Source organism: Eptesicus fuscus, chromosome 7 (genome assembly GCF_027574615.1).
Source record: "Eptesicus fuscus isolate TK198812 chromosome 7, DD_ASM_mEF_20220401, whole genome shotgun sequence".
Taxonomy (NCBI): Eukaryota; Metazoa; Chordata; class Mammalia; order Chiroptera; family Vespertilionidae; genus Eptesicus; species Eptesicus fuscus.
In genome coordinates, this window is record NC_072479.1 from 57,501,806 (window position 1) to 57,571,537 (window position 69,732).

The 69,732-nt window shown below is 57.3% G+C and overlaps 1 protein-coding gene and 2 long non-coding RNA genes across 4 annotated transcripts; 1 reads left to right on the top strand and 2 right to left on the bottom strand.

Moving 5' to 3' along the window:
• The first annotated feature begins 8,568 nt into the window (after window positions 1-8,568).
• Window positions 8,569-28,774, top strand: KRT80 (keratin 80). 2 transcript variants are annotated; one of them, XM_028144409.2, is made up of 9 exons: window positions 8,569-8,980; window positions 14,853-15,061; window positions 19,395-19,455; window positions 19,709-19,804; window positions 26,387-26,551; window positions 27,035-27,160; window positions 27,768-27,988; window positions 28,468-28,523; window positions 28,650-28,774. In XM_028144409.2, exons 1-9 carry the CDS (start codon window positions 8,681-8,683, stop codon window positions 28,772-28,774), a joined length of 1,359 nt encoding a protein of 452 aa, XP_028000210.2. In that variant the 5' UTR covers window positions 8,569-8,680. The 2 variants fall into 2 exon arrangements, with proteins under 2 accessions (XP_028000210.2, XP_028000212.2); XM_028144411.2 differs by having other exon boundaries at window positions 28,615-28,676.
• LOC129149793 (uncharacterized) lies at window positions 22,751-33,540 on the bottom strand. The gene is made up of 4 exons (XR_008556606.1): window positions 33,464-33,540; window positions 28,667-28,788; window positions 28,128-28,205; window positions 22,751-23,365 (listed from the first exon to the last, which is right to left on the bottom strand). It is a non-coding gene; the product is annotated as an uncharacterized LOC129149793 (long non-coding RNA).
• Window positions 33,541-34,455: 915 nt separating this feature from the next.
• On the bottom strand, window positions 34,456-54,016 carry LOC129149652 (uncharacterized). The gene is made up of 3 exons (XR_008556508.1): window positions 53,934-54,016; window positions 52,227-52,386; window positions 34,456-34,559 (listed from the first exon to the last, which is right to left on the bottom strand). It is a non-coding gene; the product is annotated as an uncharacterized LOC129149652 (long non-coding RNA).
• Between the last annotated feature and the right edge of the window lie 15,716 nt (window positions 54,017-69,732).

A 69,732-nucleotide genomic window follows, 5' to 3' on the forward strand; every position in this document is an offset into this window, starting at 1 on the left:
TTCCCACCGGCCGGTCTGCTCCATGCAGCGCCCAGGCCAGCGGCCCAGCCCGGAGCCCTGCGCCCCTGCTCCTCGCCCACCCGCTGTGGCTTCCTGTCCCTGGCCCATCCCCACCCCAACTCTTCTCTCATCTCCCAGCCCCTAGCTCCTCCCAGCTTCTCCCAAAACCTTGACTGTGGGCTGAGACTCTAACCCACCTGAGGAGCCTGGGCTGGGGGCTGTGCTTGGAGGTAGAAGATTCAGGTGCAAATCCCACACATCTTGAACAATGGAGGTGCAGGGTGCCCGGCCCCTTGAGCGGCGTTGGGGAGATGAAATCGGGCCACCTGTGCGAGCACTGTTTGTGAGCCTGGGTACTAATTCGGGTAATGGGGACACATGCAAGGACTTCCTCCTCCTTTTGTCCCTAAGACACAGCGAGCAGGGCTGGCCCTGGATCAGCCTTTCGTGGCCTCCTGGGAGACTGCCCACATCCCGCTGCATCAGGAGATCCCCAACAGGTGCTGGAGGAGGAGCTAGAGGGATTAGGAGAGAGTGGATCCAGCTACCTGCATGTGGTAGGTCCCGATAATGGTGCTGAGTGCATGAAGTTCCACCACTGAGCTCCTCCTGTGTGCCAGGCCCCAGGCTCCGTACCAGGGATACCAAGATGAATGAACCCTAAGCCACCGTAGCTCACGTTTTAGTTCCCGAGAGCCGTCCTGAGAGCTGCCTGCGTGCCCTGTGTGGGCACTGAGGACCCCTTGGGGGGTGGGACGTCCCTGCGTGCAGGGTGGTCTGCAGGATGGTGGCTACCCACCTGGCTGAGGCTTCCCAGGGCTGGCTGGCCCATGTCAGCTGGCACAGTGCCCAGCGCCACCCTGGGCTGCTGCCATCCTGGCAGGCTCGCAGAGGCCGGGCACTGATTATTCAACAGGGAGCAGAATATGGTTTCGGTCTATTATCAGGGCAGATAAAGGCAGTGGCTGAAGCTTGGGGAGCGGTTTGGGCTTATAAATAAGAATCTCCAAAAGCCCTACCACTCCCCTGCCCTGCCTTTGTCTGCCACTTTGCCTTCCAGTCCCTCCTTGTTCCTCTCTGCAAGCAACCCCAGGGAGGGCACAGCTCCTAAAGAGCCGTGTGCAGTGCCAGGAACGGAAGGCTGAGGACACTGGGACCAGGGGCGGCTGGCCTGGAGGCAGAGGGAGCCCGAATGCGGGGAGAACGCCGGTCACCACCTTGCCTCATTTATCCTTGTGTTTGCCCCACAGCCCAGTCCCCAGGATCAGGCACCCAGGAGAGAGGCAGAAAGCATTTCCTGGATGAAGGCACAAATGCCAGGGTAGGCAAGATGGGCCGGTTTCTCCAGTGACCAGGATTCCGGCCTGGGGGCACTCGGAGGAGGGAAAACAGGGTCCCCAGCCCTGTCTAGTGGGGGAGGGTGGTAGAGGAAAGAGACCTTGACTAAGGGAGCCACAGAAACAAGTGCTAAATAATAGCGGGCACACTGTGCCTTAATTCAACAACTACTTCCTGCCCACCTACTATGTGCCTGTGGCGATAGAGCAGTGAACAAAACAAAGTCCCCCCTCTCATCCTGGGGGCTGCTTTGAAGAGCTCTCCTGCTCAAAGGACACGTGAGGGGCTATTTGGGGAAACTTCCTGCAGGGAGGGGCAGGCGGAGCAGGCTGAGTGGCCAACACGAAGGCTCAGAGGCAGACAGGAAGGTGGTGCCTGTGGGCGGAAGGAGAAACACGGAGTGTTTGGCTCAGGGCTGAGAAATGAGGGTTGTTGGAAGAAGCCTTCCTTGTGGGTTGAGCAGCCAGGCACAGGGGTGGGATGGGAAGCGGCAGGAGGCCACTGAGAGCCCTGTGGCTGGGGCCTGGAATTCCTATGGAGGAAGGAAGCAGATGGGAAGGTCCGGGGTGTCCGAGGAGCAAGGGGCTTGTGCTACCCCTAGTCCCGCCTGGGAGGCGGTGAGCCACCAGAGGAAGTGGGGCCCCGTCTCGAGTTTCCCTTTGTGCAATTCTTCCTCCTGCTCTCTCCACCCAGAAGCAGGCCTGGCAACCGTGCCAAATGCCACTGACATGAACCCAGCGCCCACATCGCCAGGCGTGGGCTGGGGTTCCCCCGGTCGGCTGGGCCTACCCTACACCTGGCTCAGGGAGACCAACCCCCATGTGCTTCACCCACAGGCGGGACGTCTAAGGAGAGGGGCTGGGGGCTCATGGCTGGGTCCCTGCCCTGCCCTAAATGCACGCCTAGCCAAACCCTAGGCCTAATGGGCCTCCAGCAGCTAAAGGGCCTCCCTCTGCCTGTTTCTTTTTCAGGGAGGACCATCAGTCTCCTCGCCCACCCACGGCATTTGGCCAGGGAAGGAGGTTGTCAGAGCTCCCACCCAAAGCTGAGCGGGAACCGCCGCCAGGCCTCTGGGAGTCGACCGGTGGTGCTATGTGTGACACCCTGGGCAGAGGACCCAATGTCGGCCACAGGCCCGTCCTCGTCAGCCCAGCTCAGCCTGGCAGGGAAGCAGCCAGGTCCTGGGGGGCAGGCTCCAGAGCCCCCTCCAGAGGTGCAGGGGACACCCCATCCTGAACGTCCTCCAATCCACCTGGGGTCCGTCCAACTACACCATCCGAAGCTCTTTTAAAATATATTTTTTAATTGATTTCAGAGAGGAAGGGAGGGAGAGAGAGATAGAAACATCAATGATGAAAGAATTATTGATCGGCTGCCTCCTGCACGCCCCACACTGGGCATGTACCCTGACCGGGAATCGAACTGTGACCTCCTGGTTCATAGGTCAACACTCAACCACTGAGCCACACCGGTTGGGCCATCCGAAGCTCTTGATGTACCCTGTCACCACACAGTAGAACAAGTGGCCTGTGTGAGAGGGTGGCCTCTTACTCGTTCCAGAAAGAAATGGCCATTGAGCACCTGACGTGCGTCAGGAATGTGCCAGGCGCTGGGACACGGGGGCAGTAACAGCACCACGAAGGCCTTGTGCCCACGGAGCTGCCAAGGGGAGGCAGGACAAGTAAACAACCAACAACAAACAATTACAAATTGGGCTCGGTGCTATGAAGGCAGGAAAGTGCAATTAGCCTCTGCTCACCTCCCTGCTCCCGCGGCCTGCCCTCGTTACAGAAGGCCCACACCGGCCCAGCCTCCCAGCACGCTGCTGGCCCAGGAGTTCACCTGGCATAGCGAGGGGGTTGGCAACAGTTTGAGAAACACTGATGAGCTAAACTGGAAAACAAAATTTAAATTAAAATAAAAACAACAGCAACAATTATCCAGGTGGCTCTTACAAACCAATTTTTACAAACCACGGAGGCCCTGAGAGGCCAAGCATTTGGCCCCAAACCACACAGCTGGCGAGTGGCAGAGCCCAGACCTGAAACCAGGTCTCCTGTCCAGAGCTCTGCCATGACCCCATGCTGCCCCCCTGGTCCCTCCTGAGCACTTCCCAGCCCGCAGGAATCTGCAGCCGCCTGGCCCGTCTCAGGTCCTGCCTGGCGGAGGGACCAGCACTGTCAGTAGAACTGCCTGCGATGATGGCGGTGTTCCATGTCTGCGCTGTCCAACACGGACACGTGGCGTCACTCAGCAGGGTCAGGGAAATGGGGTCAGTTTGGTGGGGTGGAAATTGGCAGGGGATGTGGAAGGAAGGCGGGTATAGAGGAGCTGAGAGACCCAGAGAGAAAGAAGGGCAACAGGTGCAAAGGATCTTGTTTGATGTTCCAAGAAATCTTCTAGGCTTTATCTCCAAGTCCTCAGGGAGCCACTGAAGGACTTTATGTGAAGTAATGAAATGCTCTGATGGTATCCTCCCCGGGCCCGGAGCGGTCCCAGCAACTCTGACACTCCAGTGACACTGGCTGTCGTAATCGCCGCCATCCCACACAAACAGCTTCTCACCCCCACAAGTATCTCAGCCTGAAACACACTCCTGCCTCCTGGTCAGCTCTCCCTCCTCCTTCAAGCCTTTGCTCACTGGCCCCACTGGGAAGGCATCGCAGACACCCTCACGGGGTCGGTGCCTCTCGTGTCTCCATAGCCTTGCCTGGCATGCGGAGGAGGCTTAATAGACACGGTCTTAACTTCTCTATTCTCACTGTTAGTTCCCCTTTCTTAGCCCTTGCCCATCCCAAATCTACTTTTAGCTCCCCTACCCCCAGCTCTGGGGCCCTCAGAAGTGTTTTCCACACAGCCATGGGTGGCTCAACGACCCTCAGCCCCGGGCCTAGGCCATCCCATCCCCAGAACTTAGCCGCTGGGCAGGGCCTCCCTCCTCGGCCTCAGGACAGACCTTCTCAAAGGGACAGTCCAGAGAAAGGAGGCCAAATTGTCCAGCCTCGCCAGGGAGCAGGCCCTGACCCAGTGAGCCTAGACGTGGAGGTGCATTTAGAAGAGAGGAGGAGACATGGACAGGAACCCGGGCAGGCTCATCTGGGAAGGCTTCCTGAAGGAGTGGCCTGACCTGGCCATCATGCCCTGCGTCTAGGATTCTTCCCTGCCACAGTCCCTGCCTGTCTCTCCCAGCGCCCTGTCCTGCCCCAGAGCCCCAGCCAGGCTGGGATGTGCTCACGAGACATTCATCCAACAACTATGCATCGCTGTCCTGCATTGTCCCAGGCCTGCCGGCTCCACAGGCCAGGATCCAGGCCAAAGGGAACGAGGAGGTGCTGAAACTGTGACACAGGGATGCCATTCCCATAATGCCATCACCCGGCGGGGGCTGCCCAGACGCCTCTCGCCCCAGGGCTGAGGCAGAGGCACCCCAGGGCTCTGAGTGGGCAGGACACTGAGAGGGACAGGTAGACAGGGAGGCAAGAGAGAAGAGGTGGATGAGAATGAGAGGGAGAAGATCAGAGGTGTGGGAAGGAGAGAGGTGAAGAGGGAAATGGAAGGCAGAGGGAGGCCGAGCAAATGAGAAAACCCCCTTGCTTCTTTAAGGACCAACTTCAGGAGGCTCCCGGCAGCCCAGCCCGAGCCTCCCCGACTCCTTACCTCTGGCCAGCCCTGCCCCTCCTGCCTTTTCTCTGCCTCCCGAAAGATCAGAATCCCATCCTGTCAGGGGACCAGAGGCAAAGCGTGGAGACTCGAGGAGGAGGGAGGGGGCACTGAGGTTTCTGGCCCTGGACTATGTAAGGACCAACCAGGACAGGCCTCCAGGGTCCCAGAGGGGCTCACTCGCTGATGCTGCTCTGCCCCTGGGGTCCCCCAAGCTCACGCCCCACAGGAAGGCTCAGATTTGTGTGGGAGTACTCTCGGGGGGCGTTTGGAGACTGCCCAGGTACCTCAACATCCCCAAAGAGACTGAAAATGTTACCCACTCTCTGTCTCCCCTCCCCCATCCTGAACACTTAGACAGGCGTCCTCAAACTACGGCCCGCGGGCCACATGCGGGTGTTTTTGCCGTTTTGTTTTTTTACTTCAAAGTAAGATGTGTGCAGTGTGCATAGGAATTTGTTCCTAGTTTTTTTTAAACTACAGTCCGGCCCTCCAACCGTCTGAGGGACAGTGAACTGGCCCCCTGTTTAAAAAGTTTGAGGACCCCTGGCTTAGGAGCTCGGGGCTCCATATCAAGGCAGGAGAGGGTCGTGTCAGGTCTTCCATGGGGGTGAAAAGGCAGGGGCCTGGACACTTGACCCGGGACAATGGCAATGCAGGGGCGGGGGGGGGGGGGGCAGGGCGCGGGGGGGCGGGGTGGAGCTAGGGGAGCGATGGGGAAGAAAGGGGAGGGCTAGGTGTTTCCATGGAGCTCTGTTTGTTTGGGGCCTTTTGATTGCTCTTCCTGTTTGGCAGCCACAGCTGTGACAGCCAAGACAGCTCTCTGACTGCTCCCAGGAGAGACTGCCGGGCCAGGGAGGAAGCAGCAGTGGGTTCCACGTCCCAGCCCGTCCCAGCCCAGGGCCAGAGCCCCAGGGAGCATGCCTTCCATGCCTTCAAGAGGCCAGGCCACCCTCAAGCGGGCCGCCCGTGCTCAGGCCCCAGAGACCGCTCTGCAATGCCAGCCTCGAAGCCAGGGACTCAGCAATTAACTGTGACCTATCTAAACTCGGGGGCTGACGAGGCACTTTGAAGAATTGGGCCTCCAACTTAAAGAAAATTAGAAGGGCCCTGACCAGGTGGCTCAGTTGGTTGGAGCATCATCCTATGCACCAAAAGGTTTTGGGTTCAATTCCCGGTCGGGGCACACACATCTGCTGTGGGCTCAATCCCTGGTGGGGGTGCATACAGGAGGCACCAATCAATGTTTCTCTCTCACATCGATGTTTCTCTCTCTCTCCTTTCCTCTCTCTCTAAAAATCAATAAAAAAATGTATCACCCAGCTGGTGTGGCTCAGTGGATAAGCATTGACCTATGAACCAGGAGGTCACAGTCAGGGCACATGCCCAGGTTGCGGGCTCGATCCCCAGTGTGGGGCGTACAGGAGGTAGCTTATCACTGATACTCTCTCATCACTGATGTTTCTATCTCTCTCCCCCTTCTCCCTTCCTCTCGGAAATCAATAAAAATATAATTTTTTAAAAAATATATATATCTTCAGGTAAGGATTAAAGAATTTAAAAAGAAGAAGAAAACTAGAAGGTAGAACTGAGTCCCACACAGTGAGAAGAGAGCTTGCTTTTTTACCCACTGCCCCTTGCAGGGGTCATCAGGCTCAGAGGCTAAGATGAGAGGAAGGTCCCATAGCTCCAACGGCCTGGGCTCAAATCCAGCACCAAGACCTTAGACAGTCACTTAACTCGTCGGAGACGCAGCCTCCACCTCTGTAAACCAGGCTGGTGAGAATGAAAGCACCTGCCTCAAATGAGGATTAAGGAAGCTAATCCATGCAAAGCATTCGGGACATATCTGACCTGCCCGCTGTCACCCGATGCCATGGCCTGCCCTCCCCTTCCCCACAGAGTACAGGGGCAGCTGGGTGGGGAGGGCCGGGTGCTGAGTCTGACCACATGCCATTCAGATACCAGGTCAGGGACACGGGGGGGCCATGCAGGTGTGTGCCGAATGTGGCAGCCGTGTCAGGAGTGGAAACAGACACCACTGCAGTGACCCAGTCACTCAGAAGCACCTCGCCAGCCCACCCCCAGCATCAGCGCCTGGGACGCAGCCTCAGGATAGACTCATGGCCTTGGTACAGATTGCTGTGCCTTAGTGAGCCAGAAATGCCCCCTGTGCGGGAAGGAGGTCTGGCCAGGGGGAGCGGGGGGGGAGGCCTGCAGTGGTTCCCATCTCCAGCCTCTCTTCCTCCAGTTCCAGAGGGGGCTGAGAGCTCTTCTGCCCCTGCCCCCTGACTCTCTCAGACACACTCCTCTCTCCCCGGTGACCCCTCCACCCAGGGCGGTGTGCCAGGTCCAAGGAGGGCACACGGAGCCAGCCAGCCAGCCAGGGAGAGAGCATCCAGGGACATCAGGCCAGGGAGGGAGGAAGAGACAGGCTCAGGAGGGCAAGAGTGGAAGGGGAAGAGCGGGCCTCTGGGACTTCAGGAAGGTGGGAGGGAGTGCGGGGGGGGGGGATGGGAGGAGGCGGGGGCTGGGAGGGAGGCTGAGCCTTCTCCTGCCCCATCAGAGGCTCTGTAGGAGCAAATTGCTGTCTTTCTATTCTTACTTCATATTTAAAATGAAACAGGGGAAGGAGATGCAGAAGTGAGAAAGGAGGAATGGGAAGCGGGGAGGCAGGGGCACATTCTCAGGGCCCTTGAAGCAGGGCAACATTGGTCTCCCCCACCAGACTGAGCTCCCAGGAGGCAGGCACTGGTCGTAGCCACCGTTTCCTGGGGGCTTTGTGCCAGCCCCCCACTAGGTTCTCTGCATACACCACCTCCTGTGGGATTGGTAGTTCCGTACCCCTTTCACACGTGCGGACAGAAACCAAGTAACTGCCTGAGGTCACACCAGGGGTGAGCAGCCAAACCCACATCTCCCTTGTCCAACGCCAAAGGCTCTTGGCCTGGACCATCTATTTTCTCTCCAGCCTCTGCAACAGTGGGATGCACATAGTAGGTGGTTAATAAATGGTAGATCCAAGGAAGGAAGGGGGCAGGGAGGGAGGAAGAATGGTGGAGGAGAAGATAAGCCAGGGAGACTCTTGGGCAGCTGGAAAATAAATAATAAAGGTGTTGTTTTCCAAGACTAGGCTGGCACGGTGCCCAGCATGGCAGCCCTACACTCAGGGAGATGCCCTGTGCTCGGGAGCCCAGCGCCTGCGCTTGCCTCATCCTTTCCAGAAGTATGTGAGCCTAGATACGTCAGCCTTCAGGTATGCAGTGAGGTCTGCGGTGAGAGGCAAGCGCACACTCTCTCTCTCCTCTCCTTCCTGGCTGGATCGCCCCTTCCTCTTGCAACCTTCCCCACCCCTACCCAGCCAGCTCAGACTTGCCCCCCTCCCTGGGGCCAGGCCCTGCTGGGCTGGGGGCTGTGACCTGCCCCCTCAGCAAGGCAGCTCCCGGGCCTGGAGGAGTGGTGCGGGGGGAGGGGCCGGAGCACCACATCATCTAACCATCTAACAGGTTGGTCGGGCTGGGAGGTGCCCGCCCTCCTGCAGCTAATGAGCACTGTACGACAGGTGTTTGCTCCTCAGTCCCCAGCCTGCCCGGCCTGCGACTGGAGCCAGCTGCCAACGCCACCCCACAGAGGTTCCCTCGCTCATCCCTGCACCCGCCCCACTCCAGGCCCGGGGGCCGCGATGGCCTGCCGCTCCTGCGTTGTTGGCTTCAGCAGCCTGAGCAGCTGTGAGGTGACGCCAGCGGGCGGCCCCCGGCCTGGCACCTCGGCATGGGGCAGCTGCGAAGCCCCCAGGCCAGGCTTCAGCTCTCACAGCCTCACTGGCTGCTGGTCAGCGGGCACCATCCCCAAGGTGACGGTGAACCCCAGCCTGCTGGTGCCCCTGGACTTCAAGGTGGACCCGGCCATCCAGCAGCAGAAGAACCAAGAAAAGGAGGAGATGAAGGTCCTCAATGACAAATTTGCCTCCCTGATTGGCAAGGTAAGGGAAAGTGGGAAGAGGGTCCAGAGAGGTAAGGACGGGCAGGTGGCTGAATTCTTTATTTCTGGAGCATCATGCCCCACCCCTGCCCCCAGCCAATGGGGAGCCGGCGTTGCTAACTCCACAAGCTCTGAGCAGAGAGATGTGGAGGGAAGTCCCTGAGCCATCCTGGCATGGGGGGAGAAAGAGACCCCAGGATGGCCTCTGAGAGATGTCTGGATAATAATGTGCTGTGTGGCCTGGGGTCACCTTCCCCCCAGGCAGGGGCTAGGAAGGAGCTCTGAGTATGGCCAAGAGAAGGCCCTCTCATGGGAATAGCTGATGAAGGCATGGTCCCCGGTCCTCCTTCCAGAGCAGATGGACCGTGGAGATGACCTCCCAAGGGCCCAGCCTCCTGTCCAGCCCGCTGGCTCTGTTCAGCTTCCTGGAGTCAGGAGCACCGGCAGAGCCCAGGAGCGTGTGGGGTTCCGGAAGGAAGGAGGCCGCTGAGTGGGGTGCAGCAGTGGAGTCAAGAGATAGGAATGCAGGGGATGGAGGCTGCGAGTCAGAGACAGGCAGCCGGCCAGGCACCCACCTGAGTAGACAGACTGAGTCCCCAGAACCCTGACTTCCTAGACCCGATGCCACGGCAGCATGCTGGTCTGGGCACTCGTGTCACCTCTGCCCCAGGGCAAGGGCTTCGGGAGCTTTGAGGAAGCCCTGTCCACTTCCCAAACCTGCTCCTCGCTCACCTCCTTCCAGAAACCTCTCCTGACCAGCCCTCAGCTCTGCTCCCTCCGGCCCTGCCCAAGAATAATAGTCACAACAGTAAGAGCTGCTGTTACTTAATTGCTTATTATGTGCCAGCGAGCTTCCATATTTATCTCGCTTTCCTTCAACAACCTTGGGAAAGAAGTCATTTTATGCCCATTTTACCGACAAGGAAAACTAACCCTTCTTGCCGCCCCCACCAGGAGACCAGAGCCACCCCTCCGCCCCGACTCATTCTCGCCTGCTCCTTGCTCTCCCTGCCTCTGGTGTCCCGGGAGGCGGGTGCTCCCGGGGAGGGGCCCAGGGAAGGAAGCATCGCTTGTGTTGGGCTCTCTGTGGAAACTCAGCAGATGTGTGTCCTTTAGCCCACACACAACACCCCCAGGGCTCGTTCCCTCGCTGTGCACACGAGGAACCTAGGAAACTGCCCATCCAGAGCCCGAGTGCCTTGCCCAAGGTCACACAACCAGCAAGTCTACAGGCTGGACTTGAACTCGGGTCTGTGAGACACAAAGCCAGTGGTCTTTGAGATGGGAGCCGTTTCTTTCTCCCGTTCACGTGCCCAGACCAGCATTCCTGCATCCATACCGGGAGTGCCTGGGTGGGGGGCGGGGAGCACCCCTCCCCCAGCCCTGGCCGGCTGCAGCGCCGTGCACTGTGGGCTGTTGGCCTCGGAGGAGAATAGCCTGCTGCCCTGGGGAGGCAGGTCCCTGCAGAGCCACCTCCTCTCCTAACCCAGATAATCCCGTAAAAGGAATGCTTCATGAGCTATGTAATTTGGCTCAGATGGGTGGCTTGTTCCCTGAACTCCAGAGCTGATATTACTCTGTGCCTCTGCCGTGGGGAGCGGGGCGGGGGGGGGGGGGGGGGAAGGACAAGAGGGTGAGCAGGTACAGGGAGGGGCCTGAGGGGTCCGGGGCCTGTGCCCAGGAGCCAGGGCAATGCCCTCGAAGGTCTTCAGCAGGACTGGAGCCTCCCAACCCGCAAGCTTGGACCTTGAGACAGGGGCTCTGCAGGGTGGACGCAGGGGCCCTGGTTGCTGGGGTTCTACCTAAAGAGTCTCAGCTGAGTCACCAGTTCTGTGGAGATCTGTTAGCTCAAGTCCCTCTCTATCTCCGTGTAAAGGCCACGAGGCCTGAATGGAAGCAGGTAGCAGTTAAGAGTGTGCAATCTGGAGCCAAATTACTGGGTTTGAATCCTGGCTCCACCTCTGACCAGGAAAATTCTTTAACCTCTCTGTGCCTCAGTACACATCAGTGGAATGGGCTTGTCGTAATCAAATGGGATCATTTTTTTAAAAAACTGTATAAAGCACTTCCCATGCTCCAGGTGTGTTGTTTGTTCTATTAAAAACACCATAAATGGGCCCAGCCCATGATGCTCTTGAGGCATTAGCCCCTTCCAGGCAGGAGCCTGAGAAGATTGGGGAGAAGCCCTGCTGGAAGTGGAGGGGGGGAGGGGGGAGCTTCGTGGGTAGGAGTGCAGCATAGGGCTTGAAAGGGATGTATGGGCTGGGCGTGAGATGCCATAACCAGTGTAGGGGTGGGGGCTCTAGGCAAAGAGAAGGGACAGGCAAGGGCGCTCTGGCTCCACATCCCCTGTCCCCCTGAGGCATGGAGAGAAATCAGAGAGCCTGTGAGGAGGTTCCGGCCTCTGAGGGATGTCTGGATAGCAATGTGCTGTGTGGCCTGGGGTCACACACCGCGCCGCCCCCCCCCCCCATGGGCTAGGGAGGAGCTCTGAGCATGGCCAAGAGGATGCCCCCTCATAGGCATAGCTGATGAGGCATGGTCTGCTGTCCTACTCCAGAGCCTCCCAAGAGTTCCACCTGCCTGTCCAGCCCTCTGGCCCGACTCACAACTCTATGGAAAAGATCTGTTAGCTCAAGTCCCTCTCTATCTCCCTGTAAAGGCCACGAGGGCCTTGCTCGTGGAGAAGGAGGAGAAGGAGGTGGGGGGCGGGTATTGGGGAAGACCACCAGGAGTGGGCGAGGCCCTGGAGCAGTGTTGGTTCCTCCACTCGCAGGCTGTGCTTCCTGGGTAAGCCACTTACCCCTCTGCGTTCACTCGCCCTCCTGCTCTGAGGGTGGCCCTGAGAGCATGCCAGTGGGGAGACTGGTCCAGCGGCAGCCGTGAGAGGAGGGGGAGAGCTGAAGCAGCAGCAGGAGAGGAGGCTGAGGGAGGCAGGGAGAGGGCAATGTCACCATGGGCAGAGGCCCTTGGCCGGGTCCGCGCGCCTTCACATGCAGACCACAGAGGGTATGGAGACGGGGCAGGAGGAAGTGGCCAGCAGTCAGCCTGAGTGGGGAACTCAAGAGGGGTGGTGACATGCCTGGAGACAGGGGGTGGCACGATGTCTTCCCCTGGGCCTGCGTGGCCTCTGGAAGTCACCGGAGCCGTGCCCTGCCTGCACGCAGGAAGGCACGTACCAGCCCTTCCTGACCCAGTGTCCCACGGGCTCCCGGGGCAAAGCCAACCTCTGGCTGAAGGCAGGGGGTCTGGCAAACGCCTCACCTGAGGAGTAGGACCTGCATGCCCACGGACACGCCTGTGGGCTCACCTGCCGGAGCCCATGGGCTGGGGACCTGGGCTGCTCAGTTCCCCAGGAAAGAAAGCACATCTCTCCCCACCTGGTCTAGCTGCCCAGTGCCAGGGAGTTGAGTCACAGTGAGTTCTGTGCGTCTGGGCCTCAGTTTCCTCATCTGCACAATGGGAGGCAGGTTTGCTCTCTGAGGTCCCTCCTAGAACTGCCACCCTGTGATCTAAGAGCAGGGGGGTCAGCCAGGTGGGGAGGAAGGGGAAGGAGAGCCTGGGAGGATGGTGACAATTAACCTGGCGCCTCCCTAGGCCTTTGTTCGGAGAGGGAGGAGCCTTTCTGTGGGGGTTCAGTTCCATCCCCAACCACTGAGACAACCCGCAGCTCCCCCAAGGGCAGCAGGGGGAGGGGGCTGCTCCCGTCCCCCACCCCCCACAGCCAAAATGCCCTCTGGCTGCACTGGCTGGCCGAACGCACCCCCTCTCCCAGAGGCTAGTGCTGCACAAAGCGGGTTGGGGTCAGACTGCGGGAACGACTGTCTGTTGGGTGCAAAGGGTTTGTTGCTGCTCATGGGTGGAGGAAGGAGCCTCACGTCGCTCCTCTCACCCCACCCTCAGTGTAAACACGGGCTCCTGCTTGTCAAAACGGAGCAAAGGTGGGGCGCGCGGATACCTCCCCTCCAACAAGCCCTCTCACACACACAAGCACAACAGAAACCCTCTTGACTTCCAGCCCCACTGAACCTGTTTGGCTGCGCCTGCAGCAGGCGGCAGGCCTAGGTCAGCTTCGAGCAGGACTCCCCAGTGCCGGTGGGATTGAGCGGGGATCATCCCAATAGCCCTGCTGGCGTTGTCACTGGAATGCCAAGGGGGACTTCCCAAGGGCCTGCGACCGTCGGGGATGTGAGCAGGGCAGAGAGAGAGAGAGGAGGCCCACCCGGCACCCAAGTTCAGGAGGAACAGGGAACCCCTGAAGGTCCAGCGTAGGCAGCCACCGTCAGAGGGGCCTGTCTGGGAAGCGGGGCCACCAAGTTGCTGTGTGACACGGGACAAGTCCCTTGCCTGCCCTGGGCCCCCATCTCCTCCCCTGTAATTGAAGGGTACCCCCAGCCACGCACCTGCGGTCACAGGGAACACCATGGGGCTGTCATCACAGCATCCTCATGACCACGACGGCCCACACTGTCCAGAAGCCAGGCCCAGCCACCCCTCCTGCCTCCGTGGCCTATCCCTGTCCCGGCACCAAGGGGTTAGGGACCCCAAGAAGGGAGCAGATGGCTGTCAGTCTGACGGGAGGGTGGTAGGTCCAGACAAGTGAGGAGCAGATAAACTGAGGGCCTCGTACTAAGGGAATGGGGCGGGGGGTGGGGGGCAGAGGGGGGTGACGCGGTTGCAGGAGGGGAGTTGGGGGCACATCTGAGCTGGGGACGGACTGGAGTGGTGGAAAGGGTAGACCCCAGGAAGGCTGGCGCCTGGAGAGGACAGGCAGGGTGGGGAAGAGGCAGGGGAGCCCAGGCTGGCCGGCCCGGACTGGGTGAGGGAAGGAGAGGACTCAGGAGGGACCCTGGCGGCCTGCTGGTGGCTGAGGAGTAAGCGGAGGGTGCCCTGTAGCAGGAGCGTGCGAAGGAGGCGGAGGTGGAGAGGAGCAGCCGAGCCCAGAGCCCCCAGCCTCTATCCTGAAGGCACAACTGGCCTAGCTGGAGGCAGAAGCCAGCGCAGAAGGGCAGGGGGGCGCAGGGCCCACGGGGACCCAGCAGCAGACAGGAGGCGTGGGTGGCAGTGGTGAAAAGATCCTAAAGCTCAACTCCCTGGAGTCCACACCTGCCCCACCACTTGCTAATGCTGTGACCCTGGGCAAGTTCACCTCTCTGTGCCCCGTTTCCTCGTGGGCAGAGTGCAGCTCATGGCAATACCCCTTTGGATGGCGGTGGGGATTGAATGAGGTAAGCACGTTAAGCATTAGAGCAGGCCTGATACCCAGAAGGAGCCACAGAATCACTTGCTCTGGTTTCTGTTTCAAAGTACATCCCAGGCTCTCCTCCCCCAACAGCCCACAGAGGTAGGCCGGGCAGGTGACATTATCCCCAACTTCTAGCTGGGGAAACTGAGGCTTGGCGAGGCTACAAGCCCATGGTGGCCGGGAGGATTGGCATTTAAGTAGTAACCAGGCCCTGGCCTGCTGAGTTTCCAAGGCAAGAAGATGAGACCAGGCTTGTCGAGGGGGATGGCAGATGGGCCTCTGACACCTCAGGTTCCCCGGGGTCTCCCACCCAAGCCCCTGTCGGGCACGAAGAGCCCTCACACTCACACCCTGTCCCCCTTCCTTCACCTAGCTGGCCCCACGCCTCCCCTAGGAAACCTGTGCTAATTGGCTCCACCTCTCTCGGCTCCCTCCTTATCTCACCATCTTCAGTTGGAACAATCAGTAGTTGGAGGTGCCATCTGAGTGCTGAGTGAGGGCCCCAGATAGGTGCGCAGAGCCGATGAGCTGCCACCTCCCAGGGGAGCCCCAGAGGGGGCGCGATGGCGGGCCTGGGGCCTCCGGGCCTGAGCCTGGCCCTGTCACCGAAGCCCTCCTGCTCTCCCAGGTGCAGGCCCTGGAGCAGCGAAACCAACTGCTGGAGACGCGCTGGAGCTTCCTGCAGAGCCAGGGCTCCGCTGCCTTTGACCTTGGGCACCTGTACCAGAAGTACGAGGGCCGGCTGCAGGAGGAGCTGCGCACGGTGAGCCAGGAGCGGGGGCAGCTGGAGGCCAACCTGCTGCAGATGCTGGAGAAGGTCGAGGAGTCTCGGATCAGGTAGAGTGCGCCCTCGGGGGCGGGGGGCAGGGACTGTGGGTGGGGACTCGGGAACAAGGCCCTGGGCACTCAAGCCAGAAAAAGAGGGAGCTTCTTGAAGAAACATTTCTTCACTCCAGACATACTTAGTGAGGACCTACTATGTGTCGGGCAGTATTCTAGATTTCAGGGGAATAGGGCAGTGAATCCGCAGTTCCCCACCCCCAAATAGTGACGCTTACAACTAGGTCAGGCTTGTGATTGACAGCTAACCCCTGGGCACCATTGCAGCCACTGTCCCCTGCCCCCTCCTCTTGTGTCCATAAACACTCTTCTCTCTGCTCACACGTCCCGCCAGTGGGACGTCGCGATGGGCTTGGACGGGCTGGCAGGGAAGGGAGCGGGTGCAGGCAGAAGACAGAAGCAGTGGGTTCTGTTAGAATAGAGAAGCAATCTTCTACAGGTGGTGTGTGCTGACCTCAGTGGGGTCCAGAGAGATGAGGGAGACACAGCCCCAGCCTGCACTATGCTTTTAGGACTTTGGGGGACAAGCTGGCAGGCGGGATAGCCCAGTGGTTAAAGACCTAGTCTCGGTACAGGCTGAAAGGGACTTACTCCCTGCCCCCTCCCACCCGAGCTTTGTGACCCCTGTCCAGTTGTTTAACAGGAAAACCTCAGTTTCCTCCTGTGTGGGTTGATACCAAGTGGGGCTGGTGTGAGGAGCAAGTCGAGAGTTCAGTGTGGCGATGAGTGGCCACTCTCCTACCCCCTAGGAGGCTGAAGTGCCCGGCACACAGGGCCGTCCCTGACGCAGGCTTGCTGGGCTGAACTGGCCAGTCGATAAAGGCAGACCACACACGTGGGTGGCTCAGCGGACAGATGACCTTCTCTGATCAGACAGAGGCCAGGGCTTCACGGACAAGGAGGCTGGGCGGGGCAGAGAGGCCCTGCCCCTGCACCCCCTTCTCAGGTCTGGTTTCCAGCCAGAGTGAGGGGTGGACAGGATGTGGCTCAACCCCCGTCTCCACCTCCAGTGTTTGGGTCCTGCCCCAAGCCCCGCTGACCTGAGTTGAGGCCTGCTTCTCCAGAGCAGCCAGCAGACAGGGCTGGAGGGTGTGGGCAGCCTGTCCGGGGACCTGGGCTGGGGCTCAGCTTGCCCATCGCCTCTCTGCATCACCTCCTCTGTTCAGGCCACATTCAGAGGGCATGGTCACACAGGACACGCTCCCCACTCTGGGGGCCTCGGTTCCCTCCTCTGTGAGTCTGCCGGGAACTTTTCAGCCAGCAGGCGTGATCTGCAGCCCTGGCCAGGACGGGTCCTTATGGCTGGGCCCCTCCCTGGCCTGGAGGTCACCTCTACTCCAGCCCTGCTCTCCCAGGCCCTAGATAAACACCTAAGGAATCTGATTGCCCATTCTGACCGTAATGGGGGAAGTTATGACTCATTTCACTGGTATCTAGTAGGTCTTTGGCCCTCAAAGGATCAGAGAATGCAGAGCCGGTGGGAGGCCTCGGATTACATGGGGGAGGAATCGCAGGCCCAGAGAGGCCAGGGGCTGGTCCTCCGTCACAGAGCCGTGCGTGCTAAAACCCATCCCCAGCCCATGTCATCCAGGGTGAGAGGCTGCTCCCATGAGCGCAGCCAGATCACATCTGCGGAGATACTTTGTAACTGGAAGTTCTGTACAAACACTACTTGTTCTAATCTGGCTCAGCCCCCTCATTTGGCCCGCCGCCTGGTTTCCATCTGCTGCCTGATTTTACTATTTAGGCTCAGGGCTTCCCGTCCTCTCCGCAGGTAGGGAACCCACCTGAGTTGAGGGGAGTGAGGCCAGAGGGCCTCCCGGTCTGCAGGCCAGAGCCCGGGGAGCTGCCGCCTGGCCTTGCAAAGCCTGGGGCCCCCAGGAGCCAGGAGACGCCAGCCCAAGCCCTGACAGGGAGGGGTGTGCCCTGCCTCCTCGAGGCCGATGAGATCAGCTTCGCTCCTAGATATAAACAAGTTGGGGAGAGAGGGGGGTGTGGGTGCGACGGGCTGAAAGGGCTGAGAACGGGTTTGGGAGCTGGTGACTGGCAGAGATTGGAGGTGAAATGGGGGGCATGGCGTACCTCGGCCTCTATAGAGATGGAGACTTCCCAAAGCTTGGATGTAGCCGGGACCCCAGGGATCAGCTAGCCAACCCTTCTACTTACTGAAAGTGAAGCAGAGGCCCAGCTAGAGGCACAGCCTGCTCCAGGCCACAGCGAGTGCCTCAGGCCCACTGAAGACAGCTGTTCCCTTCACAAGAGCACCCGGATGAGGGGGTGACCTGGGGCCCAAATCCAGCGGAGTCCATGAGGAGGGCGGAGGAAGGCTGCACAGAGGATGGGAAAGGCAGGGAGGGGTAAAGAGGACTTTGGCACCACAGAGGCCCCAACTGGACAGCTCTCCCCAGGCGGGCAGAGCTCCCCTATCCAGAGGGGCGGGGAGAAGGGGGAAGGTTTGACCACCGGGCTTGTGTGGGGAGGGCCAGTCAACAGGGGGCTGCTCAGATCTGGGCTCCCCAGGCCAGGGAAGTCCCCAGAGTCCCCCCAATTGCAGAGGGAGGCCTGTTCAAGTCAGCCTGGCCCGGAGGGTTTGTAAAGGCCGGGCGAGAACCTCCTGTGCTCTCTCTGCAATGAGGCCTCCCCGTTTTCTCTCTGAAAATGCTGAGGCCGAGGCACAGGGGCTGAGGGCCTGGAGCTTACGTGGTAGCAGTAGCAGCAGGTTTAGCAGGCCCCACGCACGCACGCGGTGAGCAGTCATGTTTTTGCTTACTTCATCCTCACGACATCACTCTGGTCAGGAGTGAGGCACACACAAGTAGCTTATCCAAGGTCACCCCGCTGGTGAGCAAGGAAGCAAGACTGGAGCCCACCCAGCCTGGCTCTGGGGCCCATGCTTGAGCAGCACACCACACGAGCCTCCGGGCCCTTCTCTGGGCCTCCATTTCCTCATCTGTGAAATGGGACCAGCAGCCTTCCTGGCTGGGGGCTCTGAGGTAAAGCTTCTTGGGCATTTCGTCCACCCTGGCAAGTCCCTGAACCGCCCTCCCCCCGCCACCGTGACCTGCACCCTCGGAGCCCCTTGCAGGCTCTGGAAGCCAAGCCAGCAGCCAGGCAGCACCCTGAGTTTCAGACCCAGCACCCTGCGGGCCCTCACCCCTGGGTCTGCCCCCTCAGCTCCTCGGAAAGGCCGGCGGGAAAGAAGGCCTGAGGGCGGCGGGTCCAGCAGCTGATGTGGGCGAGGGGTGACGCTGCCCTGCTGGGAGGTCAGGGACTGGGCAGGCGGCTGTAATTAGAGCCCCGGTGATTCAGGTATTCCCTGGGGAGGAGGGAAGCAAACAGGAAGCCACAGAACCCCCACATCCCTGGGGCAGGCAGGGCTCGGGGGGGGGGGGCGGGGAAGCTGGCAGACACCCCCCCTGGGGAGCCAAGACAGACGTGTGGACTAGAGGAAGAGGGTAAGGTCAGGGATGCAGGGACCCCATCTCCCCATCCAACAGTGTCCTTGTTCCAAACACAAGGTGGACTTGAGCAAAGGAAGCAAAGCTGAGGAGAGAGGGGGCCCATCTTAGCTGAGTACTGACTGCACGTCTGTCATTGTGTCAGGAGGGGACTTCATCGGCCCCAGGCGCGCGCGCACACACACACACACACACACACACACGCATGCACACACGCATGCACACGTGCACACAGGCACACCCCTGTAGACCATGGATTCAAGGAAGGACGGATGGAGTTTCCTGCCCAAAACCACACTGAGGGTTCGTCTGACTGTAGAGCCCACATTCTTCCTGCCCTCCCTGTGGAGGGAGCACAATGGAATGGTGTCCTACCACCCAGCAGAAGGGAGGAGGGAGGGGCTCCCGGGAGGCTAGAGGTGGGAGAGGGCAAGGGGTGAGCAGGATGCTCAGTACAGTCCTGAGACTCCTAGGGGAGGAGCTAGGGAACAAAGTGTCAGGGTGAAAGGGCTACCAATCAGGAGAGGCTTCCTGGAGGAGGCGAATGTGGAGCAGAGCCAGCAAGGGGGCAGACGCCAGCAGGAGAGGACTGGTGAGAGTCAGGAAGGAGAACGGGTTGGCCTGCCCCCCCAGAGCCAACACTAGGGTGTCACGGGGGAGAGGGGCTGTGTCATAGAAGAAGAGGGGCTCCGTCCACCTGAAGGAAGGACTACTTTTTGCTCATTGTCACAAGGCACCAAATGAGACAGCAAAAGCCCTAAGCCCCGCCCAGGGAGGGCTAACCAAACCCCACGCTCCCTCCACATCCAGCTGAGCCACCTCTCTCTCTGTTTCTCTCTCTGTCTCTCTCCCCCACCCTCCTCGCCTCCCAGGTACGAAGACGAGATCTCCAAGCGCACAGACATGGAGTTCACCTTCGTCCAGCTGAAGAAGGTAGCCTGCCCCGGGCTCCTTCCTCAGGGACCCTCTGCCTGCTTTCCCTCAGGATCCCCCAGCAAAGCCCTCAGAGGCTTGAGTCCCAAGACCACAGAGATCCCTAACCCCACCTGCTCCTCCTCCAGGCTCTGAGTCAGGTCTCCCCTGGGAATCGCCCCCATCTGACCCGGAAAGCAAAGGCCCCCACCCCACTCCTGCCCTGGGGCCCCCGACTCCCTCTCCCATCACTCACCACTGCTCCCACCCCCAGGACCTGGACACAGAGTGTCTTCGACGGACCGAACTGGAGACCAAGTTGAAAAGCCTGCAGAGCTTCGTGGACCTGATGAAAACGGTCTACGAGCAGGTGAGGAGACCGGGCAGTGTCCTGCCTGGTCCACGGCCGGCCGGGGTGCGGGGGAGGGAAGGACGTCCAGTGGGGCGTGGAACCGCACGGTCACTCGCTGTTTCTGGCCACAGTTGTAACCATTTCCTAGCCCCTTCTTGCACTGCTGTCAATCATCCAACCTGTCCCTCGTCACGTATTTCATGGAGCAGGGGCAGGTAGGTTCCCCCAAGGCCTCTCTCAGGGAGCAAACGTGCCTTCCTTGTGCTGAGGGCACACGGGGACCAGGTGCATCTGGACAAAGGTCAGGAGGTGGCCTCAGAGCGGGGAGCCAGGGGGCCTTGAGCAGCCACTCCTACTGAGCGATGTCCCCCCGTCCCGGCAGCCTGATTGCAGGCCCCCTGGTTCCAGCTCTGATAGCCACGCGCTTCGCCTTCCCTGTTCTGAGCCAAGGCAGGGAAGACTGTGGTCAGATTCTCTGGTTCCGAGACAATACCAGCTTCTCCCAAACAAAAAGGACCCAGTAAATGCAGACAGCGAGCCTCCAGACACACTGTCTTGTCCCTCAGTCCTCAGCTGAGCCCGGGGGGACAATGGCCCGGCGAGGCCTAGCGCAGAGCCAGTGCAGTCAGCTGGGCCCTGCTGCAGGCCTCTGGGCACTGCCCCTCCACGTCACTCTGCCTCCTGGGCATCCTTTGGGATATGTGTTCTCCTCTCCACACCTCCTGTTTCAGGGGTGAGACGTTATAGGGGTGATGCTTCAATTCAGCTATGAGCAGGCAGCCCCACTGCTGGGGATGACAGGACGTGGCAGCCCGCATACTGCAAACAGCTGGTGCCAAGCTATGGCAACGCAGCCAAGGTCAGAGCAGGGATCAACGTCACCACCACAATCAGAAAGTTCTGCTAAAATGGTCCTGGGGGCTGCTGACCACAACTTCGCGGCCTCCTCCTGTGGAGAGGGAGGAGGTATCAGGGCTACGCAAATTCTCTGCCCAAATTCACTGTGGGTGCAGCCTAAGCAGACATCAGCAGGGCCAGTGTTTCTGAATCTGACCTCCGCTCTGCTCAGCCCAGAGCCCACACTCCGAGCCAGGTCAGAGGTCCTACAGGTATGGAGCTATGACTGGAGGAAGGCCAGGCATAACCAGACATATATCTGAGCATTGCAGAACTGCTTGGCTCCGGTTCCATTCAGACGTTGAGCCCTTGGACCCCAAGCCTGACTCTGGCTCTTTACCATTTCTATGACTTTGGACAAGTTATTTCTCCGCTCTGTGCCTCGGTTTCCTCGCCTGTAAAATGGGGAAAGTAATAGCAGCAGGATGAGGACTAAAGCCATTCATCCATCTAACAAATGTGAACTCCGTGCCTGCCGATGCCAGACACTGCTATCACAGCAAGCGAGCAAGACGGCCAAGGTGCCTGCTCTCAGGGGGTGCAGCTTAGCTAAGAGGGGACAGTAATACGCAACCAAGCATCTGAAGAAAGATCGCTTTAGAGAGTGAGAAGTGCTGGGCTGCAAAGAAACCAGTGATGCAATCATGCTGGAGGGAGGGGAAAGCTTTAGACCCCAAGGTCAAGGGGCATCTCGGAGGAGGTGCAAGTGAGAGGAGGCCAAAACCAGGAAAATCCAGCCCAGTGGAGACTCGAGGAGGCTTCAGGCAGAAGGAAGAGCTGTGCAAAGCACCGAGGGCAGAAGTGAGTTTGGTGATGAAAGAGAAGAGCCAGGGCAGAGTGGGCAGGGCCAGATCGTGTAGGGCTTGGACCCGGAGCCGGGCTGTGGACCTTATTCTAAGTGTCCTGGGCGGCCCTCGGGGGAGGGGGGTTGGGGAGGGTGCTGCAGAGCGGGGGAGGGCTTGGCTGTGCTGGCGGGAGAGTACCATGGGAAGGGACTGCAGTGAGAGCCGCAGGGGCTCAGCTCAGAGCTGGCGCTTTGGGAGGCAGCGAGGTGACGTTGTTAGGAAGCGAGGTCTGCGTTTCTCTCCGAGGACCACGCAGGCTGAAGGCAAGACTGACTCTCCGCTAAAAAGGTTCCCCTGCACGGTGAGCCTCTACGCGGGCACTAACAGAGATATAGTGAGCCACATGACATTGTACAGAATTTTATACACAATTATGTACTTTAATATGTAATTTTCAGTTTTCTAGTAGCCACATTCTTTTAGTAAAAGGAACAGAAAAAAATAATTTTAATAACACATTTTATTTAGCCCAATATATCCAAAATGTGATTATTCTACATGTGATCAATATGAAAAAGTTAACAGGCTATTTTTTTCCCTCATATTAAGTCTTCAATATCCTATGTGTAGGTTACACTGACAGCCCACCTCAATTCTGACCACACAGAGCTAGTGGCCGCCGCACCGGGTAGAGCAGGTCTAAGCGAAGGCAGGGGCAGCCATGGCCTCCTCGGGTGGGAGAAAAACATGGCAGATGTGAGACGCCCAGGAGGCCTGGACACGCTGCTTTCAACTCTTCCAGGAGCAGATACCAGATCAGCAAAGCATGGGCTACTTGTGTAGGCCCACCTCTGTGTCCCCGAAAACAGCCCTCCCCTCTCCCCCAAAAGACACTCACCGCGCACACACACACACACATACACACACACCACACACCACACATACACACCACACACACACACACCACACATACGCACACACATCACAAATACACACACCACACATACACACACATCACACATACACACACACACCACACACACACACACATATACACACATACACACACATACACACACCACACACCACACATACACACCACACACACACACACCACACATACGCACACACATCACAAATACACACACCACACATACACACACATCACACATACACACACACACATATACACACATACATACACACACATATATATACACACATACACACACACACACACACACACACACACACACACACACACGGGTAGTCCTGAAAGCCTTTCCCAGGAGCCAAAGGCCTGCTTGGGCCCATGTACACACCGCATCCTTCTGGGCAGTCCCCCTCCCCTCCAGGGCACAGGCTGGTGAGAGAAGCCTCGGTGGCAGAGGCTCACATCCCCCTCAGCTACCAGAGTGCATTCCAGACCCGGAGTGTATTTGGGGCCCGGTTGCAGCCAGCCAGAACGCCGCCTGCCCCACCCATAGATTCAGGTTCCAGGGAGATTAGCTAAACCTGAGGACAACCCCCTGCAGCCAGGCACACCTCCTGGGATGCAGATTGCTGCAAAGGGAACCTGCTGAGGCTAAGCTGCTTTGGCGCCTGCCCCCATGATGCCTCGGGGAGTCGGCTGCTCTGCCCTGGACACTTCCCCCTGGCTCCATCGCCTTCACAAGTTACGAAAATATCCCTAGCTACTGTTTATTGAGGGCCTTCTGTATCCCCGCGCCGTGCACGTGCCTTCCAGGCATAATCTCATTTAATCCTCACAACTCTGTGAGCGAGGGAAAATGATTAAAACAACACAGTCGTTAGAGCAGCTCGGATTTGAATCCTGGCTCAGTAGTTATGTGAACTCAGCAGGCTCTTTTGTCGCTCCATGCCTCAGTTTCCCCATCTGTAACATAGCAGAATAGCAGCACTTAGCTCACTGGCCTGTTGTGAAGATTTATTTTGTTACTGTAGCCCAAAACCCTTAGAACAGTGTCTGGCCCGTGGGAAGTACTGTAAACATTAGCTCTTTCAGTTCGGGGTTACCCGGCTTGTAAGAGGTGGTGGCATTCAGAGCCCAGTGCCCTTCCTACACTTTACTGAGCACCACTGAGCGAGCCCTCAGACCTGGGCCCACAAGGAGCGTGCCCACCCAATCCACGTGGCGGCTCCTCGGCCTCTGGCTCCCCAGAGAAGCTCTAAACTGTACTTCGGCTTCATGCTTGCCAACTTGGAGGTGACATCCTCCTAGGGCCCAGCCCGGGGTGGCACTGCCGCGCCACACAAGGCAGCATTGTTCTACCCTGCGCAGCCCCGTGGGGCTGGCATGTCTGAACAGGCCTGCAGATGTCCCAAACCCTCCATTTCCTGCTTCTGTTTACCAAGCTCCCGCGTACCCTGCTCCATCAGCTGTTTGCCAGTCCTTTACCCTGGGGGGGAAGCCCTCCTACTGTGTGTTTTGACAGTGCCCGGGCCTGTTCCTGAACTGAAACAAATGCCAACCTAGGCCTGGGCTGGCAGTGCTAATAGAGGGCCTTATTCAGAACCCGCTGACCCCCACCTCCTGGTGACCAAAGACCCCAAAGATGCATCTCTGAAACTGTCCCCAGCCGAGCAGGCCTGGCCGGGTTGTTGGTTCCATGTGGGAAATGTCAGTCTCCGCTGGTAACCAGGGGCAGCAGAGGTGGGTGTGAGTCTGTGGGCACCATTAACCTTATTCTGGCACGGGGCAGGCCCTCCCTTGCTTTTGACCCATGATCTCTGTTCATCTGAAGGTCAACCAAAACCCCTTGTCAGGGGACCCCCTAAAGGGCAGCTGGCCACTGGGCTCAGGGTCCTGCAGCTTCAAGGCAGAGACAGGATGCTCCCAGAGAGGCTCAGGATGCCTGCACTGCCCAAGCTGCCTTTTCCGGAGCCCATCCTTGTCACCAGGGATGCTAGTGGGCGGAGCTGGCCAGTGAGCAGCCAGGGGAGGGTGGCTTACTCAGCAGCCCACGGGGCACTAGCTGACCCACCGGGCCCTGCATTCTATGGCTACAGGGGTACAGCTGCAGGTCAGAGGTACCTGCCTCGGCAGGTATAGACTCCAGAGGCTCAAACACAACCTCTCTGAGCATAAAGACAGATGGAGGGTCAAGGACAGGCCCAAAGTCAGGAAACAGGGTCAGAATTCGGTCATGAGCGAAAATCGAACCTGGATCGGAGCAGACCTCCAATTCCAGCTGCCAGTTTTTTTAGAAATGCAGGGGGCAGAAGTGCATGTGAAACACTAGCACACAGAGCAATCAGTAAAATGCAAGCAACCCAGTGTTCTCAATTTTTAAAAATATCAAGAAAAAAATAAAAGAAAACAGAGAGGGGTGGCAGGGGTATCTGCGTATACAGTAAGAGAGGCTTTAGAGACATATGGCCCAGCCGCAGTATATGCACTTTGTTTGGATCCTGATTCAAACAAACAAGTAAAAATATAAATATATCAGAAAAATGAGGTCACTGAACAGAGTCTGATGCCTGAAGGAGAGGGCAAGGATGGACTGTGAATGCCAGTAGGAGCAACTACGTCTGCACCCCACACCCTCCCTCCTCCAGGACAGCTTCGCCCCCCCCCCCCCGCCCCCGCCCTGCTGCCTGGCCCTCCTCCCGGCCTCTGGGAGCCTTGGCCCCCTGACTCACTCTGTACAATGCTGGCCTCCTCCTTCCCCCTGGGCCCCCGCCACCCTCCCCCGCTCCCCAGCAGATGCCAGCAGCTCTTGAGCACCTCCAGGGAAAGCGGCCAGGGCCAAAGAGGAGACACCTTGCAGCCCCTTATGAAGGCCCCTGTCCCCACCTGCCTCTCCACACACCCCTGAGCATTCAGGCCACGAGCTGTCAGGTGTGACAGCAAGAGCCAGTCTGGGGCTAGAAGGACAGCGGCTTCCCCTCCTGTCTCTGCCCCTCTAAGGGAGCTTAGCAAGAGCCGCAAAGTGCATTCCCAGTGTTCCCTTAACCGCTTTGCCCTCGGCTCCTTTCCTGCCTGTGACCTGGGCTGACACTCCTGCAGGCCCGGTGAGCCTGGGGTGCGAGGCTGCCCGGAGGGCACTCAGCGCACAGCCGGGCCTGGATGAGCCCCCGGGCAAATGGGAGGCTGTACCAGTGTGGTCTCTGAGGATGGAGGCTGGCATTTTCTGAGCGAGAAGAGGACAGAGAGGAGGGACCGAGAGGGATCCTACAGGACAGGGAGAAGAGGAAGATGTTGAGGTTGAATCCCATTGTCATGGTTGCCGGGCAAGCTCCTCAGCTAGATGGGGAGGGGCCCGTGCGTGCGTTTCAGGGTGACCCTGATGACCTCTGGCCTCAGCCTCTGGCAGTGAGTGGGGAGTGTAGGCTTGTCAGTCTCTAGTCCCACTCCTGCCCCTCATCATTCTTGGGCTTCCGTCCCAACATTTATCAACAAACTGAGCTGCTCCCTGACCAGATGTGGAGGGCCTGGGGATGAAATGGTTCTGCCAGACCCTCAGGGAGCTCCCCATCTGGGGGCTGGGGAGGGGGGCGGAGCTAAGCTGCACACCATTGAGCCACACTGATGCAACATGAGCAGAGAGAACCACTCCCCCAGGCCCAAATGTCCGGGGCTGTTTCCCCAGCCGCCAGGAGGAAGGTGTGCGCCCTGGGTGGCCGCAGTGTAGAGTGGGGAAAGTGGAGAACAAGGCTCGTAGGGTAGGCCTGGGGCCAGGAGTCCTCCCCGTGCCCCTCTCCTCTGCTCGGAGGAAGGCCCAAGGGCGGGCAAGTGGGGTGGCGAGCTGCTTCCCCAGAGTGCACGCTTGGGAGGCAGTCACGCTTTGATCGTCTCTCCAGGAAGACAGAGTAGCCTACCCTCCCCTCGCCTTGGGGATAAAGGGACTAAGGGGTGCCCCCCACCACCCCTGACCCCCCACGTCTGTGCCGCCAGGAGCTGAAGGACCTGGCAGCCCAAGTGAAGGACCTGTCCGTGACCGTGGGCATGGACAGGCGCTGCCACATCGACCTGAGCGGCATCGTGGAGGAGGTGAAGGCCCAGTACGATGCCATCGCGGCTCGCAGCCAGGAGGAGGCGGAGGCGTACTCCCGGAGGCAGGTGCGTGGCTGACCGCAGGGTGGGAGCGGCAGCCGGGGCAGCGGGGGCTGCACCAGTGGCGGCTGAGGCCACCTTCAGGTGTGTGCTGAGACCCTGGGGACGGGAGGGGAAGCATGGGGGCAGAGGCCACAGCAGTCAGCTCACAGGCAGGCGTGGGGAATTAGCTCCGCGTTGTGCTGGGCCCCGAGGGGCGATGTGGGCCCGGAGAGCCCACAGCCTGTTCCCTCCAGAAGCTCAGGGTGGTGCTGCCACCCAGCAGTGCTAGGCCAGGTGCGGGCACCGCTCGTGCGGCTCAGTCTAGGGCAGCCAGTAGGAGGACGTGGTGGGGCGGGACAGGGCGCAGGAGCGGGGAGGCTGGCTGCAGTGGTGGCTGCAGAGGAGGGGGCTGGGGTGAGAGGAAAAGGAGCGGCAAGGAGTGAGAAACAGGGGGGGGGGGGGGCACAGTGAGCAGATCTTGCCCACCACCTCCTCTCCGCCCTCCAGCTGGAGGAGCGGGCCGCCTGCTCAGCCGAGTTTGGGAACAGCCTCCAGAGCAGCCGCAGCGAGATTGCTGACCTCAACGTGCGCATCCAGAAGCTCCGATCCCAGATCCTCTCCATCAAGAGCCACGTGAGTCTGGAGGACCCACTGGGGGTAGGAGCAGGGAGGAACACGGGGACACATGTTCTCTCCCTCTCTCCCTTTCTCTTCCCCCCCCCCACCGCCCCCCGCAGCTTGCTCACACACATATACACACAGACACTCGCTCATGCATGCTGAGTATATGCAAGAGGAGTGGCCTAAGTGACCTGCAGGTCCCTTAGCACCTCTGAGCCTCCGTTTCCTCACTGTCCTACTAGATGGCTCTGGGAATCACAGGACCTCTGCCTGGGAGAGGGCTCTGTAGACTGGCCAGGGCTGTTGGACTGTTAGAGAGGCCCCCACCACGCACGCCCAGAGCCTGCCACCTCCCACCAACCACGCCGAGAGAAGGGAGGGATGCGCCCTCAGAGCAAGTGCTGCCCTGGAAGGACAGCTGACACAGGTGGCCTCTTTGGTCAGTGTCTCCTTAGGTCTCTGAACTCCCCGTTGCAATGCAACCCATTACCACACCCAGGAACGGACTGCTGAGCCCTCCCTCCCCACACGCACCTGTGAGGTGGGCTCCTGGCCCGGGCCCACTCTCTCCCTCTCACCCCTGCTCGCTGACCCCTTCCCTCTGTCCTCCCGGCTGCAGTGCCTGAAACTGGAGGAGAACATCAAGGAGGCCGAGGAGCAGGGTGAGCTGGCCTTCCAGGACGCCAAGGCCAAGCTGGCCCAGCTGGAGGAGGCCCTGCAGCAGGCCAAGAAGGACATGGCGCGGCAGCTACGAGAATACCAGGAGCTCATGAACACGAAGCTGGCCCTGGACATTGAGATCGCCACCTACCGCAAGCTGGTGGAGGGCGAGGAGAGCAGGTGAGGGGTGGGGACAGTGGGGTGCGGCCGAGGGAGAGGGAGAACTAGAGAACCAGCGCCACACAAAGCCAGCCTCCCCCTCCAGCACGATACTGGGAGCCTGGCAGGCCTGGGTTCACGTCCTGGCTCAGCCACTTACAAATTGAGACGTTGGCCCAGCTTCTTAAAGTCTCAGTTTTCCCATCTGGAAAATGGGCTGATCATAAGCATGCTCCACCTGTGGTGAGGAGGATTCGTGATTCTGCATGCAAGTGCCTGTCACAAATAAGCACTCTGTATATGTTAGCCATTTATACAAGGGAGAGGGGACAGAGGCCCAGAGAGGACAAGCTGGCTAGCCAGGGTCACACAGCAGGGCGGCCCAGGGCTGGGGATGACAACCAAGAATTGCCCTCTGCCTGCCAGTCCCCAGGCCCCAATCCCAGAGGAACATAAGCCACAGGCTCCCTTCACATCCCACCCTCTCCCTCCTTTCCCAGGATGGACTTGGCTCCGGCCGCTGTGGTCAGCACTGTGCAATCCAGACCCAGGACTGGTGAGTCTATTGGCCCCACAGGGGAGAGGGGGGCAGGGTGTGGGGGTCATGACCCTAAAGGCATCATTTTAAGTGGCTCCCACACCTCCAGCCCCTTCCCTCCCCGACCCCTTATGTTCCCTGTAGCTGCCTCCAAGGCCCACCTGGTCAGAGCCCCCTTCCGGAAGAAGAAGAAAAGCAGGGGCCCCGTGATCAAAATCACCGAGATGTCAGAGAAGTTCCTCCTGCAGGAGTCAGAGGCCTCAGAGTAAGGCAGCCGGGCACCCTGCAGCGGGAGAGACTGGAGCTAGACTCAGAAAGCTCTTCAGAGCCTCTAGGTTGCAAGGGGAGGCCAACCCGATTCTGAACTGAGAAGAGCTCAAACAACGAGTGTTTTCTCACGGGTGCCGGGCTGGGACAGGACCGCCACCACCTTTTCAAAGCCACTCCACTCCGCATCAGTATCTCACAATCCCACCCTTCCACCCTCTGGCCAGAGGTTTCCTGACGGGGTAAACCGGAATTGGGGTCAGTTCCATCTCCACCTCCTCGCTCCTCGGAGACTCCTCCCCAACACAGGGCTCTGAGCAGATCCCTTTGGCCCTTTTGCCCAACCCTTGCCTTAAACTCACATCTCAAGCCTTGCCTCACCTCGCCTCAACCTCTGCGCAAGGCTGGTGCCCGCATTCACGCAGTCCCAGCCACGGACCAGGGACAGCGAGGATTGCTTATCCCCCTCCCCGTATCTAGAGTTTGGGGGGCGGGGGCTGGGTGCCCTGGCTTTCCTGCACCACCTGGGCTCCCCAGAGATCTGACAGTATTAGGGAGTGAGGGAAGGAGGCTCCCTGGGCGTTGGGACCTGAGCCTGGACCTCTGGGATCAGCCCAGACACCTGTGCCCTCCCTCCTCCTGCGGGGTCCTCCCAGCAGGTCACACAGAAATGGGCAGGCTGCCCGAGCAGCTCGCAGCACCTTCTCCAGAAGCTATTCTTGCCATGATGAACTCCCTGGGTGGGGGAAGGCTGGACGGCAGCCTGAGACCAGGCAGCAGAGTCAGATCCTCCCTCCCCCTCCCTGCATCCTGGGGTTCACCACCCTGCCTGGGATCTCAGCTCTCTGCCCCTCCCCCAGCTCCCCACCCCTGCCCAGGTGTTCCCCAGCCTGAAACCTGGCTTTGGTGTACCAGCCCCTAGCCCCACCCCTGTCCTGAAACCTTAGGCCCGTTTCCCATGAATCCCTTCTCAGCGTCTCTGTCCTCCCCATCAAGCCAAGCAGCCTGGCCCTGCCCTCCTCTGCACTCATTGGGGAGCCCAGGAACACCCCCCCACACCCCCGCAACCTGTGGAGTTAGAGCTCCTCCTTTCCTCCCCCCTCTGCCCTCCGCCCTCCACGTCCATTCCCCTGATGCCTGCGGGGCCATGATGAAGGCACAGTCCAGAACGGCCTGGGACCTTCTGAGCTCTTGTGGTCAGTCGGTCGGGCTGGGGAGCCCCAGTGACAACCAGAGAGGAATTCTGCACCCGACAAGATTTGGGGCTCGGAGGGGCGCTCCTCTTCCTTCCTCTTGGCTTTTATCTTTGTAGATTGCAGGGGATCTTGGCAGCTTTAGCCTCCCACTCCATAAGCCCCCTCCTCTCTTCCCCTCCCTCCTCCCTACCTGCCCCTTGCTCCCCTCCTGGTCTAGCCCCAGTCTGATTCATTCATCTCCTTTTCCAGGAGGCCGTGGCTCCTCCTAGGGCTCAGGTCTTCCAGGCCTGTCGGGGGCGCTGAAGGGCTACTGACTCGGGCTCAGACACACTCATCCTGAGATCCCAAAGGGTGCTGATTGCTGCTTTCTCTCTGCCTATTTATTGGTTTCCAAGGGAGCAAATCTTCAGTGGGGATACAAGATATATAAAATATATATATATTTATTTTTTCATAACTTATGTGGCTGTTAACTTATTGCTTCCCTTCCTTTTCTGCATAATCAGTGCTATAGACTACTTGAACAGATAACATATGCTAGCCACCCCACCCGACTGGCTGACCACCTTGGGGCAAAGCCCCCTTCTCCCTGCCAAGGGATGAATAAAGTACTGAGATCTGTTCACGGCTAAAGCTATGTGTCTATCTGTATCTCCCCTCTTGGGATCGGTCAGTCGCTGGTCAAACAAGTTGACCCCAGGACTCTGGGAATTCTCCAGTTACGGGGAAAGGGAGTCAGGTACCCAGTTACTTCTTCAGGCCAATACAACTCGGACACGGAAGGTCTCCGGCCCCACCACCCTCCAAGGAGGCTGCACCCGTGTTGACCTACATTCCCGGTGCCTCCTGACAGGCCCAGGCATCCTGTGGCTGCCTTAGCAAGCATAGAAATGAGGTATTCCCCCGAGTGGTATCGGGTTCCCTCTCAAGCACGACTCTGGGGGTTGGCCAGAACCTATTCTGATGGGTACAGGCCTAATCCTGCCAAATCAAATTCCAGATCAACAGACAAGAATTGAGGACCTTCCCCAAGCCCAGCCCTGTGCTAGGACACCTCCAATTATTCCCCACCCCTCCACCTCAGGAAGCGCACAGTCAACCCGAGAGAGAGCTTCTCTACTCAAGAGAGCCATTCTGGACTTCCTGGCCAAGTGAAGAGAGGGGCTTGTGCAGGGAAACCAGGAATCAGACTGAAGGAAGAACCTGTGTCTCAAAGACAAGAATCTTGGGGGCAAAGTAGGGACTTTGAAGCATTGAGACCTCAGAAATAGGAGCCTCAGTTTCCTCATCCGTAAAATGGAGCATACACCTTCCCTACTTAGCTAATAGGGCATTTGAGGATCTGACCATAGTTATGTTCATTCCTATCAGCAATAACACACCTCTTGCTTCCAGCACTCTGAACAGCTCTACAAACGTGAAGGATTATTAGTGATGTTGTCATTGTTATTATAGCAGATATTATGGATTAAAGACAACCCACTGGTTGGTAGACCAAATACAGGCAAGTAAGCCTAGAGCTGGCTCTCCTGAGACTCAGGAGAGCCGGGTGAATAAACCACATTCCTATCCAGGAGGGGCCTAGCGCCAATTAGCTCTCTACTTATTTTATCTTTGTTTTTGTATTCTATTTTCTAGTCTAATTCCTGAATTATGAATTTATAAATACTAATTTGAATTCCTGAATCTGAATTTCACAGTTAAAAACATATAACACATTTCCCTGGCTGGGTGGCTCAGTTGGTTGGAGCAACGTCCAGCACAACAAAAGGTTGTGGGTTCGATTCCTGGTCAGAGCACATACCTAAGTTTCAGGTTCCTCCCCAATAGAGGCATGTATGGGAGGCAACCAACTGATGTTTCTCTCTCTCTTTCCCTTCTTCTCTCTCTAAAATCAGTAACCATATCCTCAGGTGGGGATTATTATTTCCTTCCTTCTACTTTCTTTGAAATTATATTTTTAAACATATTTTTATTGATTTCAGAGAGAAGGGAGAGGGAGAGAGAGAGATAGAAACATCAATGATGAGAGAATCATTTCATTGATTGGCTGCCTCCTGCACACCCCACACTGGGGATCGAGCCTGCTACCTGGGCGTGTGCCATGAGTAGGAATCGAACTGTGACATCCTGGTTCATAGGTTGCCTCTCAATCAAGAGCCACGCCAGCTGGCTGAAATTATTATTTTTATCGTTGTTCAGCTTCTTGAGTTGAATGATTTGATTTTTCATCCTTCTTCTTTTGTAATATAAGATACTCTGAAGACTATAAATTTCCTTCTACGTACCCTTCTAACTGCTTCCTATTATTTTCAAATGTGGCATTTTTATTAGCATTTAGTTAAAATGATTTCATTCTTTGACTCATAAGTTATTTAGAAATTCCTCCAAACATGGGTCATTCATGTCACAAGCATTAATTGTGCACACACTTAGTCTGTGCCTGGCTCTGCCCTAGGTGCTCAGGGAGACATTGCATTTGTCCAGCGCTTATTTCTGTACTTGGATTCCCTCATCCTCGATGTTAGCCATGCTTCAGTTGTCTATTTTTGTGCCTTCTGACCCCTAAGACACTAAACTCCTTGGGGGCAGCATTGGATCCCATTACGTCCCCAGGGCCTTGCACAGTGCCTGGCCCACGGTAGGTTTTCAGTAAATGTAAAATGAATGCCTGGCCAGTGTGGCTCAGTTCGTTGGGCGTCATCCCATGCACCAACAGGTCACCAGTTCAATTCTCGATAAGGAACATGCCCAGGTTTTGGGCTAGGTCCCTAGTAGGGGTCGTGCAGGAGGTAACCAATGGATATTTCTCTCTTGAATTGATCTCTCTCTCTCTCTCTCTCTCTCTCTCTCTCTCTCTTTCTCTCTCTCTCCCCCCCATCCCTCCCTCCCTTCCTCCCTTCCTCTCTCTCTAAAAAAAATCAATAAAAGCATATTTTTAAAAAATAAATGTAAAATGAATGAATGAATAATGTACCTCCCCAACTGAGGTCTCCTAGCCTAAATGTCCCATGAAAGTAATTAATGCAATGCCTGACACACTGAAGGAACACAGGGAAGGAAGGAAGGAAGGAAGGAAGGAAGGAAGGAAGGAAGGAAGGGAGGGAGGGAGGGAGGGAGGGAGGGAGGGAGGGAGACCACCACAATGTTCCTACTGAACAAGGACACTCTCCTGCCCCTCCCTGCTGGCAGATCTGAGTAGATCTCTGGGAGGCTGAGTCTGATTCCTGCTCCTGGGCCAGCTCCCTCCCTCCTCCTCCTCCCCACTCCTGCCCTCTGGAGCAATCCAGTGCACACCAGGCCAAGGGTGCCGCCCCTGCTCTGAGCACACAAAAGTAAGGCCCTTCCTGGGTTTGGGTTGTTCTCCTCCATCTCTGGTCCTGCTCACCACTGTGAGGCGGCAGAACAGGTGTCATCAGCTGAGGCCCAGGAGGCCAAGCACTGTCACCCAGCAAGTCAGAGGAAGCATGCTGATTGCACGGAACCACTTTTTACCTGCAGACTGCCTGCCGTAGGGGCCGTGAAAATGACCAAACCTGCAGTAGGTGAAGTGGAGACCGGAGGCCCCACCTGCAAACACAAAGGGCGGTGGGGTTGAGCAGGTACCCAACACTCAGCCCGGCCTGTGTCCCCCAGCTCAGCACGGAAGGTCAGGGCTCAGAGATCTTGGGCAGGACTGGCAAGTCAGTACCCCGGTAACTCCAGAGAAAGCCTCCTCTAAGGAGGTCCAGGGCCAGAGCCAAAGGCAGGCCCTGTGTGCTGGGGGTTGCTTGCACGCCCCCCCCCCCTCCTGTCCCTGCCCCTGGTTTATTTAGGCCTGAGGAAAACAGCTGGAAGGGAAGTGGTCCCTGCGTTTGGGCAGCTCTGGAGGCTAAGGGAGCGGGGGAGCTAAGAGAAGACCCACAGAAATAGAGAGACAGATAGAACCAGAGATACCTGGGCAGAGCTCAAGACCTCAGCACTGGGACCTGCAGATCAGCTGGGGGAGGGGAGGTTAGTCCAAGAGGACTTCCTGGAGGAGGGGTGGGAGATGGTTTAGAAAGGGGGGGTATTCGGGCTGGCACAGAAGAAGGGAGTGGAAATGGCCTGGGCAGAAGCAGATTTGCTCAGCCTCCAGCCTGGGCAGAGAGCAGGCTGTCTGTCACCAAGCACGGGCTGAGGAAGCCCGAGTTGAGAAGGAGGAAACTATAGGAGCCCGTGTTATAATGCGCGATAACCCCAAAGCCCCCCGGGAGATAAACCATCTGTGTGCAGGGACTGTGTCTCGTTCAGCTGTGCACCCCGTGTCTAGCAGGGCGCCAAGCACGCAGTCGGTGCTTACTAAATGCTGGATAGATGAATGACGGCTTGAATGGCAGGTGCTTGCAGCTGCTGAGGGATGAAAGCTTCCCCATCATGAAGGACTTAGGGGGCACCTGCTCTGTGCTGCACCCTGTGCTAGGCACAGCGGGGGGAGGGAGGAGGAAATAAAGGGGTCCTTGCCTTCGAGGGGCTAAGGGCTTCACAGCCCCCTATTGAACCAAGTCCCCGCTGTTGTGGTCAGCAGCCGCGTGCTCCAAGGCGTGTCCCCTCTCCGCAGCTGTTTCTTCGCCTGTAAAATGCAGAGGTGAGATGGGTGCTTCTGCAGATCCCTGCTGTCCCCTCCCTGCTCCCCTCAGTTCACGCTAACAAGCCTGCTGCCTCTCGCTGTGTGGTCTTGGGCAACCTCCCGGAGATAAAGCACCTGCCTCATAGATGGTTGTGAAGCTTTAAAGAGATGAGGCTCGTGAAAGGAATCCGGCACAGTGCCCGGCACAGGTGAGTGCTTAAAGACAACAATAACAGCAAACATGCTCATTGTGAGGGCCTTTCCCCCATCCCAGGGGAGTGGCTGCGAAGGACCACCTGCCCGGGCTCACCTACATCTCGCCCCGCCCCGTCCAGGAGAGGCAGGGCTCAGAGACTCAGGGGCCTGGGGCAGCTGAGGACTAGAAAGGTACGCAGGCGGCCCAACCCTCCCTTCCCTGGGAAGCTGACCGCCCACATTCCATTAGGGAAAGATCGGTGCCTGCCAGGCCGGCTGCACCGTGGCAGCCACTGCCCTCTGCCAGCCTTGGCGAGACCAGCACTTCCTAGGAGCCTGAGCCGCGCCAGCTTCCCCTCCCCAGCGGAGGAGAAGGGGCTGTGTTTCCACGCGCTAAACCCAGAACTCGGGTCCCCACACTCTCAGCTCGGATGTTGGGACTAGGCGCTCCGAGGCGCCCAGAGCTGGGGCCACAGGTTGAGCCATCTCTCCACCCCTTCCCCCGCCTCTTCCTCCCCCCTTCCCACAGGGGCAGGCTCAGCGGCAGCCACAGGCCTCAGACCCTGACCCCACCTGGAATACTCACCCCACCCCCAGCTCTGGCTCCTCAATTGTCAGCTCAAATGTCATCTCCTCGGAGAGACCTGCCCATCTGCAATAGCCCCGACGACTCCACGCGACTTTTATTTCCTGCTTTATTAGGACCGGCCTGTGCAGTCAGCGCAGCCCGCTTCGTCTTGTTGGCTTTTCCGTCTCTAGTGTACCAGTTGGGATCCAGTCAGGAAGAGAGAAACCGGGCTCGGTGTTTCAAACAGGGGATTCAATGAGAGGACTGGTAGTGTGTGTGCTGAAAGCATTAAATAAGGGGGGGGGGTGGTATTCTAGAAGCTAGCAAACAGGGAGGGCAACCAGCCTAGAGCTGAGGGGCCTTACCCAACCCAGGAGTTGGAGCGAGGGCCCCCGGGGGCTGGTTCTGGGACATGGGGGAAGGGGGTTGGATGGAGAAAGATGCTTTCCCTCTACTGGGAAGAGGTGGGAAGAAGAGGCCTGGAGATTGTTCTGAGGAGGTGGCCGCGGCCCAGGTGGACTTCCACTTGTGCCCCAGGTGGAGTGTGGGTAACACCTGCAAATCCCCTGCTGGGACCCGTTTCCAGAAACAACCAACATCCTCCCAAAAATACACAAGCGAGACTACATCAAACTCAAAAGCATTTGCTGCAACAAAATGAAAAGCAACCCACTAAATAGAAGAAAACATTTATGAATCTTATATCTGATAAGAAGATAACATCCAAATTATATAAAGAACTCATACAACTCAATACCAATAACAAAAAACAAACAAAATCCAATTTAAACAATGGGCAGAGGAACTGAATAGACATTTTTCCGAAGAGATACATAGATGGCCAATGGGTACATGAAAAGGTGCTCAACATCACGAATTAGTAGGGAAATGCAAATCAAAACCACACACCTGTTAGAATGCTATTCTCAAAAAGATAAGAAAGAATTGTTGGTGAGGGTGTGAATAAAAGGAACCCTTGTATATTGTTGGTGGGAATGTAAATTGGTGCAGCCACTATGGAAAACAGTATGGAGGTTCCTCAAAAAAATTAAAAATAGAGCTACCATATGATCTGGCAATTCCACTTCTGGGTAGTTATCTCAAGGAAACAAAATCACCATCCCTAAGAGATAACTCCCATGTAAATTGCAGCATTATTTACAAATAGCCAAGACATGGAAATAACTATGTATGGATCCATGGTTTAAAAAATTGTGGAATATAGAGGCAGGTGATTGATGTTTCTCTGTCATCATTGATATTCCTGTCACTCTCTCTCCCTCTTCCTTCCTCTCTCTGAAAACAATTAAAAACATGGTGTGTTTTTTTACGTTGTGGAATAGCCCTAACTGGTTTGGCTCAGTGAATAGAGCGCTAGCCTGTGGACTGAAGGGTCCTGGGTTCGATTCCAGTCAAGGGCATATGCCCGGGTTGTGGACTTGGTCCCCAGTAGGGGGCATGCAGGAGGCAGCTGATCAATGATTCTCTCATCACTGATATTTCTATCTCTTTCTCCCTCTTCCTTCCTCTCTGAAATGAATAAAAAATACTTTTTTTTAAGTTGTGGAATATATATACGATGGCATACTATTCAACCATAAGAAGGAAATCCTGCCATTTGCAACATCATGGATGGACCTTGAGGATATTACATTAAGTGAAATAAGTCAGAGAAAGACAAATACTGTATGATCTCATTTATATGTGGAAATTCAAAAAAAAGCAAACTCAGAAGCAGAGAACGGTTGTCAGAGATGGGGTTGATGGTGTAGGAAAAGGAAGAAAGAAAGAAAGAAAGAAAGAAAGAAAGAAAGAAAGAAAGAAAGAAAGAAAGAAAGAAAGAAAGAAAGAGGGAAGGAGGGAGGAAGGGAGGGAGGGAGGGAGGGAGGGAGGGAGGGAGGGAGGGAGGGAGGGAGGTCATAGGAAGGAAAGTCAGAGGAAGGGAGGGAGGAAGACCCTGTCCCCCTCCTTTGATTGCTAGATTTTTATCTCACGTTTTTAATTTTTTTTCAAGGGGAGAAACCTGCCTCTCCTTGTCCCAACTAAGGCATGAGAATTTGGTGGCTGTTACCATGGCCACTCATCTTCCGTCCCAAAGAGAGCAAGAAAGAACCAGAATCCTCCTGCCTCCTCCTGCGCCTCACCCCCCAGTCCTCCCACCCCTGCCAGGTCGGTGCCAGTTGTGGCTCCGCTGCAGCCTCTAAGTCAGCCTCCTCCCTGACATCAGCCTCCTCCCTGACACCAGCCCCACTCCCTAACACCAGCCCCTACCCGCCACCTCGGAGCCAGCCCCCACCCCCACTCCACAAATACGCAGTAATGCCTACTGTGTGCCAGGCATGCTTCCGGCTCTGGGGATACAGCGTGAACAAATCTGCCAAACCCCTGATTGCATGGAGTTTAGTCTTTTGGGGAGAGAGACAAGAGAGAAATGCATTGAACAAGATAGAGTCCGCCCAATGGCAAGAATAAAAGCTATGGAGAACAATAAAGGAGACGCGTGCAGAGCGGGTGTTGGGGAAGTTCAGGGAAAGTCTCACTGAGAAGCGGACATTTCATCAAACCCAGGAGGAGGTGAAGGAGCAGGCCACCTGGGTGCCCGGGGACGAGCACTCAAGCAGAGGGAATAGCAAAGGTAACAGCCCTGCCCGGAGGCCGGTGTGGCTGTGGAAGAGGGAAGACAGGATCGCCGGAGGAGGAGACTGGTCAGAGGTGGGGCCCAGACTGTGCCGCCTCCTGGGTCATTGTTGGACTTCAGCTTTGACTAAGAAGGAGGGTTTGGGGTGGAGAGTTGCGGGATCTGACTTCTGTGATGAGAGGCAGAGGCCAGAGCAGAACAGCAAGACCTGAGTTTGCCCAGCCTTGGACAAGAAATAAAAGAGAGAAAGGCCTCTTCTGCCGGTCTCTTTTACCCCATAGTTTCCATCTCCAAGAATCAAAGGGTCGAGGGTAGTTTTCATTTCGACAAGCCCTTGGACACACACACACCCTCATTAGAATGTCAGCTCCTTAAGACAGATGCCACCCCATGTGACTGGCTCACCACTGTATCCCCAGTACCTCATAAGGGGTGGCACTTAGTAAGTGCTCATTAAATACTATTTGTTTTTTTTAAAAAACAAAAAACTGCAGGTTGCCCAGCCAGCGTGGCTCAGTGGTTGAGCACTGGCCTACACAGGGAAGTCACAGTTCAATTCCAGGCCAGGGCACAAGCCCGGGTTGTGGGCTCAACCCCCAGTGTGGGGCATGCAGGAGGCAGCCGATCAATGACTCTTTCTCATCATTGATGTTTCTATCTTTCTCTCCCTCTTCCTTCCTCTCTCTGAAATCAATAAAAATATTTTTTTAAAAGAAAGAAACTGCAGGTTTACGGTGGAGGAGGCTCTGGCAGCTTGTAATCACCTCCACAGCCGCTCTGTGTGCCATGCCTCTGCTTGGCCCTGACCAGACATCGCCCCCATTTCAGGAGAGGTTGAGGGGCTTGCTTAGGGTCACCCCAAGGCAGAGCTGGAATCAGATCCCCAGCCTGTGCGCCTCCAGAGCCCTTGCCCTCTTCTCACAGGCACAAAGGCCCAGGACACCCTGTCAGGCCAGCGCGGTCCCTCCTGCCCCCATTTGGCTCACCCAGAGCCATCAAACAACAGCCCATAATACTCAGGAGGAGGAGGGAGCTGTCCTTTTGTGCTGGTCCCTCTGAGGGGCTGTGATTCTATTAGTGGGGGGTTGGAAATCTGTCCCTCTGGAGGTCGGGGTGTATATCTGTCCCTCTGGGTGTCTGACCCTCTTGTTGCAAAGTCCGTCCCCCAACTCCCACCCTCACCTGCAGGTGGGTCTGTTTGAACAAGTCTTTCAGCCCCACCCTCTGGATTCCTTTCCCCGCCTGCAATGCTCTCCCCGCCATCCGCGGACCCCGCGCGCCACCTGCTGACCGCTGCGCCGCCTGCACCTCCATGCCCAGCAGGAGCATAGAGCACGGTGCAAAAGGGTGGTGCAATGTGTAGTTCCTGAGGCTAGAATTTGGCCTCAGCCCTCTCCCCCATACCCATGAACCACAGAGGATTTCCACCTAGAGCCTCCGTCTCCCCTCAGTCCCCTCAGGGGTTGAGGGGGGATTGCCTGGCACACACAGAAGTTGGGACAGGAACAGGCCACACCCGCCCTGCGGGCCCTGGGACTCTCCTGTAGGCTCCCTGGAGACGTTCCCCAGGAGCGGGGTGGGCAGAGGAGACAGGGCAGGACCAGGCCTCTCTGGGCCAGTCCACAGTGGGTCCTCTGCCCCTGCGTGGGGGCTGAAGAAGACCCAGGTTAGCTCCTGCCCTCAGCCTTAATCCCTCTCACACCATCTGCCTTTCTCTCATTCAGCCCCATCCCTGCCAAGCCTATTCCTCTCCAACAAGCCCTTCCTTCAAACCCTCAGAGGTTCCAGTGGCCCCTACACGGCCATCACACACCCTGCGTGGTGCTGATTTATGTTCTGAGTCAGGAGCCTGGGAAGGAGGTGGGGAGCTGGAGAGCCAGGTCAGCCTTTGAGAGGACCGTGCACAGGCGCACAGCTATGCGCAGGCATCCGTGCACACACACACAGCATGTGCACATGTGCACACGTGAATGCTGGTGCACTTGCACGCAAACACACATACACACATATGCATATGCATACACAATATGTGTCACATGCTCACACATGAGCATTGGTACACAGGTATCCACACCTACAAACAGGCACCCCTAGACAGATACAAACCAATGCAGGTCCACCATGAAAGCCCACATCTACACACACACCCATTAGGCGATGCTCACGTGCACACATGTCACACACGTCACACATGCCTGGGGGTAAAGCCACACTCTGGAGTCAGAAAGGCCTCAGTTGGAACCCTAGGTCGGCTTTACCACTCACTTGCCCTGTGACCTTGGGTATGTGCAACTTTTCAGAGCCTCGGTTTCCCTCTCTATAAAAGCGGGTCACTTGGGTGCCCGTCGGGTTGTCAGGATGAGAGGAGCTGGTGTGTGGACCCGGCCTGGTAGTAGTAAGCGCTCAGCAAGTGTCAGCAGGCAGAACCCCCACCCTCGGGCCTGCGTGTGGCCATCACTAAAGTAACAAGAAAGGCTCCTGTTCGTGTATGAAGCAATGAGCCCCCGCGCTCAAGGCCCCGCACAGGCTCACACACGTGCACGCACACCGGGGCCGCTCGGTGTGTTTCGCTGTTTGCGCAGGCTGCTTAGCTACAAGCTGAGCTGACGAGCACGTGGGCCCTCGTGGGAGCCCAGCCCTCCCACCCAGCCTGTTGGGACAGGACCTGGCCAGGATGCCTGCATTCCTGCTGCCTTCCCTCTCCTCTTAGCCACAGACCGTGGGTACAAAATGGAGAACCTAGGGACACTCACCTCCCAAGCCACCCGAGGCTTGCCCTGCCTGCAGTGAGTTGGGGTGTTTTAGGGGACCCTCCCTGAGACGGGGAACCCAGGGGTCCTCCTGGGGCTCTCCAGTGCCTGACAGCCTCCTTCCCAGCTCCATCTCCCCACAAGCCCCGGGCTGCCAGGACTATGCTCTGGCAGGTTGACAGGTGGGGGCCCTGTCCCCCGCCACACACTCCCTCTCCCGTGGCCTCCTGGGAAAAGGAAGCCAGCCAATATTTCTGTGGCCGCCTCTCCCTAGGACCCTAAGTTCCCTCACAAAACCCTGCCCCACCAAGCCACCCCGCTCATGGCCACCCAGTCAGTGCCTGGGCTGGAGGGAGAGGAGCTCTGGCCTGGCCCAGGCAGTGTCCACCTGGCTGATGAGCTAACTCTGAAGACCTGGCCGGGATCAGGGGCAGCCACATGGCAGGTTGCCTCTTTAAAGTGTGCCTTTCAGTCACCAAGCCCCCAGTCTATCAGGCCTCAAATGGATGACCTGGGACTCTTCCCCTGCCTGTCCTCTCCCCCAGGCGGGCAGGGAGCACCTGGCAGGAACCGCTGCCATACTTAGCAGACAATGAGAGCCCTTTCTTTTGTCTCCTGGAAACTAAACAGGCCCAAAGGCGGCGGATGCAACCACTTGGACCCTTCCCCTTCCCGGTCCCCCCAGAATAGGTCAGGGCCACCCCGTGCCCAGGTATGGGGCTGTAGAGGGCAGTACAGGGAAACCAGGGGTGACATCCCAGCACATGAATGGAGCCTACTGCCCCATTTTACGATGGAGAAACCGGCTCAGAGGAAGGGCCTTGCTCTGAGCCACAGGGTAGAGGTGGGCTTTAGGCCAGGAGCTGGGCCTCCGGCCCCCTCCTCACCCTCTTTGGACATAGCCAAGGCTCAAGCAAATCTCACCTCTGATCTGTGTGCTGGGACTGCCCTCCTGGTGGGGCTTAAAGGGGTGAAGGGGGGCGGGGAGACACCCCAAAATCAGCTGATTTTCTGTTGGGAAGATGAGCAGCCCACAAGACTTCCTGGGGCCCAGCCTTTGGGTTGACAGGATTAACAATGCCCAGACAGGGTCCCTTCTGGAACCTCTAGGGCCAGAATGAAGAGGGTCATTGATGTGACCACAGACAAGCTTGGGTTTGGGAAAGGGGACCCTGAACATACTCTGAGACCCACGCCCTCTCCACCACTGTGGTTTTGTAGTTTTAAACCAACCCCAAAAATGTGGATAAGGAAATAGAGAAAGCGCACTGGACTGGGAGTCAGGGGCCCTGTTTCTAGCTCTGCTTCTGCCAATAACTTGCTGGGGGAAACTGAGGCTCAACGGACCCATCTGTCAAGTGGAAATGGAGTTTGTGATCGCCCTGGCTCCCACCACCGAATGCTGCCAGAAACTGCCCTTCCCAGTCTAAGTCTCTCCCCCAAGCCAGGGATGTGCCTCCCCGTGCCCTTGTCTTGGCCCTGCTGACCAAGGGCAAGGTCAGCCCTCTCCAGCCCCCTCCAGGCCCCGTGGGCCTTGTCTTCCACTGAGACAGCAGACGAGAGAGGCCAGGCTGGGCCTGTCACCAGCACAGACCAAAGCTGGCATTTCACTTCTCAGCCCTCCCCGTCCACTACCACCCTGGGGGCTGCCACCAGCTGTGGGTGGGGTGGGGGAGACCATGAGGCCCCTTCTGAGGAGCCTTGCCCTGGGGGAGCTGCCAGTCTGATGGGGGACGGGCAGGGGGCGTCCTTTAGCACTGTCTTGAGCCACTGTCCGTGAGCCTCTCCTCTGGGTCAACGCTCACAACAGTCCTTAGCAAGACAGGGTCACGGTCGGCTTTTAGCAGATGGGGAAACTGAGGCCCAGGGCCAGGACTCCAGCGCAGCTCCCATTGCCTTCAGCAGGACAGGTAGGGGGCCATCGAAACCCACCAACAGGGCAGGCGTGTGTCATGCGAATGATCGCACAGGGTCCTCAGGACCCTGAAACCGGAATTCCGTGCCCGTCCCAGCAGCGCCCAGACGGGGGCGGGGCCGGGTGTGGCGCCAGGTCCCGGGCGGGGCTCGGAAGCCTGTGTTCCAGCAGCGCAGACACCTGGTGCCCGCCCTCCCGCCCGCGGGGCCGGCGTGCCCGGGCAGGGAGGCTGCTCGGGGGCCGCCAGGACCGGACTAGACGGGACGCGGGCGGCGCCGCCACATCTAAGCCCCACCGCATTCCCCGGCGCCCCGCCCGGGGGAGGGGAGGAGGAGCCCCCGCAAAGCCGGTCGGGCACCGCCCCCTGCCGGCTACCGCGGGCTGCTGCAGGTCCCCGAAAAGGTGGCCGCCATCACAGGCCTGGGGGCCTACCAAGGCCCCACCGCCCCCATCCATCACTCCTCAAACACCTCCTTCCCGTGCCCGGGCGGGAGGTCCTGCAGAAGGGCCCAGCCGGCGCCCTGCAGGGGCCCCCTACCCTCTTTGAGCTGCCGAGGCTCTGAGCCACACGCTCAACACCCCAGACCACACCAGCTACAGCCTCTGCCCAGACTGAAGCCAGGCTGCGGAAGCGGCCCCCAGTTTCTGGACTCCCCTTGCCCAAGAAGTGGGCAGAACTGGAGCCTCCTTCCCTCCCTGGCTCAGCTACTCACACACCCTCCAAGCCCACCTGTCAGGCTACCCTAGGTGCCTGTCCCCTGCCCACAGCCCAGCCAGGCATGCCCACCCAATCCTCGCCTGTCTACGCTAAGACCCTCCAAGTATCAGAAGCCAAAGGCTTACGCGGCACTACAGCGTTCCTGCTTTATGAACTTCGACTCAACATTCCCGCCCAGAACAAACGCTGCTGGGCCCCCGCCTCACACTCACACGCATGCACACCCCTTGTGCCTGTCAGTAACTCCACTTTCCTAGGTCTGGGCTTCTGTGGCTCTCCTGTCCGCCCCACCACCACCACCACCAACACCAACCACCACCCCTGCTGTGCTTCAGGGCATTGGGCACACTGCCTGTCCTTCCCTCAGCCACTGTGCCCAGTGCTCAGGCAGCCCCGGGGGCAGCAGGTGCTGGGGAAGGAAGGTGGACTGTGGTCCCAGCCACCGAGCACTGCTGTGTGTCCAGGGCAGCACATGGTCTCTGAGTTGGTTGGAAGAGGCCATGTCAGACCTGCCCACCTGGGGATTCAGGGTGGGCCCTGGACTCCCGTGTGCTCTCCTCTCCCGAGGTCGCAGTGTTTTGTACACAGTAATGCTCACTAAGTGCATGTTGTTCACAGACTGTGACCCTGCTCTCAGCCCCACTCCGAGCCTGGGACCCTCTGTCTTCCCTGCCCTGGCCCTCCTGGCTTCTAGAACTCTCTAATGTATCCTGGTCCAGGCCCAGGAAAGTCAGTGACCCAGAGGAGGGGATGATCTACAAACAGACCTGGCTGTTTCCTCCTCCCTCTAACCTTCCCCAAGGCCTGCCCCCAGCCTACAGGCCAGGAGACAGATGGTCCCAGTTCACAGGTGTTCCGATGGCCCCATTAGAGCAGTATGAGCCAAAGGTCCCTGTGCTTGCACCCACAGGGTCTACCCTAGGGTTTCCCGTTTGGAAAGTCGGGAAGTGTCAGCTGGCCATGGTTTTCAGCACATAGTTGAAGAGCTGCCCTCAGCAAGCCCATAGCAGACACGTACTGAGCACCAGCTGGTGTCAGGAGGCACTGCCAAAGCACCTGGAACACAGGCTAGTGCCGGACACAGAGCAATGCTGGAAACCAGCTCCGATGCGGAGTCAAGGACAGCATCTGGGGCAGCAGACAGCACGTAAAGTGTCGGGGGGAGGGGGAGGACAGAGCCAGCAGGTTGGGGGAGGGGCGTGGAGGGCATCCCCAGTGGGAATTCAGACCGTGCCTCAGGGTTCCCCCAACCCTACAGCTGGAGGAGAGCATGGGGCACTTGCGATGCTGACCTCCAACGTACTGTGGCCTGAGCACTGGGCAGTGTGCGTCCTCCAGCGGACAGGACAAGAGAGGGGGTTCACACACGCCAGGGGAGACTAGAGCCAGGCAACAGACAGAACTTCCTGCTGGGACTGCCTAATTCCAAATGGGCAAGAGACCCAGGGGTTCCCTGACCCCCCCCGGGACTTTCAAGAAGGGGTGCCACCACAGCAGCTTTAAGAGGGGTCCTTTCTGCACTCGGCAGGGCTGGGGGCAGACTGCTCCCCGCAGGGGAGGCTGGGAATGAAGGAGGACGGCTCAGCCATTCTCACACATTTGGCCTTGCTTGTTCACACGCAGAAGTTGCTTTGTCAGCTTCTTGGAAAACCTCTGCAATCACTGCGCTGGGAGTAGGCTGGCCAGGAGCTCCTGCACCAGAACAGGGGGTGGAGGAGAGAGGGCCCAGGACCTGGCTCCTCCATCAGGCCCGGCTCAGTGCCTGGCCCCCGCCCTGTCCTTTCCCGGCTGGGCAATCCAGGTGCACTCACCCAAGCAGAACCCAGCACCCCTCAGGCCCAGGCCCAGATGGGGAGGGAGGGGGAAACACTCAGTCTGCCCCTAGGAAATGGGCAGGACTGGGGGGTCGGGAGTCCTGGGCTCTAGGCCCAGCTCAGGGCCTGAGTTCCCACGCTCCACAGCCAGGGGCCGGACTAGATCATGAAGGACACTCCTGGCTCCTGTATTTCTAGAACCAACTGGAACAAACACCCCCTTCCTTCACTGTGCCCACAGGGCGTCCAGGGCACAGCACGGGCTGTCTCCAGGCCCATCTCTGCCCTTCCAGGCTGCCAACCCTCTCTGTTCAGCTCACTCGCCAACGTGTCCTGGTAGAAGGGCTGTGGCAAGGGTCAAATGAGATAATGTTTGAAAAACACTTTGGAGATGTAGTCAGTGCTTTTATCTCCAGGTTGAAATTCCAAGAGGGTGCATCTGGCACACTCAGAATGACGGCACAGGACAACACACAGCATGCCCCGGCTGGGGAGCGTGGCCAGGGGAAGGCCACCTTCTCAAGGGAGCACCAGTTGGAAAAGGGAAGTGGAGGTGTTCCAGGCAAGGAGACAGGACTGAGGGGGGACCCCCTATTTCTCAGCAGTAGGCAGACTGAGCCAGGCTGTCCCACCTGGAAGGCTGACCAGGAGAACTGGCGTGGAACCCAAGCTACCTTGGAACAGGGAGGGTGGGCCCTTGCCTAGAGAGCCAGTGAGGCAGAGAGGGAAGCTGCTGGGTTGGAGAAGGGGGCAGGGCTGTGCCTGGGTCTGGCTGCTGTGGCCTGGGCCTGTGAAGTGTCTGGGACACTCGCTGGGGCCTAGGACCCTCAGGTGAGATCACAGCCCCCAGCCCACCCACCCCCTCATTGCACAGAAGAGGAAACTGAGGCTCCGACAGGAGTGCTCACTTAGCCACGAGCACACAGCCACCAGGCTGCCTCTCCAAGCCCTGGCTGCCTCTTCTCCTCCCAGGGGGGGAGAGCCAGCCTCCCCCATGCCAGGTGCCCCACCGGGTCTCCATGGGTGAGGATGAGTGAGGCGGGGTGCTGGGCTGGAGGCCAGGCTGGGGTAGCACAGAAGCCACTGTTCTGCCCGGGCGGGGCGGGGCGGGGCGGGGCGGGGCGGGCGGCCTGGAGGCAGGGAGGTAGCCTATCCTCTCCGCCTGGCAGAGGCATTTCTTACCTTATAAGGTGCTTTCTCCTCTCCCTCAAACAGCTTCTGACCAAGAACCGGGTGGAGTTGTGGGTGGAGGGGCCAGGCCAGCTCTTGAGCCGCACCCAACTCACCCCCCACCTGCGCCAGAGTAACCCTCTCTGGGACCGAGGGTCTAAGCAGCCCTGGTCTATGGGAGACTACAGCCCCCAGGTGGCTTTTGAAGACTCAAGCCCGGCCTGGGAGCCAGGACCCGGGCTCTCCATCCTTGCCCTGGGGAGGGGCTGTCCACTTCCCTCAGTGTGCCCACAAGGAGTCCGGGCAGAGCATGGGCTACCTTCAGGCCTGCCTCTGCCCTACCATGCTGTCCAACCTCTCCGTTCAACTCACTGCCAGTGTCCGGGTAGCGGGCCCAAATGCCTTTAACCTGCACTGCTTTCACCTGACCCGCTTACAGCAATGCGGCCCTCCTGCACCTCCACACTCATGTACCACACACACACTCATATACACACTCATATACACACTCATATACATACTCATATACACACTCATATACACACTCATGTACCACCACACACACACCCTCATACACACACTCATATACACACTCATGTACCACACACACACCCTCACACACACACTCACACACACACTCATATACACACTCATGTACCACCACACACACACTCATACACACACTCATGTACCACCACACACACCCTCACATACACACTCATACACACACTCATGTACCACCACACACCCTCACACACACACTCATACACACACTCATGTACCACCACACACACACCCTCATACACACACTCATATACACACTCATGTACCACCACACACACACACTCATACACACACTCATGTACCACCACACACACACTCATACACACACTCATACACACACTCATACACACACTCATGTACCACCACACACCCTCACACACACACTCATATACACACTCATGTACCACCACACACACACCCTCACACACACACTCATGTACCACCACACACACACCCTCACACACACACTCATATACACACTCATGTACCACCACACACACACTCATACACACACTCATGTACCACCACACACACACCCTCACACACACACTCATACACACACTCATATACACACTCATACACACACTCATGTACCACCACACACCCTCACACACACTCATACACACACGCATGTACCACCACACACACACACTCATACACACACTCATGTACCACCACACACCCTCACACACACACTCATACACACACTCATGTACCACACACACACACTCACACACACACTGATATACACACTCATGTACCACCACACACACACACTCACACACTCATGTACCAACACATACACACCCTCACACACACACTCATACACACACTCATATACACACTCATGTACCACCACACACCCTCACACACACTCATACATACACTCACACACACACACTCATGTACCACACACACACTCATATACACACTCATGTACCACCACACACACACCCTCACACACACACACTCATACACACACACACACTCATACACACACTCATATACACACTCATGTACCACCACACACACACCCTCACACACACTCATACACACACACATGTACCACCACACACACACTCATGCACCACACACTCACACACACACTCATACACTCATACACACACTCATGCACCACACACTCACACACACACTCATACACTCACACTCATACACACACTCATGCACCATACACACCCTCACACACACACTCATGCACCACACACACCCTCACACACACACTCATGCACCACACACACACACCCTCACACACACACACACACTCATACATACACACACTTACAGATGACATACACACAGCCGCCTGTGTGGAGGGCCTGGTGGTCATGTGGAAACCCACTTTCTGTCTCCCGGGGGCAGTGAGGCCAGCTGGGCCATCTGTCTCCATCCTCAGGTGTGCGGAAGGGTCTAGTCCCCAGGCCCAGTGACTGAGAGGGGCACAGGGCTGTTCATTTGCCCCGACCCGGTGGCCCCTGCCTGACTCAGAGAGGGTGGTGTCGAGTGGGTCCGCGTGATGGCTGGACTGAAGCAGGGCAGGGGCCAGGCCACTGTCACAACGTTCCCACACCTGGCACAGGCAGGCCAGAGTGAATGCCCAATAAGGAGGGTAAGGCTGGCTGGTCACTACTTAGCTGGGTGACTTTGGGCAACTATTAGCTCCCTGAGCCCCAGGTCCCTCGTCTGTAAGGTGGGGGGTGACAGTTTGCTCCCCTCAGAGTTGTTTCAAGGTCCCCTGGGTTGGCGATTTGGAGGGTGGCACACAGTGGCCTGAAAGTGTCCTTCACTGGGCAGTGGGGGAGGGCCAGTGTGCCCCTCAGGGTCTCTGACTGCATCTCAGGTGCCACCCCAGCAGGAGGGAGCCCAGGGACACGGGGTCTAGAAGGGCTCAGAGCACCTGGAGAAAGGCACGCTGCTGGTTGTCGGCCTGAGGGAGGGGCTGTCTCTGCTCCACCACCGAGGGACCCCTTGGGGTCCGACCCGCCCGGGAGGCATAGGGGCACCTGGCTAGGTGTGTCTGCCAGTGACTCAAGCTGGATGCCAAGGCCCTGAGCTGGTGGCTTTGTTCTCCCTCTGGCCGGGCAGGGGACATGCCGCAGCCCTGAGTCACCAGGGTGTGGCCCAGCCAGCCTGGCGGCACCTCAGACACACACACAACCACATGCGCAGACAGCCACGCACTGGGGTTAGCACATGGCGGCCTGGGGGCCCAGGAGCCTGCCTGGTGTGGGTCCTGCCCTCGCTGCCTTTTCCCAGGTGGCTGAGAAACAGGAGGAGGCCAGGCAGGAGGGCAGGCAGCAAGGGTGGGGGGACTGGACTGAATTCACTGGCAAGGAGGAGCCCCAGGCCCCAGGCTCAGTCCATTGTGAAACGGGGCCCCTGTTTCGGCTGACATCTAGGCTCAGAGGGTGGAGGAGAGCCTGCCACCACCAGCGGCCAGAGGACCCAGTCTCCCACCAAGGCTGCAAATCTGGGTGCTTCCCTGTGCCCACGCCCTACCCCATCCCAAACCCCAGCTCTGGCCTGCGTCTACCCTCAGACCAGACTTTTGCCCAAAATTGCAATGTCAGCCCTACTCCTGCCCCAAACCCACAACATCCCTCCAACCCTACCCTATTCCTAATCCCTAGTCCATGTCCCAGTGGCACCCCACACCCTGCCTCTACCCTCACCACCAAACCGACCCTTAGTGCCCCAAGCTCCCCACAAACCCACTTCTCTCCCACCAGGTGTCCACCATCTGACAATCAGCGACCTCTCCTGGACCAGGCCGTGCTGGGCGCTCCGGCTGGGCGGGACCCAGCGCAGTGGGGCAGGTGCCACATCCCCAGACTGGGACTGAAGGTCGAAGGGCAGGCAGGGGCTGGGGTCAGGACAGGCCCCCAGGAGAGAACGGCAGGTTCTCAGCCTGCACCACCTGCCCTGCAGCCAAGGCTCCCGGGGACCCTGTGCCAGGACTCATATGAGGGCGCATCTGAGGGGTCATTCAGACTCTGGGCCAGCCCCAGCCTGCCTGTCCTCCCAGCAGGTGGGGGGCAGCTCAGGGCAGTCCAGGTGCCCACTGTGCCTACCAGGTCAGGACCCCACTCCTCTACCCCAAACCCTGGGGCACCTGCACTTCAGGGAGGGAGGGAACCAAACCCAGGCCCTAGAACTTATGCCAACATGCCCAGGGGAACTCAGCACACCCTCTCAGCACCCCGACCCCCTTCCCTGGACTATAGGCCCAGCAAGAGAAGAGGGAGCAGGGCTGGCTGGCTGGTGGCGCACCCCCCACCCCCACCCCACCCCGCCCGGCCCAGGCTGCATTCCCAACAAGCCAGGACCTGCCTCCCGGTAAACAAGCACAGCGCCCTCCCCCCGCCTCCCAGCTCCAAGGTGGCCACTGCAGCCAGAGAGGCCGATCCGCCCCCACCTCGAGCCTGAGGCCTTCCTGCCGCAGTTTCTGTCCCAGGATCCCCCAGAAATCTCTCAGGCAGGCCCCAGCGCCCCAAACTCCTCAGGCCTGCGTAGCCTCTCTCACCCCCTCTGCCCTCCGCCCGAGCGCCTGCCCCCGCAGTGGCAGGACGACCTGAATGGGTCCTTTCTTTAGCCAGCTGCCACTTTCTTGTGAGAAGGCGGGGACCATGGAGTGGGACAGTCAGAACTGCGGCTGCCCGCCCCCACCACCGTGGGCAAGGGCGGCCCAGAGAGGGCACAGCGCCGCACATACCACCCAGTAGGGTTGGGCATAGACTGCCTTGCCCCACCTCAGGCCTTGGCCAGTCCAGGGCTCCCCCTGAAGCCTGGAAAGAGTATGGGGTATCTGGAGGCAGTGGGAGTCGAGGAGAGGCAGGGGACTCAGGGACAGGTAAGGCAGGGCCAGGGCTTCCCCAGGCCTGGGCCAGGAAGTTCTTCCAGCCATCTATCCTGAGTCCTTACAATGCAGGAATCTCCTGGCTCTGCCCTGCTCCTCCACACCAGCCCCCACGCCGAGCAGAGGGACCCAGCACTCCGTGCTCCAGTGGCCAGTCCTCCCGAAGCTCAGCTCTATCCAGTCACCCCCACCCCCCACCCCGCATCCTGCACCCCGACACTGCTCCAAGTCGCCTGCTGCCTATGGATTCACTGCAGGCCTCATCACTAGTAGTCAAAGATCCCCACAATGTGCCAACCCACCCACCCCACCCCCCGGCAACCGGACCCCGCTGTCTCCACCCACACCGGCCCCCGATGCTCTCGGAGAGGCTGTGCAGTTTTGGCATCCTGGTTTGGGTCAAATTAGATAATGTTTGGGGGTTGAGTCTGTGACCTGAGCACTGGACTGGCCTTCCTGGGAAGAGTCACAGGTTGGTGGGGGAGACAGGAATTCCCACCTGTTCTTGAAGCACCAGCCCAACTGTGGCCCCACCTCCTCCAGAGGTCTTTGCGGCCCCCTCCTCCATCAGAGGGGATTTCCCTTCTCTGAAGCCCAGACCGCTGTGCTCTGTCTCTGACGGCCTTTCCCCTCCCTGTCCTAGAGCTCTGTCTTTGCCCCCCAACCGTGCGACCCCCACGTTCTGAGCGCACCGACTATCCGGTGCAGCAGGCAGGAGATGGACTATGATTTCACAGTGGTCCTGTCTGATACCTCCATCCCTCCCCACCCGGCTTCAGGCCCCTGGAGGCCGCCAGGGGCTGGGTGCTTCCCACAGGTAGCTCTGGTTCTCACGACAGGCTCGTGGCATTGGTGTGCTTGTCCCCATTTTCCTGACAAGGACACTGAGGCTGACAGGGGAAGTGATTGCCCAAGTGGAGAAGTGGGAATTAGACCTCAGAGCCCACCCTCCAACACTGAGGGCCCACCCTGAGTGGGGATGGAGGTGGGGTTCCCTGGGGAAGGGCCAACGCCCGGACTGTCACCTAAGTCCTTGTGATCCTACTGCAGGGTCCCCAAGCCTGGGGGGTGGGGGTCAACCGGGACCCCAAGGCACCTCCACCAAAACCCATAAGGCAGGGGACCAATGCCCATCCAGTCCAGAGCCCCAGCTACACACACCCTCCAAGCCTGGTGTGCAAACCCAGCACCCACAGCCTAACACACTACCCACGCACCGCACCCCCTCCCTGCCCCCATGGGCCTCTCACTCCACATCCGGACCAACCGGCCAGACAGGCTGGGATGGCGCAGGCCCAGAGAGGCTCCAGAGGCTCCCGCCCCCACTGGCAGCGCGTGCAGGATTCCATGGGGCAGGAGCGCCCCCAGCCGACCAATGTGGGACAGGCAGGGCATGGGAACCCAATCCAGGCCCCAGGCCAGAAAGAGGGGTCCTGTGTGCCCCAGGACCCCTGCCCGCCTCACCATTTCTTGATCTTCTTGAGCACCCGGGGCAAGTTAGAGAGGTGAACCAGGACCAGAGGAGAGGAAAAGGCAGTCCTGGGACCACATGAGCACAAATGTGGAGGGAGGAACACAGAGCCGAAGGATTTGACCTTGGACTTGGTGGTGGATTCGGCCAGGGCTGGAAAAGAAAACATGAAATGGGCTCCCAGAGTTCTGGTCCCGGGCGGATGCCGAGAGCAAGGCTGGAGCCACAGGTGAGACACGTCTGGGAAGGTGGCTGAAGGACTCGTCTGGGACACAGTGGCCTTGAGGGACATGAGCAACATCTGCTGGACACTCACCCCTAAACGAGAGAGTCTGTGGACAAGGCAGGGAAGCAAGGACATCCATTATAGCGCTGTTCCCCTCTCTGGCCTCTGACCCATCCTTAGACAAGTCCCTTCTCCAAACGGGCTTCATGTGGAGAAGTGGCTTCTAAGGGCTCGTCCTGTGCTGTACTGTCATTACCCTCCCACCCTCTCTCCCCTGGGCCCCAGTCCCCTGGAGAGCCCTCCTGGGAACACACTAAAGACACAGATAATGTTAACTTCCATGCACTGAGCATATACTAAGTGCGAGGCTCTGTGCTAAGGTGGCCTCGCCAGCCTGTAGGTGAAAACTGGCCTCTTTGACTTCGGTGCCCAAATCAGAGGGGCTCCTGAGACCCACCTGTGTGTGGCAGGGCCTCATGCTGACCCCTGAGAGTCCCCCAGTTACTTCCAGGGGCCTCCGAGGATGCTGCCTTGCACACGGGCGGGAGCCTGTGACGGCACCATGCCTCAGTGGCCCATTCGTCCGTGAGAACTCTGCTCCGAGGAGCACACCTGTCCTCATCCATGGCCAGCCGAGTCCTCAGACCTCGGCCTTCCGTGGTCTGCAGCAGGGTGCTGAGGAAGAGGCATGGAGGGCGGCGGTTTCCTCTCTAGGCACCCTACTCCCCAGCCCCTGAGACCACACTTTAGGAACAGGATCTTAGAGCCTCCTCCACCTCCTGGTGCCAATCCCCTGAAACTCTCTCTGAAGGGCCCCACAGCAGCCCTCCAGGCTGGTAGGACTGGCATTGAGTCTGCTCCATCCACTACCTCCCCCCCCCACCCCTCCCCAGAAACCTCCTGCACAGACCCCCATCCTCCTACCAAGCCAGACACCAAATATACCCTATCCTATTATTACTCTACCCTATACTCTACACTACATACTATACGCTGTATTATTCCTGTGATAAGGAAGGCTGAAGAGGAGACTGAGGGTCAGAGAAGTTAACTAACCTGCCCAGAGAGGCTGGATCGGAGGCCCTTCCAACCCCAACCACCGGGGTAATGCCTGGCACAGTGTAAGACCCTTGGTGAGCAGGCTCCTCCCCGCCGCCCACCAAGCAGCAGCAGGGCCAGGGCCACTCTCTTACCCGTAGGCTTGAGCTTGTTTCCATGGGCTGCCCAGGTCTCCCACTGGTCCCCTCCACCCCGCCCACCTTTCCAGATCTGCCTCCAAGGTGCCGCCTCGTGAAGCTTTCCCTGCCACCCCAGCTGGGCGAGGAGCTCCTCTGTGCTGGCCCCCAGTGTGGGGCCTATTCAGTCAGGTAGTAGACACGTACTGAGCCTACTACGTCCTAAACACTGTGGATACCTCTTAGGCAAGACTCCCCTCTTGCATTCCGTTTGGGGGAGAAGGACAGTAAATAAATACCTATAACCTTGTCAGCACCTCTTCATGGGTGTGAAAGCCATGCAGGCGCCCAGGGCCCCAGACTCAGAAGGTCCCCATACGAGGTTCATTGTTCTATTGTCACTGTCTTAGAATCTATATAATAAAAGCCTAAGCAACTGTTATGGCAGAACCACCAGAACAACTGGTTGCTATGATGCGCACTGACCACCAGGGGGCAGATGCTCAATGCAGAAGCTGCCCCCTGGTGGTCAGTGCGCTCCCACAGGGGGAGCCGGGCTCACAGCTGGTGAGTGCAGTGGTGGTCCTGCCTCCACACAGCAAGCTGAGTGGTAAGGAGCAGCGAGCAGGCAGACAGTAAGGAGCGAGGGGTCCCAGACTGTGAGAGGGATGTCTGACTGCCGGCTTAGGCCTGATCCCCATGCAGAGAGGGCCTAAGCTGGCAGGCAGACATCCCCTGAGGGGTCCCAGACTTCAAGAGGGCACAGGCCAGGCTGAGGGACACCCCCCATTCGTGCACTTGGCGTCTAGTGTTTAATAATGTTTTAACAAGGTGTCCACATGTTCATTTGCATTGAGCAAGCAAATTATGTAGTCATTCCTAAACATAGTATGTTGGATGGTCATTGCTGTGAAGAAAAATAAAATAGGAAACAGGGATAGGAATGACAAGGAGGGATAATGAATGTAAATAGGGCCCTAGCCAGCGTGTTAAGTGGTTAGAGCATCAGCCTGCACACCGAAGGGTTGTGGGTTTGATTTCTGGTCAAGGGCACGTACCTGGGTTGAAGATTAGATCCCCAGCCCCCGCCGGGGTGTGTGTGGGAGGCAACCAATCAATGTGTCTCTCTCACATCCATGTTTCTCTCTCTTTCTCTCTCTCTCTCTCTCTCTCTCTCTCTCTCTCTCTCTCTCTCTCTCTCCCTCTCCCTCCCTTTTACTCTATCTTACAAAAGAAGAAATATAAATAGGGAGGTCAGGGAACTTTTTATTAGGTGATGTTTAGTGAAGACCAACTAGGCCACAGAGCAGCAGGTGGAGGAGGGCGAGAGCAGAGGCCTGAGGTGGGAGCATGGCCGGTGTGTGCAAAGAAAGGCCGGAGGCCAGTGTGGCCAAGGGAGCCATGGAAAGAGGGCGGGAGGAGGTGAGGCTGGGCTATGTCAGGACTTGGCTTTACTGAGAAAAAGACAAGAAGATACTGAAGACTCGTGACCAGGAAGCTGATGTGCTCTGACGAGGATTTACCAGGAGCCCTCCTGCTGCTGAATGGAAAAGCGCCTACGGGGATGGGGGCAGAAGCCTCGGACAGGTTCTAACACTTCGTTGGAATCCCTGTGACATCTCTGTCTTCCTGAGAGACCTGGTGGACTGGGGAGGGGGGGGCGGGAGTAGAGGCATCTGGACGACGCCCAAGTGTCCAGTTTGGGTAACCAGGTGGGCGGAGGAGCCATTCCACACGACAAGACAGGGACCACTAGCAGAGGGCGGTGTGGACAGGGCGGTGGGAGATGAGGGGTCCACGGGCTGACCACAGGCCCGGCTCCTGCTCCCCATTTCTGAGGACAGCCTATCACCCCCGCCCGGCTGCTGGGAAACCCACAGGGCAGTGGGACCATCCCTCGTGCCTGCCAGTTCTGTTTTCCTCCCAATTAAGGGGCCCTAGTCTTCCATTTCATCGTTAAGGATAGCTGCTTCCTTCTTGAAAGAATGTGGGAGGCAAATGTATCAAAGATTAACAGTAAGACCAACACAGAACTAAAATGCTAGGCCCCCAGCCTGATCAGCATGACTCAGCGTTGAGCATCAATCACTGTGAACCAGAAGGTCACAGTTCAATTCCCGGTCAAGGCACATGCCCAGGTTTCAGGCTCCACCCCCAGTAAGGGATGTGTAGGAGACAACCGATCAATGATTCTCTCTCGTCATTCGTGTTTCTATCTCTCTCTCCCTCTCCTCTCTGAAATCAATAAAAATAAAAATATATTAAAAAAAAATAAAATGCCAGGCCCACAGAGAGCAGAGATTGTAAAGGCTGACCGCGTGGCAGCAGATGCTGTGATTAAGCCTCAAGGCAGCCGGCGGAAGAGGAAATCTGACCTGTCAGTATCTGCAGGAAGCAGATTATTTTCTCTGTGGGAACAAAGGTCTCCTCTGATGATAAACTCTAATGACAATTGCTCACGTGGGCCTTTATATAAGGAACGAAAGGAACGTGTACCTCATGTGACTGTGACCACCACCACCAAGGGCACCACACCAAGGGAAGGAGGGCCTCCAGGAGAGAGGCAGCGTGGTCCAAGGACAGTCCCGTCAGGGACAGCTCGGTCCCCAAGGCCACGCCCTCAGCTCGCTCCACCGGCTCTGGATTGTGAGGACTGAGCGCAGGGTCCAGTCCTGTGTCTGTGACCGGCTCCTGGCTCAGGGCCCTCAACAGCGAGCTGGTTGGAAAAGTGGGCAGGTGGGTGGTTGAAGCCGGTCCCGAGTCCCCTTGCCAGGTGTGGCAGACACGTCCTTCATCCCCTAATCTCTGCCCTCCCTGCCTGTAGAAGTAATGGAGCCTGAATTTGTAGTTGGCCACAGGCTGTGATTGGAGGTCACGAGTTCAGCCTCGCGTTGGGCACACCCTCTCCCTGCCTGTTCCCTCCGCCGGCTGGAACCCAGACGTGGTGGCAGCAAGTCAGTTGAGATCACACTGGCCCATTAGCCTGTGGAGCAACAAGACAGAAACGCCTGAGACGAGATTCTGCGGAGCTGCTATCCCAGCCCTGGGGTGCTCCTGCCCTGATGGGCGTGGGAGAAAACCGAGGCTCCATCTTCTGTAAGCCACCATTACTTTGCGTCTCTGATACAGTAGGTGAATCGATAGTCCAACTAACATCCCAGTGGACCCAGGAAGTGCGCTGAAACGCCATTGCCTGTCATCCTGGTCCTGGGTTCAACCCCGTGTCTCCCCCTGAGGCTGTTCCATTACTAACAGCTCCAAGTAGAAGGATGGCTCTTTCCAGGGGGCCAGTCACTGAGGCTTTTCCCACAGAAATCCTCACAGCAACCCTGCCGGGGACTTCACACTCCCCTGTTTACAGGTGGGGAAACTGAGGCTCAGAGACAGGACCAAAGCTGCTGAAACACTCAGAGGCAGTATTAGTGGAGCCAGTCTCAAAATTCAGGTCTGCTTCCCCGACAGAAATGAGAATTGTTGTTGACTCACTCAACCAAATCCAGACCAATTATTCTCATAGCGGGAGAGGCCTGTGTTTGGGGGAAATGCCTTGGAAAGCCTCCCAGGGTTGAGTTCAGATCCCCTAGATCTGGGTGACGGGCTGTGGCAGGATGTGTGTCAGGAATGGAGCCTGGAGCCTCAGTTGGGAAGACTCCAGTGGCCAGGGGTGACTCGAACATCTGGGGCTAGAATCGTCACTCACAAATCTGGACCAGGTGATTCAAAAGCTGGCCTTTCCCAGCCACTGTGGCTCAGCGGTTGAGCATTGACCCAGGAACCAAGAGGTCACCGGTTCAGTTCCTGGTCAGGGCACATGCCCGGGTTGCAGGGATGCATGCAGGAGGCAGCCAATCAATGATGCTTTTCTCATCGATGTTTCTATCTCTCTATCCCTCTCCCTTCCTCTCTCTCTAACAATCAATAAAAACATTTTTTTTAAAAAAAAAGAATTTTAAAAAGCTGGCCTCAACTGGAGGACCTACAAGGGCCTCTTCATGTGGCTTCTCACAGCATGACTGCTGGGTCCCAAGAGGAAGCGTCCGGAGAGGGACATTAGAAGAGCAGAATTCCCAGAGACCAAAGCCAACACAGGTTTTTTGTGGCCTAACCTTAGAAGGCACATGGCTTTGTGTCCACTGCCTTCTATTGGTAGAGCAGTCACAGCCCGCCCACTCTCAGAGGAGGGGACATAGACCCCTTTTCCGTGGAAGGACTGTCAAGGACTTTGGACCCATACTTAAAATTGCCATATCCCATAACACCACAAGTGACACCCACTGTGGGTGTCTCCTCAGTCGGCTCACCTTTATGATTTTAGGTGTTCCCATGTCAAAAAATAACTCCTCTTTCCACACCTAATGCTTGAAATTCCCAGGGAGAGCTTTCGCATTTGATCTAGAAAGGATTTTTATTCTAAAACAGGTCTCCCACCTGGAGAGTAAAATGCTAAATGAAATAAGTCAGTCAGAGAAAAATAAGTATCACATGATCACACTCATATGTAAAATCTATGTAGCAAAATAAACTGATGAACAGAGACATGGAAGCATGGAACAGAGTGTGGAACCTCAGAGGGAAGGGGGATGTAATCAACCAAGGACCTTATACGCATACTAGAGGCACAGGGGGCGCGGCGGTGTTTCTCAGGCCAGCCTGCACCCTCTCCAATCTGGGACCCCTTGAGGGATGTCCCACCGGGATCAGGCCTAAACGGGCAGTTGGACATCCCTCTCACAATCCAGGACTGCTGGCTCCCAACCACTCACCTGCCTCTGCCTGATTGCCCCTAACCACTTCTGCCTGCCAGCCTGATCACCCCCTAACCACTCCCCTGCCAGCCCAATTGCCCCTAACTTCCCTCCCCTGCTGGCCTGGTCACCCCTAACTGCCCTCCCCTGCCAGTCTGGTCACGCCTAACTGTCCTCCCCTTCAGGCCTGGTTGCCCCCAACTGCCCTCCCCTGCAGGCCTCGGTCCCCCCCAACTGCCCTCCCCTGCAGGCCTGGTCACCCCCCCCCCCCCAACTGACCTCCCCTGCAGGCCTGGGTCCCCCGCAACTGCCCTTTCTTGCTGGCCTGGTCTCCCCCAACTGCCCTCCTCTGCCAGCGTGGTCACCCCTAACTGCCCACAACTGCCCTCCCTGCAGGCAATCTTGTGGTGGCCATCTTGTGTCCACATGGGGGCAACCATCTTTGACCACATGGGGATGGCCATCTTGTGTCTTGGAGTGACGGTTAATTTGCATATTACTCTTTTATTAGATAGGATATGCATGGCCTGTGGACACAGACAATGGGACAGTGAGGGCCTGGGGCAGAGGTTGGGGGTGGGTTGGAGGGGATCAATAGGGAGAAAGGGGGACATATCTAATACTTTCAACAATAAATAATTATTAAAAATAAATAAATATAAAACAGGTTCCCCAACCTCAACTGCTCTTGGGATGTGCTATAGGCCTCATTGGGCTCACCAGATCTTTACAAAGAGCATCCATGGATAAGGAAGGAGAAGGGAGCACCTGGGCCATTGTGTTTCACCAAAGGTCCATCCTGATTGGGTGCCAGGGAAAGGGGGGAGGAGGAAAGGGGTGGTATAAGGTCCTGGGGTAAAGGTGAGTGTTGCCTTTAAGTCAGAGGTTGGTCCTCCTTCAATCCTTTGCTTCACTCCATCTGCACTCTCCCTGCCCATATCCCACTGGCTTCTGGAAATCAGGACCCCCATTCAGCCCTGTACCTCTGAGGATTCCTTCCCACTTCCCATCCCCAATCTGGTGTGGTCCTCTTTTTTACAGCCAAGGACCCCAAAGATTTGTTTTAGGAGCAGATGCAACATTCTGTTTTCATCCATTTAAACCAGCCTTCTCTGTGTGCCTACTGCACCAGCAGGGCATGAAACAAACCATTTTAGGTTTAAAAAATGGATTCAATACAAGGAATTAGGCACTTATAAAATCACTAGTGACCTGGTGCATGAAATTCATGCACATTAAAAGGAATTAATTAGAGGAAATATTTTAATATTGCTATTTGCCCTTTCTCTATAATAGAAGTGTCAGAGATGAAAGAAAATTAGTAAAATGTTTATGAAAATCTCCCTCCTGTCAGAGTCTGGGGCGTGCCATGGGAACCAGAGTCAAGTCCCCACCCACCCACATGCACCTCGAAATCACGCGAGACCCAGACCCAGCCAGCCCCAGCCCCCATTGGGCTAGATCCAGACCTGGCCGGCCCCACCCCCATCAGCCCCACTGGGTGGGGGGCATGGCCTGAGGTCCCCTGTCAAGCCCTGCTGGGCAGGGGGCACAGCCTGAGGTCCCCTGGCCTGGCACCAGGGCAGGGGGCACCACTTGAGGTCCCCTGTCAAGCCCCACCAGGCCGGGGGCGCAACCTCAGGTCCCCTGCCCCAGCCCAGCGCCATGCAGCCTCAGGTCCCTGATGATTGCTCTTTAAGGCTTGTTATGGGAACTCAGCCTCCGCTGTGGGTACAGCCATCTTGTGTTACGGAATCCCTGCCTCCGCTGTGGGTGCAGCCATCTTGTTATGGCGTGATGGTTGGTTTGCATATTCCCTCTTTATTAGATAGGATGGTTGGAAGTGGCAGGTGGCAGCAGCCTGAGAGGCAGGAGGCAGGAAGCTTCCAATGGAACTGTTGAGGTCAAGGACACACCAACATACCACCATATCACCATCCACAGATCAACTCTCTGTTGTTGATGCTCTGATCACCACAATTACTATCCGTCACCCAGGATGATCATGACCAGACACTGGGACACAGAGGACAGACATCACAACCACCTTCCACAACCTTGCTGGTCAGCAGAAGCAGTAGCAGGAAGATGACCCCCTTCACCTTCAAAGTCCTACACAAGAGCCTCTCTTTGGGGGCACCTAATGCACTCTAGCTGCAAGGGAGTCTGAGCAGTGTGGTATATGGCATTCTGGCCTTCATAAGACAGAAGGCACATCAAAGGAGAAGGGAATGGATGACAAGGCAGGAGTTCACTGCCCCCTTCTCTCGGGGGTGGGAGCAGCAGAACTTCCTATTCTCTGGGTAAATCAGAAATTGGGTCTCCTATCTCCCCCAAGTGTCCTATGGTTTATTTTTTCTACCATTGTTTTGCCACCTCTAGAGCCATTGATCACCCCATGGACCTCATGGCCCCAGTAGGCTGACATCCTTTCTGCTCGAAAGTGAGAGATAAGGTGATACTAGTTCCCTTTGACACCATGTCCCTTAAATCTCCCCAAAGACAATTTTACTCCGTATGCAAATTTATTTACTAAAGCATTTGCATAAAGGGAATTACCTCTTCTGAGAGGAAACAGCTAAAGCCCCAAATTATTTGGACTTTCCCTTATGTTTCATGAAGGACTGTACCTAAAGATTTGGGTCTTTCCAGGGAAGGGACTCTCCCGCACAGAGCTTCCCCACTCCCAGCTGCTCTCCTGCCTTCTGGCTGTAACCATACCCCCAGAGCCCTTTCCCCTCCCTCAGACATCTGCTCCTTTCTCAGGAAAGTATCTTGCTCCCAGAATCATTTCCCCTTCACCTTCCTTCATAACAGACTGAGGTCTGAGCCTTGCAGCCCTAAATACCATCCCCAGCTTCAGTGAGGGGACCCGGGGGGGAGGGGGTGGACAGACAATGCCTTACCACCTACCTTTACAAGTGCTGAGGGAGGAGGCTGGCAGGAAGTGGGGTGCAGCCCCACAGTAACAATGACCGGAATCCTCCCATTCGATTCCATTTCAGATTCCCCCTAGAGACAGCTAGAGACCCACCAGTGTCTTCTTGGGTGACTCCAGCCCAGATGAACCCTGAGAGCATCTCCCAGGACAAGAAGTTCAGACAAATGAGATTTCAGAGAAAGCATTTCTGCATTTGCAAGGTGCCTGTTCTGCTCCAGAACTCATCAGTCCCCGTTCCTTCAGTGCTTCCCGGTCCCCCAGGGCTTTGAGCAATCAGGAGAAAAGGACTCTGGACTGGAAAGTGGGGGATACGGTGACACTGGGTCCCTTTGACTCTGAGTGTCCCTATGAAGAAATGAGGGGTCTTTAAACCCCCCTAGCACACTTTCAGGGTGCCTTGGGAGCTCCTTGGAGGGAGTTTAAGCTGAGACAGATGGCCCTCCCTCACTCCCACCCGTTGCATAAGTAGGAGTGTGAGGGTGGGGGGACAGCATGTGAGGGAGGGAGGGGGGCTCTGATCAGCTCCCCCGGCATGACCTCCCCAGACTTCTGCATTAGGTAGCTGTGGACAGATGCTGCCCCTCCCTGAGGCTGGGGAGGGAAAGAATGGGGTGCCTCTCCCATTTTACCACTCTTGCTGCCCTCTGTGGTAGAGTTGGTGTACTCAGGTGGTTCTCAGATGCCTCCCTGGCAACCATTCCCCCTGTTCTTATAAACATTCCTACTTTCATTTTATGTCTGCTCATCTCCAAGCAACCCATGTGCTCTGTGTGGAACTGGCTCCTCCATGGGTTTTAGGCTACAAGACCATGCCCATCCCCTGCCAGTTACACAGTCAGGGTGGGAATATGACCACCTGGGCCAAGGAGAGTTTCACTGTGGGCTCCTTGGGAAGTCGCTTCCTCACCCTCCTAGGAGAGCTGCCCAAAGCCGCCCTCCCTCCCAGGACTTGGACCAGGAAGCCACAGCCCTGGACTGAGCTGCTGTACCCCTTGGGGCCACACGGGGGTGCCTGTCTCGGGCAGATGGCGCACCACGCCTGCTTGGGAGAGGCCAGACTCCCCAGGCCTTTACCTGCTGAGTCTAAGTCAAACCAGCCTGGGTGCCCATCCTTCCTCTGCACTGCCAGCTGGCTGAGCTGATAAAACCCCTTTACCGCTTCACCCAGTCTGAGTGACAAGTGTCCTTGCAAATGAAAGCCTCCTGCTAACTCCGGGTGCTTCTCAAGATTGTGTTCCCCAGTCTCTCCCCGCCCACCCCACCTCCACCCCCATCTCCAGCCGCCCCCCACCTCTGGAGCAACCTGCTGGGCTAGGTCTGGGCTATGCAGATGGGCAGGAAGCACAGCAGGACCTCACAGAGAGAGACAGACAAAGGATCAACAGAGGGTTAAGCACCACAGTGAGACAGTGCCCACGGTGATGTGCAATGTGCATGTGATGCAGGCAGGTGTGTGGGCCTGGGGTGGGGCGTTACAAAGCCCCACACGAGAGCAGTGTTTGAATTGAGCCTGGGGTTATGCAGGTGAACAACGGGCTCCAGGCTGCAGGACCAGGGGCGCCCAGTCATGAAGACAGGAGAGAATCTGTGGGGAACTGGGATGGCTGGAACGGAGGGTGCGTGCGGGGGCCAGGTGGGAGGTGCAACTGGACAGGTGCCTCCAGGTGGGGTGGGGGGTGTAAAACAGGTTAGGGAGTCTGGCCTTTATCCAGAGGGAGGTCTTAGACATTAACATATCACAGAGCAACCCTGCACGGTAGAATCTTCTGCAGTAATGGAAATGCTCTGCATCGGCACGGGCCAATAGAGAAGCCAGTAGCCCCCTGTGGCTGAGTACTTCAGCTGTGGCTACTAAGACTGAAGAACTGAATTTCTACATTTTATGTAACTTTAATTAATTTAAACAGCCACCGGTGGTTAGTGGCTAAAGGAGGGACCGGAAGGGAGAAGATATGGAGGCAGGAACACGAGTTAGGAGGCTGTGGGAAGTGTCCAGGTAAGAGAGGAGAGGGGTCTGAAGACCGTGGCAAGGAAATGGGGAGGAGGGCACGGATGCTAGAGATTGTTAACAACCAGAACTAGGACATAAGTCACGGAGATGGCCTGAAGGGAGAGGGAAGGAAGGAGAGCCCCGCAGGACTCCCAGGTGGGGGGCTGGGGACTGGGTGCTTGCTGTCTCATCGCTGAGGACAGGAACCCAGGAAGAACAGGCTTGGAGGAGATGTCAAGTTCAGTTTTAGACATCTAGACCCTGGGATGCTCTGGGACATCCAGGTGGAAACATGTGGTAGGCCATTCTGTATGTGGTCCTGGTGCTCAGGGGAGAATTAACCTTTTGCACTCGGATGTCGAGATTAAAATTACTCTTTGAACGTATCAATAATTTGAAATATAAAAAAAATCCAAATAAATAAGTTTGTATGAAAAGAAACTCCAGTTTTTTATTCTACTGCCGCGCTTTGTAAAATCTGGGGTATTTAAAAAATTAAATCCCGAGTAGAATAAAGGAATCAAGAAAAAAGCAAGCCAGTGCAAAGGGTTAAAGCTGGAGATACAGATTTTCCAAGTATCAGTCGTCAAACTGGCAGCCCACGGGTTACTTCTTCCAAAAGGGTTACTTTTTTATTATATTTTTTATTGATTTCAGAGAATAAGGGAGAGAGAGAGAGAGAGAGATAGAAACATCAGCGATGAGAGAGAATCATTGATCAGCTGCCTCCTGCACACACCCCCACTGGGGATGGAGCCTACCACCCGGGGAATGCGCTCTGACCGGGAATCGAACCTTGACCTCCTGGTTCATAGGTGGACGCTCAACCACTGAGTCACACCGGCCGGGAGGGTTACTTATTCTTTAATAAGAAAATAGTTCTGTTAAGAATCTCTTCATTTCCATTATTTTAGTCCAGCAACAGAGTCCACATGACAGCCTCCAGCCATAACCACAGTGGCCTCAGAAATTAAAGTTCAGAGTGCATAGCAAACAGACCAAGGTGAACTCAGATGAATCTAGTACAACATTGCCAACCTCTTGGCTGTACAGCCAGTTTCCCTGCAGAGCCAGAGTGTCAGGTCTTCGGGCTGCCGTGGCTTGGCCCCCAGCCCCCGCGCCCCAGCCAACAGCCCATGCCACTGACCCCAGTTCATTTTAGGCAATAAATGTGCTGGGCTGTGATAGGGATTGGTCAAACAGGGCACACGAAATAGCTCTTCGAGGAATGGGCTTTCTCTGTGGCAACCACGCTAAAGGAGACCCAGCCAAGAGCGATTGCGTCACCAGAACCACAGACTACAGTGAACTTTGGGTAAAATAGTTGTGGCAGAATTGAAATTCTGAGATCACATTTGCATCCTGCATAAAATTCATGAACATATTTGGCCATTGGTCCCTGCAGAGGTTTATTTCACATAGGGAGTCATTCCGGAATGTGTTTTTTAAAACACTCCTTGAGGCGTGGAGGATGAATTTAAATTTAGTAATGTGGCATTACAGTCCTTGGAAATAAAATTAATGTTATACTGTTGTTCTGACAAAGTAAGGAAAATGCACTATGATCTAATTTTTCCCAAAATTTTTTCCAAAATGTTTCTTCTCTTCCAAAGGGAAGATTTTAAATGATATTTCCCAAAGTATATTTATTGGAATGTTGGTCTCATGAGATGCTCCTTAAAAAAAAAAGTGGGGCCCAGCCAGTGTGGCTCAGTGGTTGAGCGTCGACCTATGAACCAGGAGGTCACAGATTGATTCCCAGTCAGGACACGTGCCCGGGTTGCAGGCTCGATCCCCAGTGCGGGGCGTGCAGGAGGCAGCTGGTCAATGATTCCCTCTCATCAATGATGTTTCTATCTCTCTCTCTCTCCTTCACCCTTCCTCTCTAAAATCAATAAAAATACTTCTTAAGTGGGGAGGGAGAGGAGGAAGAGAAAAAAGAATTCTTAGGTCAAATCTGCTTGGAAATCCTCTATGCCTCTCCTAGATTCATCATAACATTGGCATAGCAATGCCTCTTAAAAGAACTGGAATAAAGAATCCCTAGCTGAAACCGGTTTGGCTCAGTGGATAGAGCGTCGGCCTGCGGACTGAGAGGTCCCAGGTTCGATTCTGGTCAAGGGCATGTACCTTGGTTGCGGGCACATCCCCAGTAGGGGTTATGCAAGAGGCAGCTGATCGATGTTTCTAACTCTCTATCCCTCTCTCTTTCTCTCTGTGAAAAATCAATAAAATATATATTTTAAAAAAAAAGAATCCCCAAATTTATTAGGCCACAGAGTCTTTTTCCTTAAAATTCCTTGAGTCTGGAGGAGCATGGAACCCACTTTAAGAAACACTGCCTCAGCCGCTGGGGTGGCAGGGGGAGGGGGGGTAGTGGAGGGGGGACATCACTGCTTCCTCCCAAGTGGCCTTGAAATGTTCACCATTTCACCCAAATGATAAAGGACAAAAAATATTATTTCTACTTTTAATCCATCTTGCCTACAGTTCCTGGAACATTTGGTACCTGATGGACATTTTACATAAAAACGTATCTTCAAAATCGGGAGCCCACAGGCAGCACCCTGGCCCGTTCGCTGGCCCCCTGAGGGTTTAAGCAGCTAGTTCTGAGCGCACTGTGTCCGTCGCCTCTGGAACACCTTCCAAGTGGGAGTGTGCTGTTCCAACCTTCAGCCAGTCACACAGCTCCGCCCTCCCCCAGCTCCCACATGGGGGGCGGGAGGTGCTGGCCTTTTCTTTGCAAACCCATGAAGAGTGATGTCTGACGAACCGACAGGACTGGAAGCATTTGGGGGTTATCAAAAGGTGAGCATGACAATGTCTGGAAATCTACCAGCCTTCCCCTTAAAGGCTGCTGCCATTTCTCTAACGCGTCCATTGACGCCAGAAGCAGAGCCTCCGATCCATTCCAACGCGCCTCGGTTAGGTTCTAGCACATTCTGGGGAATCAGCCCACGTTTCACTCAAGAAAGGGAAGTGGTTATAATTCACTTAGTTTTCCCCTCCTCCCCACCCTGTGATCAGAAAAGTTTAAGGGACCATGTTATTCATTCGCAAACGTATTTCCTGACAGCCCTCTACGTGCAGGGAACAAAGCAACAAAAATCCCCATCTCAGCGGAGCTGACATTTGAGCAGACAGACGGCTCGGGCAGAAAAGCTGCCCACGAATACAGTGGCTGTGGTCGTGAACACGTCTAACCTTCAGCTGAGTTGCTTTTGTGCAAGGAAGGGGCTCAAAGTCACAAAAAGAGAGGGGTCCACGGGGACTGTCCGCCCGAGGGGAGAGCAGCTGCCCTGGGACGGAGGCATCTAGACTGAGAGGTGAGGACGGTGGCCAGGGAGATGGAGCACAGCCCCGAGAGGTGGCCTGGACCAAATGTGGCGATGGACTGGCTGGGCAGGGGACGGAGAAAGGGGAGCCGGGGACAGCTGTGCGGGAGGAGGAGACACCTCGTGCTGAGCCAGAAGATGGCAGGAGCGACGATCACGCGCTTGGAACGAGGCGCCCTCACCAGGAGCTCCCGTGCTCTGGCCCCGCCGCCCTCCCTGTCGCCCACTGAACTCCTGCCTCACTAGCCTCCTTCCCCTCCCTCAGAGGCGCCAACCTTATGCCCAGGGCAGGACCTTTTCACCCACCGTCCCCCTGGCAGGAACCCTGTGCTCCCTGGCTGGATCCTCCCCGTGGGTCAGCAATGGCCTTACCTGCCACCTCCTGGGAGAGGTTATCCCTGCCCACCTCCCCTAAGTCTCCCCACGGGTCTCCCTCCATCGCGCTGTTGTATTTTCTTCCCTGCACAACCCCAGTGTGCCGTTACCTCGTGTGGTTGTTCCCACGTCCATCAATGCCCCTCCCTCAGGACATGGGGTCTGTGGGCGGGATCCTGTCTCTCACTCCGTGCTCTCCAGCGCCTAGATTACCTCGCTGTGGAGGGAGAGGCATCAACGGGCGCTCGGGAGCCAGGTTAGGCTGCGGCTGCCGAGTTCGGAGCTGGGGCATTCGGATGGCGATTTCAGTTCCTGGAGAGGGGGCAGCGCCCGGGCGAGAAGGCAAGGTGAGAGAAAGGCCTAGCACAGGGTCCCGAGGCACTGCCCACGCAGCGCTGAGAGAAGAGAGAGGGGTGCTGGCCGGGGCCCTCGGAGGGGAGTGGGCCTGCGAGGCAGAGCAAGGCTTCCCCAGGGCTCGCAGCGCGAGGAAGGCCTGGATTCAGCCCAGGCAGGCGTCCAGAGCCCCGGCTCCGCACGCCGAAGTCCACATCGCCTCGGGGGGATTCCCAAAGTGGCTATTCCTTCCCCCGTTTTATCAATGAGGGGAGGATCTCCATGCCCCAGTAAGTGCCAGTCCCAGGGTGTGGACCCAGGGCTGTTCCGGAACCCATGGTCTCAGCCTCTACTCTCCAAGTCTCCGAGCTTCTCTGGGAGTTGCCACAGGAGCCACGGGAGAGCTGCCACAGAAGCCACAGGGAAGCCACAGAAGCCATGGGGGAAGCTGCCCAGGAGCCACGGGGAAGCTGCCACAGGACCCATGGGGAAGCTGCCACAGGAGCCGTGGGAGAGCTGCCCAGGAGCCACGGGGAATCTGCCCAGGAGCCACGGGGATGCTGCCCAGGAGCCACAGGGAATCTGCCCAGGAGCCACGGGGCAGCTGCCACAGGAGCCATGGGGAAGCTGCCCAGGAACCACGGGAAAGCTGCCCAGGAGCCACGGGAGAGCTGCCGTGGGAGCCACAGGAGAGCTGCCACAGAAGCCACGGGGAAGCTGCCCAGGAGCCACGGGAGAGCTGCCACAGGAGCCACGGGAGAGCTGCCCAGGAGCCATGGGGAAGCTGCCACAGAAGCCATGGGGAAACTGCCCAGGAGCCACGGGGAAGCTGCCACGGGAGCCATGGGGGAGCTGCCAAAGGAGCCACTGGGAAGTCACAGAAGCCATGAGGGATAAGCCACAGAAGCCACAGGGAAGCCACAGAAGCCACAGGAGAGCTGCCACAGGAGCCACAGGAGAGCTGTGGGAAGGAGGAGGAGCTTGGCAGCAGTGTGAGTGTCCAGGAGGGCAGCTAAGTGCTGAAAAGTGGCTTCAGAGCAACTACCCAGGAGCTGATGACCTTGACCTGCCAGTGTAGACAGAAGCCAAGCAGGAGGTGAGCACGTGGGGTGCAAGTGCGGGTAACTCTTTGGAGATGTTTGGCTGCGAAGACGAGACAGGGTAGTAAGTGGAGAAGCACTGGGTGAGAGGAAGGCTATTTTAAGGTGGAAGAAACCTGAGTGTTCGGACGTTGAAGCCAGCAGGGAAGGAGCTGGTAAGGAAGCATTAAGGAAACTGGGGTGAAGAAGGACAATCAGCACCCAGGAAGGTGGGGTGCGGAGGCGACGCGCATCCTTCCTGCGGGAAGATGCTCCAGAGGAGGCGTGCTTGCAGGTCTGGGGCAGAGAGGAGGGAGAAGTAGGAGGTGAGGTACCTGTGCAGAGTCCAGGGAGAGGGGAGGGAGGGGTTGAGAGTGGGGCTGATTTGCAGTAACTCAGCATTGGCAGAGAGCGCTGGCTGGAGGGGTGGGGGCAGGCAGGGTCCAGCAGGGCCTGGTCTTGGCGCCATCAGTCGGCCCAGGGCTGGGCTGTTCTTTGGGGGCACTCAGCGCCCAGTGCAGGTTCAAAGAAGAGGGTCACTGCCCTCCAGAGCTGAGGGCCTCCCGGGAGTCTCCTGGGGAGTGAAGTCAGGAAAGGGGCAGGAGTGGGGCTGAGCAAGGCCCCAGGATCCAGGCTGGAGGGTCAGGAGGCGGGGCGGCGGGGCGGCGGGGCTGAGGGTCAGGGAGGAGACGAAATGGGGACGTGGGCGAGGGGCCATCCTGAGAATGTGTGAGGGAGCAGGCTGATAGACTAGAAGGTCAGCCCATAAAGCCCAGCGCCTGAGACAGGGGCTGAGACAGAGGAGACGGAAACCGCGGCGTGGGGAAGGTGGCCGCAGTCTCAGGCCTCCAACAGGAAGCAACACCCACGAGAGTCTGCTGCTTCGGGAAGGGAGCACAGTAGCCTTGGAGAAGGACAAGCTTCCTTTGTGTGTGTGTTTGGGTTTTTTATTGTTTTGCTTTGCCTAGGTGAGACATGTGCGTGGCACAGCATTCACACACCCAAAGGCATCTCTATATATAAAAGCCTAATATGCAAAGTGTCCCCTCAGGAGTTTGACCAACAGGGAGTTCAATGACTTGTTATGACATGCGCTGACCACCAGGGGGCGGCGTGGAACAAGGGAAGGCCCCAGCCAGCAGCCTGCAGCCGCTAGGGATCCTACCCATGCATGAATTTCGTGCACTGGGCCTCTAGTCTATAATAATAAAAGCGTAATATGCTCATTAGACTGGACGTCCTTTTGGATGTCCTTCCGGACGAAGCCGAGGCTGTGAGGGAAGCCCGGGTCCCGGGTGCC

What these genes read in the sequence shown, in the direction of transcription:
- KRT80 (XM_028144409.2), top strand. Translation starts at nt 8,681, where the DNA reads ATGGCCTGCCGCTCCTGCGTTGTTGGCTTCAGCAGCCTGAGCAGCTGT. An exon ending in TCCTCTCCATCAAGAGCCAC is followed by an intron (nt 27,161 to 27,767) that starts GTGAGTCTGGAG and finishes TCCCGGCTGCAG; the next exon opens with TGCCTGAAACTGGAGGAGAA. An exon ending in GTGGAGGGCGAGGAGAGCAG is followed by an intron (nt 27,989 to 28,467) that starts GTGAGGGGTGGG and finishes CTCCTTTCCCAG; the next exon opens with GATGGACTTGGCTCCGGCCG.